Source organism: Mauremys mutica, unplaced genomic scaffold (genome assembly GCF_020497125.1).
Source record: "Mauremys mutica isolate MM-2020 ecotype Southern unplaced genomic scaffold, ASM2049712v1 000041F_np12_subseq_17779978:17974135_obj, whole genome shotgun sequence".
NCBI lineage: Eukaryota > Metazoa > Chordata > Testudines > Geoemydidae > Mauremys > Mauremys mutica.
Window position 1 is genome coordinate 1 of NW_025422816.1, and position 72,089 is coordinate 72,089.

Below are 72,089 nucleotides of genomic sequence, written 5' to 3' on the forward strand. Positions count from 1 at the left end.
TGGAGCAGGATGTATGTTTGCCCTAGACCCACAACATTCTCCAGTCAAGATAGCTTTGTACTTATTCATGGTGACTGTGCAGGGTTCAAAACCTGACTGGGTGAGGCTAAGGAGGGAGAAGGGGATTTTTCCTCTGCAACTGTAACAAACAATCTAGGCCATTTCTCAACTACCTTTAGATTGTAATGTCAAGTTAACTATATCACCTACTCTTCCCCAGGACCTATTGCCTCATGGCACACATGGGAGGTGGGGGTGGCAGAGGCAGAATTAAGGTTGCACAAACAAGCTCTAACATTTTTACTTTTACTTGTGTAATATCACTTGGAAGAAATAACTTAACACCAACAGACCCCAGTCAGGAGTGGGCAGGATCAAACCTCAGGAGCTTAGTCCATGAGCCTTTACTATAGAAGCTAAAAGCCACCAGACTGTTAGCTAAGGCTATAGAGCAGACTCATTAATCCCTAAATGCTCTCAATGCCACTAGATGGGACAGGCCACTGCATCCAGCTAGTGTGTGGGTTATAATGGTTCTTGCAAGCTTCATTTACAGCAGCTAGCACCTTCTAGTGGAATAGCTAGCTGAAGCCCATAGGCTCAGTAAACTTAATGACTATTGCTTCAACATCATCCAAGTATCTCCATAGGTTTTTTCTAATCCCAATCTGGAGAAGTGTCTGTAAAAACAGGTGGTGTCTGGTTTCTCTACCACTGCCACACTAAGCATTGCAGCCATTCTTCCCTTAGTCCTCAAATTATTTTCTACTTCATGGACTACTTGCTTTAGGTCACCTGTGATCTAGTTAATGCATTAAGTACACCTCTACCTTAATATAACATGACCCGATATAACATGGTAAAGCAGTGCTCTGCGGGATGGGGGTGGGGGGGGGGGAAATGAGGCTGCACACTCCAGTGGATCAAAGCAAGTTTGATATAACATGGTTTCACCTATGTGGTAAAACATTTTGGCTCCCAAGGACAGCGTTATAGCGGGGTAGAGGTGTAGTTTGAAAAATTTCAAGTTTAGTGGGCTACATTCTACTCAAATGCTTTATTGACATTTACCTAAAGGTTTATATTTTAGTGATCCAGGGCTTGTCTAAAAAGTACTTCTATGATCAATGAGCATTATGACAATCTAGCTTTGTGTCCAAGACATCCAGCACTATGCAACACTCTCCCATGCACACCCCACTGAGCCCAAAGCTCCTACAATTCCAGTGACAAAGATAGGTTTCTTCTTTCCCCTTTATGCTTAGTTATACATGGATCAGGTTTGCCATAGAGCCACTTCCACTGCTGAGCTAGCGTGTTGGGACCTCAAAGTGGGTCACAACCCCCTTTGAATGGGGTTGCCAGAGCTGGCTTAGATTTGCTGGGGCATAGAACTACCCCTGGCTGAAGCCAAAGCCTGAGGACTGAGGTTACAGGCCCCCTGCCTGGGGCTGAAGCCCTTGAGCTTCAGATTTGGGCCCCTGCCCAGAGCAGTGGGGCTTGGATAGGCTTAGGCTTTGGTTCCCTCCTCCTAGGGTTGTGAAGTAATTTGTTTTCAGAAGGGTATTGCGCTGCAATGAAGGTTGAGAACCACTCCACTAGCCTACTGGTGCACCATTTAGTAAAGTGAACTCTACACATTCAAATAGTTGTATTCAGAATTGTTTAATGTCTTAGATACAGTAGGCACAGGACAGTTATTATCCAGCTGGAACAATCAGACAACAGGCATACAACTATCTATAAAGAGTTACATAGTTAACACAGCATCCCTTAATACACTGACTTATTGTCCTAACCTACCTTGAACTCCTCCTCAAGTGACTAGATGGGAAGTGGAGTTTAATATACAAGTAAACAAGAGAGGAATGAAAGGTAACTTTTTTGGGTAGTCTTGCAAAAAGCAGTACCTCCAACCCTTTGATAAAAAGGTAACCCATCCAAATGTGTTAAATATTTGTTTAGCTTTTATATTCCTTCCTTCCTCCAACCCTTGTATATGGTGGTAAAAGAAGAGCAGACAGACAATAGCTGAGGGACACAATTGGCATAGAAGAACAAATCAGAGCAGAAGAGGCTCCAACTAATAGCCAGAGATGCCAAGGAAACACCAGCTTTAATAATCTTCTTTAAATGGATATTCTTTGTGATTGACAGCACTAAAAAAAAAAAAGTGGGTGTTACTGAGTATTCAAAGTAACTACACATGTCCTTCTCTCAGGAAGACAGGTGGGTATGATGGTGCATAGATAGATGTTCACTAAGCAGGTCCCTACTGTAGGCATTAAAAGCATTCTGAACCTCCCGGCCATTCCTTCCATAGCACTTCTACCTTAGTCAGAGGAACATTGCTTGCTGGAGCAGTCATTAAATGTAGGTATTTGGAACATATGGACAAAACAGAGGGGATAATACCTGCTAAAGAAATGACTATGTAGGGATTATCTTCCTCTTGCCATCAGTCATTCCAAGACCTGGTCTACATTACTGGGTTAGGTCAATGCAAGATGCCTTGTCTCAACCTAGCTGTGGAACTGCCTTCACTTATGTCAGTGGGCGCCAAATTTAAGCGCCTCTCTCTGACAATTTAACACCACCTCCCCAAGCAGTGTACTTGGACGATCAATGTCGTGTCAGTGTAGACACTGCACTGCCTTTGTTGCCTGTTACTGGCTTTCAAGAGCCATGTCCCACACTGACACAACAAGCGCTGCTAGGGAGGATGCACAGTGCTTCAAGTATGCACACACACAAGCAGTTTAATAGCCACTGCAGTGGCTGTATGCTGATGTAAGCTATATTGACATAATTTTGTATTGTAGACAGAGTCTAAGGTTTGTCTAATTACCCAAAGCCCATGATTTAAAATCTGGGGTCCTGCCTGCTTTCCCTTCCTCAAGGAGAGCGAGACCCTGCCTTGCTTTTAAAAGCAACAGTAAGCATTCTGTAAGAAAAGCAACTTACTTGACCATTTCAACGACCCTCCAATTCCTGTTAAAGCTGAGGATGGTTTCCATCTCCTCATTAGTCAATTCAAAGTCAAACACCTGAAAGCAAAGTGTTTTCAGTTAGGTCTGTAAGCCGCTGGAAATTAAGTGCACCTAAAGTGAAGATAAGGCAGCTATGACTTAGAGCTGGGGTGAATTGTACCATATTGGATGACCAAAAATCCCACTGAAGCATAATTACACCAGCTACCCTCACTTCAGGTAGAGTGGAATACTTAGCACTAGAACACGACACCCCCCGCCCCCCAATCCTTTCATCTGTAACTGCTCATATGACATCAGGCTTCCAGAAGTTCGACCCAGAACAACTAAAAGGAAGTCCCATGACTTCGGCAACATGCAATGGAAAGAGACACCTTAGATTCTAAGGCCAGAGTACCTCTTTACTCCCATGAGTATTTCCACTGAAGTCAGTGGGCTGCTGGGTGAGCAGGTCTCGCCCAAGGATGACGACTTGTGTGGCACCTACTCACGTACTGTCCCACTGACTTCAAGGGCAGTCCTCAGGCGAGTAACTTCTCTCCACTGTGAGGAAGAGGCTTATAGGCAGACTGTGGCCCCTTAGCAAAGTTATGCAGTTTTCCTCTCAGAGTTTACATGATCAGACCCATCGCCTGTTAAGATTTGCTGGGATTTCCCCTCCCTTTTAATAAATGTAAACATTGATATAGCCATACCTGTTTCAGGATAGCAGTCCCCCAACAGTGATCAGTGCTAGATGCTTCAGAAGAAGGTGCAAGGAAGCCAATGGTGGAAAATTAGGGAACAACCTTCCCCTAGAAGACTTCTTTTCAACTCCCATCAATTATTAGTAGCATTATACCCCGAAACATAAGTGATTATAGTGCTAATGCATTTTTAGTCTGTCCTGTACAACTGATGTTGTTTTAGGCAGCTAGAATGCTTGAGCCTACTAAGGTTTTGGTGTCAGGGATGTGTTGTGGCACTGCATTCCACTATTCATTTATGCATTGTATAAGTTATGCCTGGCACGTTCTTGTATTAGATGCTCACGCCAACTGATCTTTATTATATCAACCATTGTAGTGCCATAATAGCCCTTTTTAAGTCCTCTCCTCTCTAAACTAAATAGGCCTAATCTTTTCACACATTTGTCCATATGTTTTTAAGTCTACTCATATTAAATTACTTAAAGGTAATGCCTAGTGGGTAGAGCACAGATCTATTCCCAGCTCTGCCACTGGCCTGCTGGGTGATCTGGGCCAAGTCACTTCACCACCCTCAGTTTCCCCATCTATAAGCAGGTGGATAATGAGTCTGACCACTCTTGCAAAGCATTTTGAGATCTACTGCTGAAAAGCACAATATAAGCAGTAGGTATTAAGTTTAACTCTAGCTGCGTAGGAGTAGAATTAAAGCTTAAAATTAAGAGACTTGGAAATGTGGTATGACAAATAAGATTGAGAGTTTAATTCACTTCGCTCCTGGTTTTAAATTTAACAAAAATGCAAGTCCACTTTAATTTTCACACAAAGCATGAACACACAAAACTAAAAATGGAGTACTGAATGCTGAAATATTGAAGGGTCTTTCCACCTCTCTGCCCCTTCTCTTGCTCCCATCAAATGTAATTTGGGTTAATGAGAAAATATGAAGATGTAATGGATAGGTGTAGCAATAGTCTTATTTGAAACCTTACCTTAAAGTTCTCCTCAATACGGTGTGGTTTGTCAGACTTGGGAATGACTGCCACATTCCTCTGGATGTGAAACCGGATCAGAACCTGAGAGTAAAGAACAGGAATTCTGATGACACTGAAGCTACCAGTCACTAGTAGAGCTGGTCAAGGGCTTTTTGGAGGGTTTTTTTTGGGGGGGGGGGGGGGGGGGAGGTATTGTTCTAAATAAGTTTTCTAGAAAAGTAGCACTTTTTTTCCTGGGGTTACAAACCAATTCCAGTTTCTGCAAATGTATTCATTGTTCAGAAATATTCCTCAGGTGGTTTGTGCAAACAAATTGCATCCAGTAGTATGTTTGCAAGCTGCTCAAGTCAACTATGAATTGTTTGCAATGTCATTGTTTCTGCTCCCTGCTCGGGCAAGAAGTTTTTGGAAAAAAAGAGGACGCCTTCAGTGAACCCCTGTATAAGACAGGCCGGGGGGGTGGGGGGGGGGGGTCAGATGATCAGAGAGGCCCCTTCTGGTCTTCAGAACTGAACGAGGAACAGCTAAGGCTCCCAGCTTTGACGTCTTCAGCAGAAAAAAGGGATGAATTTTTCAGGAAGCATTTTTTGGGGAAAAAAATTCACCCTGTTTTTCAAGCTACTTTATGATTGGTGCCTGACAACTGCTGACTGCATGTGAGTGTGAGGATCTGTCTGAAGAGTCATTCTCTCAAACATTCTTATGAGCAGAGAAAAAAACAAAACACCAACAACACATTTGTAAGAGTGTTTGTTTTCCAGAATTCAATGTTTTTGTGAACAGTTGAGGAAAATTTCTCATGGCTGCTTAGTTTGACAATGTTTGTACTTCTTAGTATTTGCTGTGCACAAAAACACTGAATTCTGGAAAACAAACACCTGCTAGCTTTAGTCAACAGCGAAACACTGAGGCGTCCATGAAAAATAATTTAGTCAGATCAAAGATTCATAGGGTGATTTGGCTGAAGCACATTTGATTTTTCCACAGCCCCTTTCATCATTAAGTTCATATGATCAACATGGCACTTTCTGGAGAACATGCAAAGGCCCATCTCCAAGGCTGGTCAGCAATAATCTGTGCTAATGACAGGCACTCCCTGTTTCTTGCCAGGTCCTTCGTGTTCCCAGACTGAACGGTTTGTTCTGACAATCCCGCTCCTTCGAAACTGAGTTCCATTTAAACTAAGACATTCTAAAGAGAGTCACTGTGTAAAGACGGCAGAGTATCTGTGGAAGAGTGCAATGTTGGTGCAAGGCAATTTATTATAAAGGAGCAACATGCACTGTGCTGTGATTCCAATGTACCTGAGCAGAGGTTTTGTTGTGTTTAGCGGCAATCTCTTTAATCTTAGGGTCCTCTAGAAGAGTAGGGTCCTCTGGCTTGGCCCTATAAAATGAAAAAAAGGATGAGAACAGTCAGTAGGTTAATGGTAGACTACCATCCCTTGCAGGAAACAGGATATATTTCACAGGAGGATTTGCAATATAGCATCAGAAATACATAGCAATTGTAACGGCATTGGTCATTCAATTTTCTTCGATGATTTGAGAGAGACATACATACTCTAAAATACTTCTGAGAAGAGAGGCTGCCAAGCATTCTTACCATGGCCTATCAGGAGATCCCAGGGGACTGTATGCGGTCACAGAGATCCCTTTGGATTGGCAATACTTAATCAGCTTCTCCTGGGTAAGGTATGGGTGGCACTCAATCTGCAAGCACAAGGACACACAGGTTCACTCAGTGGCAGACTGCACTGCTAGCACTCCTGTGCTCCAGAGAATACAGACCCTAGGACTACCTTTGGAGCCACTCGTATGCCTACGGTATAAACAAGTCTTGCGGAACATATCTCACACACACACACTCTACGTGCCTTGCTGTTGATTATTATTTGCACTACAGTAGCATCTAGAGCAGAGGTTCTCAAACTGTGGGTCGGGACCCCAAAGTGTGTCGTAAACCCTTTTTAATGGAGTCGCCAGGGCTGGCATTAGACTTGCTGGGGCCTGATGCCAAAAGCCCAAGCCCCTCCACCTAGGGCTGAAGCCAAAGCCCGAGAGTGGCAGGTCTCAGGTTATAGGCCCCCAACTGGGGCTGAAGCCCTTGGACTTCGGCTTTGGCCCCCTGCCTGGGCAGCAGGGCTCAGACTTAGGCTGTGGCCCTCTCACCTGGGGCTTTGGTCTCCCCTTCCCGGGGTCGTTTAATAATTTTTGTTATCAGAAGGGGGTCGCAGTGCAATGAAGTTTGAGAACCCCTGACTAGAGGCGTGAACCTATATCAGAGCCACACAGTGCTAGGTTCTGTACAATATAGTGACAGGCTCTGCCCTGAAGCGCTTCCAGTCCAAATAGACAAGATATACAAAGTACTATTATCCCCATCTGTAAAATGGGGGAACAAGGGTAAGTGACTTGCCCAAGGTCATGAAGGAAGTCTGTAGCAGATCAGGGTCTACGAAGTCACCGTTCAGTGAATTAACCACAAAATTGTTCTTCTTTCTTTTATCATGATGATGATGATTATGGAAAACCTGATAATAGTCTACATTCCCATCACACAAAAGTTACTCTCCCATGGCGAGTAGAATTTTGCTAGGGCAGGTATACATGTAATGCTTTAACTATACTGTATATGGGCAACGTGGCAGTGTAATTGTCGTCGTAGAAACCAGAACTTGGGGATTTCCCAACTTGTTGTTTTAACGCCTTAAATTTACATTAATATAGTTTTGTATCTCCTTTCTGATTACACATTCAAATAATGCAGCCTGTAAAGCATGCATATACTTCTACAAGAGCAGTGCACCACTTTAAAGTACTTCTTAGATTGTAAATACTTCAGGGCAGAATCCGTGTCTTTTTAGGGTATATGTAATGCACCCACCATACTGGGAACCTAATCCTGATTGGGACGTTTGGGTACTCCAGCTACATAATATTAGACAACAATATTATTAAAAAACTGTTTTAAAGCAATTTGTTTTAAGTTAATGTTTAAAAAAAAGGTGTTAGGCAAAGTCAAACGGCTTATTATGGTCCATAAATAAAGAGCCAAATGGAGTAGTTATCAAATCCTTTATCCTGCCTTCTGAAGTCACAGGAAACTGGCTGAGCAAGACCCCACCACACGTTCAAAGGTAAAAAGGAAAAGCCTTTGGCCTGCTCATGCCAGGTCTTACCTCGTGCAGGTAGTCCCATTGATGTCAATGGCACTGTTCACATGAGTATGGATTCCCATGTTTATTCATGCTTATAGATTACGCTGCAGGTGCTGGTGTTAACTTGGCAGGTTCAACTGGCAATCTCAATGGTCATACAAACTTTACGGTTACAATGCTGTGTCTACAAATACAGCCCCTCCCCCCTACGCTTAGACCACGCTAAAGTTACACATTCAGCCAAAGGAGTCATTTAATGACGCCGTAAACGCTTGGGGGAAAAAAATTATATGGGAACCCTTCCCAATCATACTGCAGAACCATGACATGACACAAGGATAACAATAAAACTGGAGGTATAGCTTTAAGACTCTGAAACGCTCATGAATGCTATTGCCCAGCATACTGCATTAAGCAGAGGAACTTTCAGCCGCTATAGTTTAAAGCCAGAAATCTGTTTTTTGTTTGTTTTTTTTGGGGGGGGGGGGGGGGACCCTTGGAAAAAACTGCACAAGTCAGGGAAAAATTTAAATCAACTCTAGTGGGTTTAAATCTGTGGGTATATTTTGTAGGGTCAAATGTATCATAGTGTTCTCCAACTCCTTGATGTGTAAGACATCTGTCATGGACAGGCTGGACCTTTAAAGGGGATTTGGGTGGGTTCTTTCTTGTCTGTGAGGTAGCAGTTAACTAACTCCCTGATGATCTTGATCTGGTGACTTTATTACAACTATTGATCCCAGCTGTAAGTGAAAGGGTCTGAGAGAACTACACAGGACAGAGGAGAACTCAGTTAAGGGAGCTTCCTGTTGGTAGGAAGGGCTGGATGAAGGCAGATTGAAGTAGGAAGGTCCCTGGGAGAAGAGGCAGTGAGGAAACCTGCTGCAAAGAAGAGCCTTCAGGGGAAAAGTCCTGGGTGGCAATGCTTAGCTTACGAAACATAGAACGCCATGAAGTCTGAAAGTAGGGCAAAGGGAGAGAACTGCAGCATAGCCCAAAAGGGGCAGAACCACCATTTGTTTAGCTGTTTATCTGGATTTTCAGTTTGTCCTTTCATTACCTGGAAAGGGACAGAACTTAAGAGATAACTGGGCTGGGCCACAGAAGATGCAGACAGAAACAGATCAAGCCATTGCAGGGCCAAAGTGACCACCAGAGGGTGCTAGAGATGAAGACCCCTGCAATGTCAGGCTCGGATACCTTGGGGTGCTATGATGATGAGTGAAACCGCTTACAGCATTTCATGGTGTTGTGAAAAGTTCTATATTCTGCACATGCTGCTACAAGGTGTATCAGGTTAGTCTAGATACCACATGACTACTGGGATGCAAGTTTGGGTATTACTGTTGAATGACAATCCTCTCACTGAACTGTAATGTCAGACTTCCTGAGTTCTCAGTATTTTGCTGAATTCCAAATTCCTTAAGTTCAGTGCAAGCATATGTAGCCCAGCCTTTACACTATGTTCAGCAGAAGCCAGCAGGAATAAATACCTTACCTGGTTGTTGGCAGGCTTGAATTTTAAACCAGGTTTAGTTAAGAGTCTCTCAATCTGTTTGTGGTTAAAGTTGGAGATTCCAATGGCTTTCACCAGACCTGCATCCACCAGCTCTTCCATAGCCTAAGAGGACAAAGTAATCCAGTCATGTGCTGAAGCTAGTACTACTGCCAGCTTAGCCTTTTTCTTTACCACAGTAACTGATAAACCAATAGGGAGGTCAGACTAGAGCAGGGGTGGGCAAACTTTTTGGCCCGAGAGCCACATCTGGGTATGGAAATTGTATGGCAGGCCATGAATGCTCACAAAATTCGGGGTTGGGGTGCGGGAGGGGGTGAGGGCTCCGGCTGGGGCAAGAAATGAGGAGTTCAGGGTGCGAGAGGGTGCTCCGGGCTGGGATCAAGGGATAGAAGAGGGATTAGGGATGGGGTAAGGGGTTGGGGTGCAGGCTCTGGGTGGCGCTTATCTCAAGCAGCTCCCAGAAGCAGCAGCAGCATGTCTCCATTCCGGCTCCTACACGGAGGTGCAGACAGGCGGCTCTGCACGCTGCCCTGTCCGCAGATGCCACCCCTGCTGTGGGGGTAGCGCTTGGGCGGGGGCAGCGTGCAGAGCCCTCTGGCTGCCCCTACGCGTAGGAGCCAGAGAGGGGACATGCTGGCTGCTTCCAGGAGCTGTGCAGAGTGGGGCAAGTCCCTGACAACGCTCCCTGGCTGGCAGGGGAGGCTCTAGCAATTGCGCTGCCCCAAGCAGGGCGGCACGCCGTGGGGGCGCTCTGGCAGTCGCCAGTCCCGCGGCTCCGGTGGACCTCCTGCAGACGTGCCTGCGGAGGGTCTGCTGGTCCCGTGGCTCCGGTGGAGCATCCGCAGGCGTGCCTGTGGGAGGTCCATCGGAGCCGCTTGCCGCCCTCCTGGCGGCATGCTGCCCCAAGCACGCGCTTGGCATGCTGGGGTCTAGAGCCGGCCCTGCTGGCTGGAGTGCAGAAGCGGGGCAAGCCCCGGACCCCACTTCCCAGCGGGAGCTTGAGGCCAGATGCAGCCCCTAGGCTGTAGTTTGCCCACCCCTGGACTAGATGATCTTATGGTCATGTCTGGCCTTAAAAATCTTTGCATCTATGAATTGACTGTTCACGTTAAGCATGTCTTTTCCACAGAGTCCATCACATTCAGCCCAGCCCACCCTTTCCTCATGAGAGCCGAACCGCATCCTTTTAGGACACCTGTCTTTTTATGCCATCTTATAGGAGCAACGAGGTTAATAAATCACTCCGTTTTTCACCTGACAGGAAAGAGACATGAAGAGCACAGACCTGAGACTCAAGCTACACAGGCAGGCGATCACATTGTTCTTTTCCACAATACTCAGCCCACCATTATGGGGGAAATGGCATTCTCAGAGCCACTACATCTCCTAGGCTGTGGGTAACAGCAACAGACATAGAATCATGCCACTCAAATGGAATAAGGGGTAGATAGCTCTGAATAAAGAACATTTGGAAACCTTGAATTCCTAGTAATGCAAAGACCCTGTGAGCAGCCCAGAGTCGAATACATCTCTCCAAATCCTAATATGAACAACACTGCAGCCCCCACCATTCCTGGCATGCAGCCTTCTGCTCAGCCTCTGGTGCGTAAAGACAAAGGGGGAATTTTTACCTCCCATGTGTCCAGAATATCAGTGTTACTGGGGATAATCATACCGTTGTCATCTACAGGATGCGTCTCCTCACCAGCCTGCCATATCAAGACAGAAAGTTTAAAGAGATTTATTTTCAGAGCTGGAATACCCAAATTCTACCAGCAAGACAAAATGGATACATGGGCCCCAATTCAACAAGGAATTTAAGCACATGCAAAACTTTAAAACAATGCGCTTAGAATTATGCACATATTTAAGTACCTTGCTGAATCAGAGCCATACTACATATGGTGACTTGAATTGGGGCTAATAGAGGGGAAATAGTAACCTTTGTTCACGTAATTAGCTTAAGTCTAAAGAGAGGAGAGGGAAGTCCCTCATTCTTTATGTAACAAGTTTCATTCCAGCCCTGGTATTCATCCCAAAAACCTATAGTTAATTCTGTGATTTGCTTCATCTTCCACTGATAATCACTCTAAATAGACCAATAATTAAGAACATAAGAATGGCCATACTGGGTCAGACCAAAGGTCCATCTAGCCCAGTATCCTGTCTTCCAGCAGTGGCCAATACCAAATGCCCCAGAGGGAATGAACTGAACAGGTAATCACCAAGTGATCCATGCCCTGTCGCCCATTCCCAGCTTCTGGCAAACAGAGGCTAGGGACATCATCCCTGCCCATCCTGGCTAATAGCCATTGATGGACCTATTCTCCATGAACTTATCTTGTTCTTTCTCCCAAAATAGGAATCCACACAACACTGCCCCTGCAGCTGAAGAAGGCTGGATGTGAAATACCCTCCTCCAAACCCATGCATTCTATGTTGTAAAGTCACAGTTCTGCTATTCCTTAGAGAGAGAAAAGTATAGCATGCAGCCACCAGAACTCCTAAAGAGCTAATCGACAGCTAAATACCCATATGCACAGCAGTATAGCCTTGCTTTTTCCATGTAGGTGACCTGCACTGGAGCACTTGCTGGTTGCTACCAAAGTCTCTGGAGGCATGAAATGCTGTGGAAGAAATATCTATAGATGCCTCCTCCTCATCTTCACCCCTCTTCTACCAGAGAAGTGGCCTCACATTTCTCTATGTAGTGTAACATTTAGATAAATAAAGCATGGCAAAGCAGCATTCCAGAAGGAGGCTAGTCCTCCTTGGCTGACTAGATGGTGGCCATGGCCTAGCATCTGAGCACTCAAGGATTCTTTCAGGATGAGGAGGAGAAAAGAGGAGGCTTGCTACCTTGAATCCCATAGGAAAATGAATAAGGTAGAGGTCCAGGTAATCCAGTTTCAGTGCAGCAAGGCTTTTCTGGCATGCCCCCTTCACAAGGGATCGCTCATGAAACGTGCACCACAGCTGCAAGGAAAAAAAAACGTGCATGACAGTTACTCTGAAACCTTAGAGAATCCCCCAGACCGGAGAGAGGCTATGTTATATCTACTAGAAGTAGATCTGAGTGTATCACCCCTTCTGCTTACATGGCTTATGCCAAAGGCAGCTCGATGTGTCTTACTGCTAAAATTGTAAATCACAGATTAAAATAGAGCCCAAACTCAAAATACAGTATTAACACAAAGCAACTAGAATTTTTATTTCTAAAAAGGAATTGACAGAATAAAGTTTCCTGCCATGTGTCCCCCAGATGGGAAAAACTACATGTCTTTTGTCAAGTCCACATTTTCAAGGTGATTAAAGTTGTCAGTATGGCCTACTGACTTTTATAACCTAATTCCAAAGCTCAGATACAAGGAGAGAGTTGTCATACAGTATTTGGAAACTTCAATAAATCCCCAATTAGCCACACATCATTGTCCTGAACCCAAACTAGAGCTGGGTGTAACTTGTCTTTTATTTAAAATATTTTGATGGAAAAACTGGTTTTGACCAAAATTAAAAGTTGAAAAAAAAAATGTTATTTTGGTCAAAATTTCCATTTTCTTTTAATTGAAAAACTAGAAACAAAAAATTCTTAGTAACAATGTCCATCTTCTATTATGGTGTTTTTGGTTTTTTACCACCCTCTAACCTTCCCCACCACAAAAGACCCCAAAACAAAACAAAAATAACCAACATTCTATTTGTTTTGTTGACAAACTGAATTTTCTCCAGAAAATTAAAATACAAATACCCACAAATTTCCTTCTCTTCTAAAACTGGTTTTAGGAAGAGGAACTAATTCAGAGATGAGTGCAGAGGTGATCTAAGTTGGTTTAGCTCATATGTCAGTGGGCCAGAAGAAAAAAAGTAGAGCAATTAAGGCAATTAACTAGAAAAGTAAAAGTTATAATAGCCCCCCCCCCCCCCCCAACTTTAAATTACACCTTATTCCAGGTTTTCATTGCATTTCATTTCATTCGTTCCACCAATTTAGGCTTCCTTACGCATCAGTAAGTAGGTCTTAAAAAAAGTTAACTTAAGCATTGCCTCTGAATGAGACCTGGAGACTTTAATTTCTTGTTTTTCCTACCATGCTTCTTGGGGAAAAAGCCTTAAAATAGCAAAGACTCGAAATTTGCAGATCAGGAGAAATTAACATGATCATGGTGTATACGCTACCCTTCTCTAGGTTGTCAATATGCTCCCAAGAGGGTGGTTCTCCCATTGCAAATAATGGATGAACTTTATGGAAGATCCTGTTCCAGACAACAGAATTACAGGAATCCCATTTTCCTTGCTTTTACCCCTCTCCCTGACTCGCTGGAAAGACGGAAGCATAAAACTGATAGCAGGGGTGAAGAAGATTAGTCCCTCGGTCTTTTTACCCCTGGAGCATGGGCTGTCTGTTGAGCTCCATCTCTCTCCATGTAGCCAACTGATTTGTCCCAGGACCCCATGATACAATTCCTGTAGCCAGGGTTGTACCTTACTGACAACAAAAAGATCTTCCCGTTTCACAACCCCTTCCTTGATTTTCTGCTGGATCCCATCCCCTATTTCACTCTCATTCTTGTACAAATAGGCACAGTCGAAATGGCGGTATCCAACATCGATGGCAAACTTCACTGCTTCTTCCACCTTCCCTGGAGGAGCCTGAAAACAAAACGAACACCTGTAAAATGCCAACATTTCCAGATAGGAGAGTGGCTCAAACTGACCACAGAGGGAGTGTGCTAATCCAATGGCATGCAAACTAGATCAGACTAATCACCATTTTGTATGTGCTTCTGTACCAGGGAATTTAACCTGTGATCTGTATTTATACTGAGCATAAAACTACTCAGGGTTTTGTTGTATGGGACGGAATCCAGAGGAGAATGTGAAACACAAAGCAAGAGTGATTCAGGGAACCCCAGTTGGGTCAGTTTCTAGTTTGAAAACAGTGTTGGATTCCTGGCTCTGTAACTATATCCAGCATTATATGTAGGCTACACAACCACCACCATATCTATGTATGGGGGTAGCTCTTGCCTACCTGCCCCTCCCTCTACCTTCTCCGACCCCCCTTCCCCCATACACACACCAACCAGGATAGCTTTTTGGGGGACACCCCTTTGCTACTGCAAGCCTAGCCCAGATCAGCCACCTTCCCTATCAGTTAGGACAGCTTTTTGGGGGGAGGTTGCTCCTTTAAGTACCCCATCAACCCTCTCCCCACATGCACTACCAGGTAGCAGAAGCCTAAGATGGTACTGTGTCTAGCACGAGTCCTGCTTGCAAGATGGAATCTTGCAAAAATACTGTTCCCCATTCCCCACAGTCCACGCACATGTTCCTGGAGTCATGGGAGTGAAAGGTGGTTGGGGGAGGACTTGCCTAACAGTTCTCTCTTCTGGATGCACAACGTTGATATTTTGATTAGTTGCATTGGAGTTAATGGGCGCTGTGTGGCTGAATTCCCTAGATGGCTTTGAAACCCTCAAATCCAAATGCTGCTGGGCTTCTTTGGTTATTTGCTCCCCAACTGTGTAACTTCCTATAGTATATGCTCAGGGTCCAATAAATGATACATATAAGACAAGACTATTCAATGCTGTACTTTCTTCACTGCAAGTGCATAAAGACTGCCCTTGGACTGGATGAGAGGGTAGAAAGATTTTTTTTCCTGTCCTCTCTTCAAATTTTGTCTAGTCAAATTTGAGATCAGAAATGGCAGGTGCTCTACACGTTTCAGGATCAAACGCAGAAGAAACAGGTTCTCCTTTAGCTCAGTCAATAACTCTGCCTCTTTGACCTGCAGAGATTCATTCAGTTTCTTGTTGGAATGGATTCCTTACAAATAAAACACAGTTATCTGATAACCTATACCATCTGGTTATCTTTATCTATTCTGTATTCACAGAAAGAATGGCAGTTATTTGGTTATTGTTGCCTCAATATACCTATGCCATAGCTCTTTTTATAATCTCTAAGACATGTATTTTCAAACTTCTTCATAGTACAGACCACATTTTAATACAGAGATTCTCTTAGGGATTCTCCCCTCGCCTCACAAGCTTTGCAATCATATGGATCAATCTCCTTTCCCACTGTCTACTTCATAATCACCCTGTGGTAAAAACAGCACTTGCTTAAGTAGAAGGTGAACACTAGGAAAGTCTGTAATATTTTAAACTTCTTTTAGCATGATCCAGCAGGTGGAACAAGGGCCTGTGCGATCAGACAGTTATCCACAGCGCAGAGCTTGAGAACCTCTGCTCTACATGTTGATAAGTTATGCAGCTAAAAGTAACAGATACTGGGCAGAGATGATAGAATTCAAAAACTCTGGATGTTCCTACAGTAACGTTAACTTTGTCTCCGCATTAGTGTACATCTGAAGAGGGTCTTTCATCACATGAACACACAACACTGAGCAGTGCAGAATACTGGCCATCAATACAATATAAGTAGAAGAAACTGCAACTATTTTCCTACAGCTATGAGCACTTTTTTACTGTGTACAAAAGTGTTCTAAAAACAATGTACACACTGGGTAATCTTTGCTTGTTCTCTGTGTGGTTACATTGCCAGCTTTAACATTGTTTTAATAGATTTTTGTACATAAACACACTCCCAGGGTAAGAGTGGGACTGCAGTTACAAGAATCAATTTGTCACATCTAAGGCCAGAAAGGACCATTATAATCAACTTTGTATTTAAGTAAAATACACCCCGAAATTTGCTACCAGGGACCAAGGACCCTTTGGAAACCCTGAATTTTTAAAGAGTCTTTCATGAAGATGTGTTGTCTCACTGTTGGGCACATTTTAGTCAGCGTCAGTATCTCTTAAACCAACATTTTATGCTCACAAGTAGCTGCAGAATCCAAGCACCTAGAACAAAGCCCAATTCCTACAACTGCTGCTCATTAGCCTTTTACTGACACTGAAACGCTGCTAGGCTCCTATATCCATATAAGGGCCAGACACTGAGCGCGATAAAACCAAACGCCTACCAGGAAATTGGACTCCACGATGCCATCCAGAGCTTGCGAGCAACAGAAACAAAAATAGCTTGCAAAGGGGTAACTAAGCGGCCTGTGCCGCTGCCGCCTCTGGCATTGCAGGAAGCCCCGAGGAAAAGAAACTCCTGCCTCTTGCACAGCCGCAGCTGGAAACTTTGGCCGCATTTGTAAAGGGAGAAACAAACGCCAAGAGCCGAGCGCTTCCTGCGGCAGAGAGCAGCGGCAACGTACCCGGCGCGCCAGACCCTGGATCCCGTCCCCCCCATTTGCAATTACCTGCCAGGTGCCCAGCCCCAGGATGGGCATCTTGGCCTTAGTGCTCAGTTGCACGTAGGTCGCCATAATTCCCGCTCTCTGTGGACCACGCCCCCGGGCCCTGCGCCAGCCGAGCCTCTTTTATAGGCCTGGCCACGCCTCAGCCCCCGGGCGCGAGCGGCATTAGGGCTGTGAGCGGAGCGGGGCCCGGGGAGGTGCGCGGGCCAGAGGCCCTGGAAGCTACGCGCCTGGCGCTGGGGGCAGCTCTCTCCTTGCAGCGTGATCCGCTGGTGCTGCCCCGACCCCGCCTGCAGCCGCCCCGCAGCCCGCACGGCCCGGCGCTTGGCGGGAGTTCCCCACACAGAACAGGCTCCTCTCGCTGCCTGTCTCTTTCTCCAGGCGCTGGGCGGACCCGCCTGCTACCGGCGTGGCAGCGGGGAAGGGCCGAGGCAGCTGCTCCCCTCTCTCCGCGTGCTGGGTTTGGCTTTATTTCTGGAATAGGGGAACCAAGGTCTCTTTAAAAAATGGTCCCCGCCTAAATCCGTAGTTCGGCAGACGAACAAGGCGCCTAATTACTCGAAAGCTCTGAGCATGCCGCAGTTCCCAAGGGCGAGTTGCGGGCCCTGAACATCTCTGAAAATCAGGCCCCACGTGTCTCAAACTAGGCCCCCGAAGTACACAAGGTGCTAAGTCTAAAAATTTGCATCTTAATTGATCTCTGCCTCATTTCCCCATTTAAAATAGGGAAGAGCCTGACCTGCCTGAGTGGGCTATTGTGAGGCTCTGTTAATGTTTCTAAGGTGCTTTGAGATCCTACAATGGAAGCAGCAATAGAAATTGGCGTGGCTACTTCCACCCTTTCATGTTTTCTGTATGTATAAATATCTCCTGTCTGCGTGTTCCATTCTCTGCATCCGAAGAAGTGGGCTGTAGCCCACGAAAGCTTATGCTCAAATAAATTTGTTAGTTGCTAAGGTGCCACAAGTACTCCTGTTCTTTTAGCAATAGAAATGTTATTGAACTACACATTCAGATCACACTGCTAGGGTGACCAGATGCCTTGATTTTACAGGGACAGTCCTGATATTTGGGGCTTTGTATTATATAGGTGCTGATTACCCCCACTTCCATCCTGATTTTTCACCCTTGCTATCTGGTCACCCTACACTGTGCGTTCTAGGGCTTTGTGTTCCAGGACTCCAGCCCTGTTCATGACCTTTTGGGTAAAAGGTCATATCTAACACTGACTATTATGGGGGGGGGGCAAACTTACTGACCCTCTGAGCCACATATGACACTTCAGAAGTTCAAGAGCTGGGAGACACCTGCCAGGGCTTGGGGTAGGGTGACCAGACCGCAAGAGTGAAATATCAGGACACATTGGGCTAGCGCGGAGGGAGAGAGGACGACAACGACAGACACAGGTGCACATAGCCATGAGAGGGGGCCCTAGGAAGCTGTGAGAGGGGTTGTAGGGCCCCTGCTGCAGCCTGCACCACAAGCCATAGGGCAAGGACACCTATTGAATTCAATGAGAATTTTGAATGTGACTTGATGTACCTAGTTCTGAGATTATAAAGCCAGAAGGGATCCGGTGATCACCTGGTCTCACCGCCTAGCACAGACATAGAACTTTCCCAAAATAATTCCTAGAGGATAGCTTTTAGAAAAAGCTTTTAGAAAAACACCATGACCCTTAGTATATTTTTAATCGTTAATTACTCTCACCATTGAAAAGGTATGCCTTATATCCAGTCTGAATTTGTCTAGCTGCAACTTCCAACCGTTGGCTCATGCTCTACCTTTCTCTTCTAGACTGAAGTGCCCATGATTAACTATTTGTTCCCCATGTAGATACTTACAGTCTATAACCAAGTCACTTCTTAACCTTCTTTTTGTTAAGCTAAATAGATTGATGTCCTTGAGGTGATCACTATAAGGCATGTTTTATAATCCTTTAATCAGTCTTGTGACTCTTTTCTGAACACGCTCCAGTTTATCAATATCCTTCTTAAATTGTGCACACCAGAACTGGACACTATTCCAGCAGTGGTTGCACTAGTGCCAAATACAGAGATAAAATAACCTCTCTACTCCTGCTTGAGATTCCCCTATTTAGGCATCTGGTCACCCTATTTCTGTATGCATTTCCCCAGGTTTTTTTGTAAAAATCAAAACTGAACTGCCCCAGAAATTCTGTCAAGTGGAATCATCGTGAAACTCGCATGGCTCCAACCCTGCCGATGAACCTTTAGATCCACTGCACAGACTTCTGCCACTTGACCTAATGGAGTAAGTGATGGCAGAGGCAGTAGGTTGTCATCCTATAGGTGATAGATCAACTCTATAAGGGGATGAGACACTTTTTTTGCCACTGGGTTTCACAGATATCTGCTGATAGAAGAGGAACTGTGAAACTCAGGAATCCTGGGTCTATTCCAGGCTCCTGAATGGAGTGGTCTCTAGTAGTCAAAGACCCTTCTTCCCCATCCCCTCTAGTCTATGTCTATCCCAGGGGTAGGCAACCTATGGCATGTGTGCCGAAGGCGGCACGTGAGCTGATTTTCAGTGGCACTCACACTGCCTGGGTCCTGGTCACCGGTCTGGGGGACTCTGCATTTTAATTTAATTTTAAATGAAGCTTCTTAAACATTTTAAAAACCTTATTTACTTTACATACAACAATAATTTAGTTATATATTATAGACTTATAGAAAGAGACCTTCTAAAACATTAAAATGTATTACTGGAATGTGAAACCTTAAATCTGAGTGAATAAATGAAGACTCGGCACGCTACTTCTGAAAGGTTGCTTACCCCTGGTCTATCCTATTGCTGTCTAACCCACCCCAGCTCCTCATCTGATTTCAAGTGCCCCCCACTACCGCTCTGGATTCCTTGTCCCAGTTTCCTGGTCCTGTCTCACTCTCCTCTCTCCCCGCCCCCATCCCTCAGATGAGATGTTCGTTCCAGACTGGCAAAATTATAACGGTTCCCAACATTTCAGCACTTCCCATCCTAAATTTTTGATTGCTTAACTATAGGCTAGCTCTGTCTACAACCTCTGATTAAAGGGCTTATAAGTGTAGCAACCTCCATCATAGCTAGTCACCAAAGATTGAACCCGAGCCATCCAGACTTAAAAGCATGAGCTTCTACTACTTGAGTTCAAGATATAACTCCCTTAGCTGGTAGCGATACAGTTATCCTCTAAAAATCCACCAGAGGAGGGCACAAAACACATGTTGGACAGTGAATTACAAAAGTGCCAAATATTATTACTAGACCTGCAATACTTTTCACAATGAACATCAGCGGTGGATAAACTGGGAGTTTAAGAATATTTGGAAAACAATTTTAGAATAACATTCAGTGCTGTGGTTTAAAAGAAAAAAAACCCTGTTAAAACTCATAACTTAGCAGCATTCAGTGTTTGGAAAAAAAAAACTTCTAGGAGCTATGGGATACAAGTTAAGAATGTTGAAACAGGAAGATGTTATGCTTAGTTACCACTTGGGCAAGGCAGCGTTCTGTGTAATACTTGCAAGATTTCACTGTAATGTTTTACAATAAATAACAGCGCAATGCTGATTCCATTGATACTGTTGAGCAATTCATGCTGATTTTATTTCAGTCCGCATGTTAATAGTTTTGAATACTGTAGAACATAATTTTCAGCTCAGTTGGTCTGAACATGCAGAGCTTTAAAATTGCTATGCTCTAAACTGTATATTAACTACAGTTTTATAAACCTGCATGTCAGACAACTGTGTGCCACTACTACTAGACAATGGTGCAAGGCTATTCAGTGTGAATCACAGAAATGTAGGACTGGAAGGGACATCAACAGGTCATCTAGTCAAACCCTGCACTGAGGCAGGACTGAGTAATAACAACTAGACCAATCCTTGACAGGTGTTTTTCTAATCTCGTAAAAAACTCCAATGACTGCTATTCCATAACCTCTGTAGGTAATTTGTCCAGTGCTTAACTACCTTTACAGTTAGGAAGTTTTTCCTCATGTCTAACCTAAATCTCCCTTGCTACAATTTAAGCCCATTGCTTCTTTTTCCTGCATGTCCTGAGTGGGACGGGGGTGGGTCCAGGCAGTGGAATTGTGGGGAGGGAGGTCGAGGGAGTCGGTGGGTGTGTGGGGATGGACCAGGGGAAGCAGGGTGGAGGAACTGAGGGGGACAGTACTGGGATTGGGGGAGTCTGGGGGGGGCTAAGAGGGATGGGACAGGACTAGGATGGGGGGAGTAGGATAGGGGCTGAGGGGAGCATGAATGGGACAGGGTAGAGAGAGCTGTGTAGAGTGGGGCGGGGGAGACAATGGGGCTGGGCTGGGGAGGGTTGGAGAGAGGGACAGGGTCTGGAGGAGATGAGACAGGAGAGCAGGACTGGAATGGGAGAAAGTTGAGGGGGTGGGACAGCAGGGGGAGCGATGGGGGTGGGATGACGGGGGAGGCTGAAGAAGAGATTTGGGGTAGGACAAGGCTGAGGGCAGTGGGTTGTGGGGGAGCAGAGACACTGTGGGGGAGGCTGTTGGAACGGGGGCAGGGACTGAGGGCAGTGGGTTCGGGGTGGGAGGTACAGTGGGGACTGCGGGGGAGGCTGAGGGAACAGGGTCATGGTGCGGGCTGAGGGCAGTGGGTTGGGTCTACACTGGCACCTCTCAGCATTGCTGTGCCAGGCGGCAGACCTGCACCAGCGCTACCCTGGCGATGGAAGAGTCCTCAGTGGAAATGCAGGCTTCATGACACAGACCCTCCTTGTCACTTCAAACCTGGCGCTGCTCTGGTCAGTCGCTAGGCTCTTGTCACTTTCAAACCCATGCAGAGTATCTCGTCTTTTTCAATTCTCAGGTTAAGAAAAGCTTCTGCATTTTGTGAGGGCTTCAGCATTCACTTTCCTACTTGGCAAACTGTCTGCCTGAGACATTGCTCCAAAGGCATTCATCTTTATTCATTATTGGCAGGTCCATCAGATTAACGAGCAACACGGGGAAGCAACACAATGGTGTCATGGATTTTTAATTTTTCAAACCACTTTGGCTTCAACAAGGATAACAGCAAATCTGGACAGAGCAGATGGGTGTCAGGATGGGTTTGGGTATGTATTTATTTATTTATTAAGTGAAAATGTTTGGGTCTGAGCAAAGGCTGCAAACTTCCCTTTGGAAACCTCTGCTGATCTTTTGCCCCAGGGGCTAAGGACAACCTGGAATCCGGGACAGATTTCCACATTCATGCAGGGTGAGATGATTGTGGGGAGGGGAGGGACTGTGGGGGAGGCAGAGCGAACAAAGTCAGGGGGGCTGAGGGCAGTGGATTGAAGGTGGGGGGCACAGGGGGGGCTCCAGGGGAGGCTGAGGGAACAAGGTCAGGGTGGGGGCTGAGGGCAGTGGGTTTGAGGGGAGCCCCCCCAGAGGGACCTGCCAGGGGGCCAGGTGTGCCCAGCAGTGCTTACCTGGAGCGGCTCCCAGGAAGCATCCAGCAGGCAGGTCCCTCCCAGTCCCTCTGGCTCCTTCCTCGGGTCGGGTCGGGTCCTGCCAGCCGGGCGGTGGGCCCTGTGGGCTGGCGCCACCGCACCAGGAGCTCAGCTGTGCGCTGCCCCAGGGTCCAGGGAGGAAAGGTGAGTGGTGCCGGCTTGCCCCGGTCCCCCTCATATAGGGTGACCAGACGTCCTGACCAATGTAAGGTCGGGACGCAGGACAAGTCCCCTAAAATCGGGACTGTCTCGATAATATCGGGACGTATGGTCACCCTAGCTTGGGGCCTCAGCCCTCTGGGGAGGGCGTTTCAGGGTCTCAGCTCAATCCCAAGCCCCAGCAGGTGTACCCTGTGGGGCTGAAGCCCTGAGATCCCCTCCCCTCAGAGGTGACATGTGGGCAGGCATATGGGGTCACATCCCCCCAATTTTTGCTGTCCTTTCTTGGTCACATGGTGTAGCCGGGCCCGTCCCTGCAGGGCAGCAGCTGGAGCTGGCAAACTAGGAGCTGCAGGTATGGGGAGAGGTAGCGGCAAACAGCTGGGAGCTGCAGGGCGAGAGGCTCCTTTTGCTGGTCTCAGGTGAGTGCGCTCTCTCTCTCTCTCTCTATCAGAAGCTAAATCAGAGGCCCCTCCCTGGGTGCGCTGCTGCCTCTCCATGTGGAACTAACACCTTGGTGCTGCAGGGAGGGGTTGCTGAGGGTAAGGGGTATGCTGGGGGGGGGCATGACTCAAGCTGTTGGGGGAGGTGAACCTTTATATTGTGTGCCCCCCGCCCAACTTTCAGCAGGCACCAGTCTCTGGCAGAAGCCCCTAGCCCCACCACCGTGCTGCAGGGCAGAATCCCCAATCTCTCCCGCCCCCAGTCTAGTTCATGATAAAAGCGTGATAATTCTCAAAATATTTTTGTGGGCCAATGAAATTTCTTTCATACTGAGACAGAACTGTTATTTTGTACTGAACACACTTGAGGCAAACATACTCGAGTCACTGTATCAATCGACCTTTAGCACACACTCTAGATCTGAGGAGCCAGGCGCTCAAACAATATCAGCAAAAGAATTTTAGATACAGGTAAATGTGTGTGTGTTTCCAGGCCTTTGACTATATTTGCTCAGTTAGAATCAAACAGCTGATAAAAGGGCTGAAATATTTATCTTTTATCCTAGTAAATGTCAAGTCTGCCTGTTGCTTACAAAGGTATTCATTAAAAGGGTCTCATTTGTACATATTGATCATAAGGTCAGGCTTTTCTATAAAATCTACCATGTGTTCCTTGAATCCACAAGATTTTTGCCAAGCAACCTGAAGACACTGGTTTGGCACGTGGAACTAAAGTATCAGCCACTGTCCACAAGGTGTGCCAAAAGATCTAGAAGGGGTTTAAATCACACTTTGCCTACAGGTTTTTAAATCACGTTTTGTTTTTGCCAAAAGAAAGAGGCCTCGTTTGCATCTGGGGTCATATCATCTGTCCTTCAGAGCTTTGACACTTGGGGTATGTCTACACTGCAGCTAGGACGAGTCTCCCAGCGTGGGTAGACAGACTTTTGAGCAGGAGTGAAAGTAACTTAAATGACTTACCAATACTTAGGGTGGCCGGGGTCCTGGGCAAGGCTGGGGGGAGTCTCTGGGCCCCTGGAAGGGACTGGGCCTTGGACAGAAGAAGAGGGGCTGGGGCCAAAATCCCTCAAGCAGCCCTTTAAATCGCTGCCAGCGCACTGGGGTAGCAGCAGCGTCGGCCGGGAGCCCTGGGGCTCCAGCGGCGATTTAAAGGGCCCAGGGCTCTGGCTCTGGCTGCTGGTGCAGCAGCGGTGGCCGGGAGTCCTGGGCCCTTTAAATTGCCGCTGGAGCCCCAGGGTCCTTTTAAATCACCAGACCCTGGGGCAGCTGCCCCTTTTGCCCTCCTCCCTCCCTGCCCCCCTCATCCATCAGTGGCCCTGCTGGTATGGTAGGCACTTTCTTGCTAGTATGCCATACCGGAGTGACTTACTTTCACCTCTGCTTTTGAGCTAACATGGCTTGAGGTAGGATGCTAAAAATAGCAGAGGGGACATTGCAGCTCGGGCTGTCAAGCCCACCTGATCCTCTGGGTCTGAGCACAAGTGGCCAGCCTGAGTCTCTGCCAGAGCCACAACGTCCATACTCCTGGTTTTAGGAGCTCCCGCTAATGTGAGCTGTCTTCCTGGGCTGGCAAGCTCGCTTCTTGCTGTGTAACCATACCCTTAAGGGCAAGGAAAGCTGGATATATGTTGAATGCCCAAAAGACCAAGAGGCAGAGAGGTCTCTTATTGGCATTCAGATATATAAGTGAGTGTAAGCTTAAGCCAAACTTTTCAAACATGGGTATCTAAAGAAAGGTGCTTAAGGTGAAATCCTGTGCCATTGAAGTCAATGGGAGTCTTGCTATTAACTTCAGTGGGGCCAGGAATTCCCCCCAACCATCCTTAGGCATATAGCTATCTCTGTTTTTAATATCCTGCCCATCGCCATGGTTTTTGAGCACTTTACAAGGGTGGCTTTGAGTGCTCAGCTCCTCTGAAAATGAAATACTTGATTTGAGTACCTAAATATGAATCTAAAGGCTTAACTTTGGGCACTGAAGTTGGAGAAATGTGGCTCAAGTTATATATGTGAACACCTTTGAGAGGTGTCTCTGCGTCTTGCTCTTTCGGGGCTTTCAGCACATAACTTAGTTGTGACTTTCTCTCATTTTTCAATGCAGACTTTCAAGTCTTCTTTAAAATTGTAGGCATTTTTGCTGTGCCTTGTGTATACTAAACTGTCCTAGTCATAATCCTACATGACAGATTGAATTCCTCCAACTTTTCCATGTATTTGTATTCAGTATGGATTGGCACAGACTCATTTAAGTGATTTCAATTGTTTAATTCTCCCAGCTCAAGAGAGGGCAAGAGTGGATATGGACATAGATACCGAGGAAACTTTTATCTATGACAGGAACAACGTAACCTTAGGGGCCAATATGGCCAGAAAGACCACTCTAGAAAAATGGCCCCTTCTTAATCAACTGATCTATGCCAAAAACTAACTCTGTTACGCACAGGTGCAGGGAGGAGCATTAGACCTTTATATGCATGTATGGAGACCCCACACTGGGATGGTCAAGCTGATCTGAAAGGAGGTACGGATTAGCTTCACAATTGCTGTACAGGCAGGACACAAAGAGCTGCTGAAGAGGGCAGGGACCTCATGGAAATGAGCTCCCCATCCCTTTCCCATTCCTGTTCCCATCTGACCTGGGCAGAGACAGCTTTTCTTTAGGTTTGTACAGCTTTATCCATCTCCCTAGTTTAAAGGACTCGTGTTGCCACAAGTCTCTTTATAACATTGGTGTTATTGTTGTTTTTCCAGGGAGCACATAGATCCCCACTGAGTACACTGTAAATAGTAACATCAGATATCACTCTGACACCCCACCCCAGGCATTGCATGCTTCCCTAAGGCAAGAGCTCTTTGGCATCTGGCAGAATATGGATTCTCTCCTCTTTCAGCCTGCTCTTTTCCTTTCCCTTCCCTACTCCAAATCCCTGTTTGCTGTCTCTTGACCCCTAACTACTGGTCTGGAACATCAGCAACTTCTTGACAAACTTTTTTCTGCTTACTGTCCTTAGCTATGTTATGGGTCTGATTCTCCTCTCAGCTACACCAGATTTATATCACTACTAAAGCTTTAGTGGCATGACACCCAGTGCAATTCAGGTCTCAATTACACCCAGTGCAATTCATTCTCTGAGAAGAGAATCAGTCCCGTTCTAGCAGGATGGGTACCATTTGCCTGGCATAAGATAGAGCAACTGGGATTCATTGTAATAGGAGCACAGGTTATTCATTTTGGTTTGATTTATTGAAGTGATAGCATGGTCGTATTGGTTCAGCTGTATTTACAAAGTTGGACTCGGAGTAAGTCTTCAAATCCATGTTTTGGTTTCAACATGTACTTGAATAGATTCTCTTTCCTTCCATAGTCTGTAATATAACCACTGATTTCTAGACCCACTGTATAAATAGAGCTCTCCTGTCTTTCTTACACTCTGGATCCCAAAGCACTTTATAGAATGAAAGAAATATTAAATTAAAGTAAAACAAACAAAAAATAGCAGTGGTAGAAAGAAGCAAAGAGATGTTTATAAGGGAGACAAAACAAGTATTAAGCTGACATTTGAGAACTGAAGGTGGCAGGAACTGCAGGGGAGACCTTTTCATTAATGACCATAAGATTATGTAAAAAAAAGTCTGCCTAGCCTATAGATACTGACCAAACCCAGGAGGAGTCCCAGAAGAGGTGACAGGGGAAGGGAGGGCCGTGTAAATTCAAAACATCTTTTGATGTTCTTTTTAAAACCTCTGTAGCTCTCCAGTGCTGTTCAAGAGTAAAGTGCCTGTGGTTAAGACGTTCATTTGCTAAGCCTGTTTTTCTTTTTGTCTGCCCTATTGTTCCTGAAAGGGTTAATCAGGAAACGCAGAGGGGGAAGCTCAGAGATGGAATTCTGAGGAAACATCTAAACAACTGGGGGCTCGTGATGGCTGTGGCACTGGTCCCTGTGTCTCAGATGCACGGTCTGTGGGGTCCTGCTGCCCAAGAAGGGTGTCAGACACCTGAGAGGGTGGTTGAGAGACCTAGAGCTAGGAGCAGTGATCAGTCTGTACCCAGACCCAGAGGGCTTAGAAATACTAGGATCCAGTAGTTGGGTCCACTCCCAACAGACTGGTGTCTGCCCAGAGAGGGGGACTGTGCCAGTGTGATAGGGTGTGTACTCCTCACTGGCAGTGGAAAGGGTTTATTGGAGCCAGAGAGCAATTAGTGCATTTTGTTGTATTTGGAGGATGAGTGCCAGCTGAGAGGAGCTGGGTGACTAATAAAGGAAGGCTGGCAGGACAGTAGAAGAGAGGCAGGAACCAGGTTCTGGGATCCTCTTCTAAGATGGGTGCTGCGGGAAGGCTCCAGGAGAGATGATGGACATTACAGGAGTGGAGCAAGCTGCTGTAGTGAGCCCAGACAAAAGAGAGAGGCTCCAGGGAGCCAGTTCAGGGGTTTTGTTTCTGGAGGAAAGGGACATGGACACATGCAGCACTGGGGAAAGGCAGATAGGAACTGGGCCTCTAGGGAGGAAAGCCTGGGAGGTGCTGCTGGGTTCAAGAAGAGCTCTGTGGAGCCTAGGAAGGGGCTGAGGGAAAGGGCCTAGAGATGTGCTGAGGTGGTAGTAGTCAGCCAGAGGTCTGAGGAGTAGACCTTAGCTGCTAGCTGCAGGGTCCCTGGACAGGAACCCAAAGTAGGGGGCTGGGTTCCCCTACTGGCCACCAAGGAAGGTGGCATAAAAGACCCCTGATATAAGGGGCATAAGGACGACTGAGCCTGGAGTTGGACTGTAGTTCTGGTGCAATGTTGTTGTGCTATTGAGACCCTTATCCCAGCAGGGGTAGAACTGACCATGGCCTGACCAGAGGGCTGAGTCACGAGAAGGCGCGTACTTGGCACCTACCCTGCTTCTAAAAATTCCCCTAGGAAGGGGGCCTTCTAGGGCTTTCAGCCATGTGGTACTGAGTGGGACAGTGCCCAAGTACCTTAAAAATCTGGCCTAAGTGACTTGCCCAGGATCACAGGGAACCGGACCTGAGTTTCCTGAGTTTGTTGACTAGCTCCCTAATAACTGGACTATCCTTCCTCGGCCTTCTACTTTGCTGGCTGGTGTGAGGCAGAGCCAGAGCTCCTCTTTTTGTAAAGTTGGTGGCTCCCCTGAGCACCGAGGTGGCTATTCTGACTGACCCTTACGCAGGCTGTGAGGTGGGCTAGTCTTGTTACAGATAATACCTAAGGTTACCCTAATGAACAGAAATTATGGGGGAAGGGAAACATTTCTCTCTGTATTTTGTGCCTTTGATGGGACTTTGATTTTAAAATCCCGTCCCTTCTGTTGACCCAGGTGAAGACAATGGGAGTTTTCCCTCTGACTGTATTGGAAATAGGGGTAGTCTAATTATGAATGCTCTTAAAAATCTCATCCTGTGTGCAAAGCTAGCAATCACGATTGCCATTGTATAATAAAATAGACCCTCATCTTGCCATGAACTCTGCATTGACGTATCAGGAGCACTTCCACTGCAGTTCAGCTCACTGAAAGATCAGGACCCTAATTCCTCCTGTCTTGTGTGTCTTTCACACAGTAACAGGAGAGAGAAATACTTTTCTGGGCTAGATTGTGTTATCCTTACTCACCTTGGTGAGCACAGGCTAATTTCAGTGGGTCTGCGCATGGAAGTAAATACACACCAGTGTGAGCAGGGATTGCACAATCTAGCCTACACAAACAAGGATACTGTAGTGATCCACAAAAATATACAGAGGGACCCAAGGCAAGATGCAGTATCTGAAATTGAACATAGTTTTAAAATTGAGTTAAAATTAAAGCTGCCTGTGTCCTCTTTACTAGAACTAAGTTTTTATTAAGAAAAATTCAAGTATGCACATTTAAGTCTGTGGTGAGGCAGATGGCCTGGAGGTAGACTGGGAATAAAGATTCAGACTAGGGGAAGGACTCCAGAGAGGAAACCTTGATGGTCAGTGGCTCAAGTAGGAGCCGGGCCTCCAGCAAGAAAGTCCAGATGGTCGACACTCTGAGCGAGTGGGATGAAAGTGTAGCCCAGGAGGGACAGAAGATCTTGTTTTATGTTCTTTGGACTAAAGACTGCTACTTGACAGGGCCTCCCAAAGGGAGGGGCGGTAGGTCTGTTGCAGGACTACTATTTGGACTAAGGGCATATCTACACAAACACTTACTCTGCAGCAAGCTGGGCTGTAAGTCTTCATCACTCCAGCATGCCATGAGCGAACTGTCAGCCTTCACCCTGCTTTTGTACAGTAAAAAATCCCTAGTGGGTTTTGCTGTATTGCTGTTGATACGACACAATAGGGAACTTTTAGTGAACCTCAACATGGTCCACACAGTCAGGCAGCGTGTGGCATGCTGGAGCCCTGTAGTCGCTCAGCCCAGCTTGCCACACAGTACAATAACGCCTCACTTAATGTTGTAGTTATGTTCCTGAAGAAATGTGACTTTAAGTGAAATGATGTTATGCGAATCCAATTTCCTCATAAGAATTAATGTAAATGGGGGAGGAGGGGGAGGTTCCAGGGATTTTTTTTTCACCAGACAAAACATTTATATACACACAGAGGCACACAGTATAAGTTTTAAACAATTTAATACTGTACACAGCAATGATTGTGAAGCTTGGTTGAGGTGGTGAAGTCAGAGGGTGGGATATTTCCCAGGGAATGCCTTACTGCTACATGATGAACTAGAACAGCTCAAGGGTTAACACATTGTTGTTAATGTAGCTTCACACTCTACAAGGCAGCACAAATGATGGGAGGGGAGACAGCATGGCAGACAGAGACTCTCACCTGTGTGTGTGAGAGAGAGAGATGCACATTGCCCCTTTAAGTACACTGACACCACTCTAAGTACATTGCCTTTTGAAGTAGATCAGTAAGTTCAGACAGCCCCTGCTGCCAGCAAGCTCCCTCTGTCCTGAGCCCTGTCATGTCTCACCCCCCCCGCTCTATGGAGATGGGGTAAGTGGGGGGCAGGAGCAGGGAGGAGGGGGACACCCTGACATTAACCTCCCTCTGTGCTACTGACTGCCCCAATCTGGATGGCTGGAACCTGAGTAGGAATGTAATTCTGTCACACCCCAAAGGGGTGCCGCAGAGGAGCTAACACTGTGATGCTGTCATGTGGGAGACACAAATTGCATTCCTCATGTTGTGATACTGGAGTCAGTCCTGGGCTTGGAAAGCTGAGGAAACTGCATGGTTGGCTCCTCCATGGTGGGAAAGGAAACAGAAGTGGTTTCACCTGGTAAGCCATGTTGGTGAATAAAACGTGGCAAAAATACATAGGAAGGCTAGTACTTCTTGACATATCAAGATGGGGGTGGGTGGGAGGGAAGAGTCCCCCAGGACTTTCCCAGAGTGAAAGGTCACTTGGGAGGAGTAAAAACAGAGCTAGAGTCACAGTACCTTGAATTTCATAGGAAAGTGAATAGTGCAGAGATCCAATTTAATCCAGATTCAGCACAGCACAGCACTGGCATGCTCCCTTCACCAGAGATTTCTCTTAGAATTATGCAGCACAGTTACAAGAGTCAAAACAGCCAATGTAGTTACCCCAGAGGCTATAAACATTATAGAATAACTCCCCTGGTAGGAGGAGATGTATTTTGCTTACAAGAGGAGGGTCCGAGAGTAGTAGCCATTTACAGGGCTTTCTCTAGGAGTCGGGCAAATCAGACTTAGTACTAACGTTTAGTGGCAGCTCCCTGGACCAGAATTAGGTTATGCCAGGTTGGGATAGTTTAGCACAAATCTGAGATGCAGTTTAGGTGGAAAGCACCATGATACTAGAGTTATACAGGAAATCTACAGAATGGGGGCTCTACATGTGCCTGGAGGCTGAGAGATGGGGTGCAGTGGGGGGGGAGTGGGGGGAAATCCTGCCCGCATTTTGGTAACTAAGTTGTTGCAACATGAACAAATGAGTCATTATGGCAGCAATGAGTGGTGATTGATTTTTATAGCCTTATTTCAAGACCTTAGTGCCCTCTTGAAAGTCTTACAAATAAAAGAAAAGTCCAGTAGAATCCAGTTAACCTAGACCTTGGTAACCTGCACTGAAAACTGATTTTGGAGAGAGAGAGATTGATTCAGGGGGGTGATTAAAAGGCGTCTGTGTTGGTGAAAGGCATATCACTCTGGGAAGTAAGAGAGGAGTGCAAGAAAGAAAAAAGCAACTAACAGGAGACCATGTGAATATGTGTAAGTTATACTAGGTCAACCCTTACTTCAACTTGCATCTTCTTCTGGCTCCTCACGTGGTGTGTTACACCGTTGGTAAGTGACTGTATGTAGCTCTGAGGGAGTTTAATTTACACAGCTCTGAATTGGCCCGACACTTGTAATTTCTGTTTTTACTAACATTTTTTTGAAAAAATCCCACGTGAATTGCATCTGACGAAGTGGGTATTCACCCACAAAAGCTCATGCTCCAATACGTCTGTTAGTCTATAAGGTGCCACAGGATTCTTTGTTGCTTTTACAGATCCAGACTAACACGGCTACCCCTCTGACATGTGAATTGATGTCAGTGAGACTACTCCTATGCTTAAAGTTAGTATGTTCTTAAGTACTTTGCTGTTCTGGGCCTAAATGACTATCTGAGGTGCAAGGCAATGGAGACCTAGATTCTATAACCTTATTAATGTCTACTGTATAAATCCATGGTGAAGGTAAGAGAGGTTCTTCATGAAAATGGGAACCCAATCACATGAACTTCCCTTCTTTTGGTCAGATGAAATTAAATGGATAATATACTGCAGTGACCATTCCTATTAAAGAAGACACCTTAATCCAGTAGGTCTTTTCCATCACTATTTTTTATCATTAACTTTTTTTTCCATTTACTAAAATATAATATGATGTGCCAGAAGTATCTGGCCTAGCTCAGATGGGGTATGTTGTAATATATGGCCGATTTTTATCAAAACATCTGAATCTCACTTTCAGTATGAATGCACTGCTTTTTCTTTTGCTGATCTGGAGATTTTCTTCGATCCTTTACAATGTTCTTCTGCTGGAAACAAATATGCAGTCTATTATTATTATTATTATTATTTTTTAAAGATAACCTTCAAAGGCTATTACATTGATTGAGTATATCTCACAGCTCCTATGGCTCCAGGGCCATAGTACCTGAGAGTGCTTCATGAACAATTGATGAGATTCTTGCAGCCCATGGGGAAGGGAGGCTATGGTGGCTTTTAACCACTATTGCATCCTCCTCAGCCTGGACTCCTTTGAGAACTGAGGAGGGCCCTGATGTAATTTAGGGGCCATGCTATGGTCTCATGGAGAGGATATGAGTTGCAGTGCACACTAAAGTGTTGCACTGCAGCTGCTCTGTTTTAAGACTCCACTAGTGTGAACTATATGGTACCTAATTCGCATTCACATAGTCTTACTTGAAACAGGCCTATGCTAACAAAAACTAGATACCTTTTAGCTCTCCCTAGCAGGGTCTATCCATGGCAGTTATAGTGCCACACTTTAGTTTGCACTGCATTTCACATCTCCATAGCCCACACTATGCAGGGTCATGTGGATGAGCCCTTAGGCCAGGGGTGGACAACCTGTGGCTCTAGAGTCACATGCAGCTCTTCAGAAGTTAATATGTGTATCCTTGTATAGGCACCGGTTCCGGGCCTGGAGCTACAGGTGCCAACTTTCCAATGTGCCGGGGGGTGCTCACTGCTCAGCCCTTGGCTCTGCCCCCACTCCACCCCTACCCGTCCCCTCCCCTGAGCCTGCCGTGCCCTCGCTTCTCCCCCACCCGCCCACCTCCTGAACACCACAAAACAGCTGATCGAGAGGTGCGGGGATGAAGTGGGAGGCACTGATTGGTAGGGCTGCTGGTGGGCGGGAGGCGCTGGGAGCCGGGTGGGGGGGAGCAGATGGGGGGGTGCTGCTGACATATTCCTGTGGCTCTTTGACAATGTACATAGGTAAATTCTGGCTCCTTCTCAGGCTCAGGTTGGCCACCCCTGCTTTAGACAGCCCTGAGGCATGTTCAAATTTCCAACTGTCCTGCCCCTGCCACATTTATCCTGTCCCTAGCCCTACTCCTGGCATGCCCTGCATTTCTGGGTTTATGAGGCTGTCCTTGGAGGACAGTATTTAGTTGTCTTCCTCAGTTCTTGCACTGGAGGAATTCTCCCCCAGCTGGAATCAGGGATTTTACAGCCCCTTCGTCTCATGTAAAGTGGCAGGAGCAGGTCTGAGAACCTTGCTGAATGAGTTTACTATTAAGCAAAACCCCTGTGAAGTATGATCCATATTTTATAGTTGAGGAATTGAGGCACAGAGCAAAGTGACTCTTCCCAAGGTCACACAATAAGTCTGTATTAGAGCCAGGAACTCTCGTCTGAAGTTTCAGTCCAATACCTTATCCACAGGACCATCTTTCCTAGTAGCAATACATATATGCCATATAAATGCTTTTCTGAATTGGGCCTAAAGTCCTTCCCTTGCCAAGACAACTCTTAAGCAGGGGCAGCTTCAGGCACCAGCACACCAAGCGTGTGCCTGGGGCCGCAAGCCACGGGGGGGCGCTCTGCCGGTCGCCACGAGGGCAGGAGGCAGGTTGCCTTCGGCGGCATGCTTGCGGAGGGTCTGCTGGTCCCACAGCTTCGGCAGACCTCCCGCGGGCGTGCCACTGAATCCGCGGGACCGGGGACCTCCTGCAGGCAAGCCGCCGAAGGCAGCCTGCCTGCTGTGCTTGGGGTGGCAAAATACCTAGAGCCGCCCCAAGGAAGCTTTCCCAAATTGGGCCATAGGTGCAAGATCATATTGTTTGTGTGTGTGTCCCTGTCCCTAACTGGAGTGTACACACATGGCCTATACAATCTGGGGCAATGAAGCAAATACCCGTGCAAGGATCCTACATGTAGAAGGGCTGCTCAGTTAAATTAACAGTTGTGCATGGCCCATGGAATCAGTGCTGCTGGTACAATTTGTATAGTGGGGGTGCTGAGAGCCATTGAACCAAACTGGAAACCCTGTGTATAATGGAAACCACTTCAAGCTGGGGATGCAGCAGAACCCCTAGTTCCAGAACTTATGTGTGGAATTGAGAGGAAGCTAAATTTGTTTCACTCTTGATTTTTTTTCCCCTTATTTTTCTGAAGGGCTATTGTCGTAGCTGTACCTATAACAGATTGTGCCCTCCTCATTCTCTGTTTTATATGATTATTTTTCTCTCTTATGTGCTGATTTAGAAAAATACCTATTCATGTGCTTCAGCCCCATTGAAGTCAATGAGATTTAACTATGTGCTTATAGGCCTGAGTCAGCAAGGTACTTAAGTATGTGCCTAACTTGAGTAGCCAGGACCTTTCACATGATTAAAGTTAGGCATATGCCTAAGTACCTTGCTGGGGCCAGGTGCTTTTCTAAAAAGGGATGCTCCTATGCACATGTTTAGTGCTTTGCTGAATCAGGACCAAAGTCTTTTATTATTCTGACGCCATCTTCTTTGTTTTCTTGTCTCGTTCCCTGTTAGATCGTCCTGGTTTTTTTCCTTTTTTCTTTCTTAAGTGCTCTTTTGCTTGCTACTGACAATTTGAATGTTTGTGCCAGCTCCGGACTACAGCATTCACAGCACAAACAGAAGCAAGGTAAAGTTCCTCGTTGCCTGACTTTGACACTGCATTGTATTTTCTTCCGTTCTCAGCAGCACACAGAATAGTTGAGTAAAATCCTTAAGCTCTGACTCCATCAATTTGCAGAAGGCATCGAATGGCTGTAAGAGGATGATGTGGTACACAAAAGGGAGAGTCACTCCCACCACCAGCCTCTTCATCGTGTGAAAGGGTAATAGCTTGAGCCTGCGCCTTTGGTGGCAGAATCACATGGCACCTGCTGTTCCTCTGCTTTGGGAGGAGAGGATAGATTTTGTTTTAAAAAAACCCAAGCCCTCTTTTTACGTTGCAAGCCACATATAGCTCTCTGAGTACCCAAGGATTTAAGCATGCACTGAAGTCCCATTTAAGTCAATTAAGCATGTGCTTAAGTGCTTTGCTAAAGTGGGATGAACATAAGCACATGCACACAGCAAAGCATGTGCTTCAGTGTTTGGCTGAAACGGCATGAAAGATGAATGGTGTGAGGGGGTGGACACTCCCTTTGATGGAGCTGGGCCCAGCCAGCCCTCTTTGCTAATCAGCTGCGGCTGAGAAAGTGACAGGTGTTTCCACTAAAGAACTGCAGGAGGAAAGGTGGGGTCTGAAGGAAGGGAGAGTCTCCTGCAGTAGTAGTCTCCGGAGAAGGATGACCCTTGGTGGCTGGGTAGAAAGCCCCAGCTAGACATTGTGTTTTCCATTTGTGTGTTTATTGGTGGTTTGGACAATAAAAGGAGGCAAGGAATATAGACTGATTTGGGGGGGTGAGGGGGAATGATACTTGTACCACTATGACTACACAAGTGTGGCCTGAGGATCTTACAGTTTAATAAGGCAAGTGACATGTGAAAGGTGCGGGTGGGGGATGCAATACATTTTCCCCCATTTTTAAAAGCATATGTACACTTATTCTTTTAGGGCTAGTCTACACTTACGAGCCGGGTCGACGCGGTGAGTTCGACTTCTCGGAGTTCGAACTATTGCGTCTAATCTGGACGCGATAGTTCGAACTCCGGAAGCGCCGCGGTCGACTCCAGTACTCCACCACTGCAAAAGGCGGTGGCGGAGTCGACCTTGGAGCCGCGGACTTCAATTCCGCGGCGTCTGGACGGGTGAGTAGTTCGAACTAGGGTACTTCGAATTCAGCTACGCTATTCACGTAGCTGAATTTGCGTACCCTAGTTCGACCCCGCTTCTTAGTGTGGACCAGCCCTTAGATGGTTAATAAAGTGTCCACTCTTTCCATGTGCTGCTCAAACCAGCCATCATTAATTGGCTAATGTCTTATAGGCATTGTAGCAGAGGAGGATCTTTGGATGGGATGGATGGATCAGTTCAGAGAGGGCACTGGTACAGTGTAAAATCCTAATGGCTGGAATAATCAAAATCTGGACTGGATAAAACTCTAGAACATTACTTTGTAGGTAAGAACCCTGCCTTGGTGATGGGAATGATTTTATGTAGGATTATTCCCTACACTATCTTTTCTAATGATTTATCCAGTGCTGAAATGAGTCAAGCCATGGGGATTCCACCTCTTCCCTTGGGAGACTTTTCCCACAGTCTAGTAGATCTCACTGTTTCCTAATATTAGCATACGTTTCCCTTATTAGTCATAAAATTATCTAGCTTTTAAAGAATACAGCTACAGTGTTCACTCTGTTCTACCATATGTCCTGAGTCATGACCATTCATGGAGATTATTTCCAGGAAAAAAGGCACAGTAGTTTCTGTGATCTTGAGTCCTTTCTACTGATGTTTGTTTCTTTCATTACTGTGTAAAAACATATCTTTGTATTAAGCAAACTGGTGGAGCTTCATATAAGCTTGGCAGCCTGACAGCTATCAGAAGTGGAATTAATAACAATACATGAGAACATTAAAACAAAAACAGAGGTACGAAGGACTGCATAGAAAAGAAAGGCCTCTTTAATTTGCAATCCAATCCAAGCGTGCTGCCTCCAAGTGACTTAATTATGTTAACCACAAAGCTTTTCTTACAAGCAGTGATTTATAAAAGCTGTAAGATTTTTGGCAATTCAAGATGTGTTCCTGCATTGAATTTACTATAAAAAAAACAAAAAAACCCCTGGTTTGAAACTAGTTGTACTTCTGTAGAAGGATGAAAGGGGAATATAAAAATGCACTGCAAAGATGACTTTATGATCAAGTGTGACAGTGAAGAATTTCAGTTCATTAGAGACATCTGCTTTGTAAAAAGAGGGGGCGGGGGGGGGGGAGGAGGAAAACACCACCTCATCATCAAGGTGGTTTCAGTGACACTCCAGATATTACTAATGTAGAGATAGTATTTTCAGACATGTCTTGTCTTCTGCCTAGTTAAAATCTTCACACTATGGTCCATCTACTACCCCCAAGTCTGCACATGGAACTCCCACTGCTATTAAGGCCAGCTTCAAGCCCAGAATATTATATAGTTCTAAATGGTTTCAAAAATCCCATTGATTCCAGTGGCAGTGAGTTAGAACCCTTCTCACACAGTTTGATAGATTTATTATCTTTATAGGTTATAAAATAGCAGAGAAGGGCCCAAGCCAAAAAGTTCAGAACTGCCTTTGGACCCAAACTTTCTCAAAGTTCATGGAGAGGGTTGGATCTGGGGTTTAATTTGACAAATTATAAAGAGACAGATCATTTACAAGGCATAGACTGGATCCAAGTTCGCACTTTGATCACCTCTCAAGTCTGGGACTGTTTGCATTGGGGGGTTTCTCTGTAACCAGCTCCAGTCTCATCCTGCAGACTCTTGCATTTAAAGAAATAACCATGAAGAGGAGGCAGAAGAATGCCAAGAGAAAGCAGTAATTACCATCTGAGTACACTGCTTGCGTCAGCAAGTGATGTCTGTCTATAGAGAAATGGATTGCAGGCTATAAGGAATGGGTAGCTTAGGAAAAAGAAAGAACCTGGCACAATTTCTCTGTGGACAGAAGAGACTGGATAACATGCCATAACTACTGGCTAAGTCGAAAGGCCTAAATGGCCGACAGCATAACTTAAAAAGTGACAGTTCGATGAATGACAACCAGCAAAATGTTCTAATCCCTATCAATCAGGCTCAGACAGATAACTGTACAGCCAAGGCCTTTTGCTTAGCAACATCAATATTGCATCGTGTTAAGGAAGGGAAAGGTTGTCTTTCATATGCTCTAATTCTGGCTGGATTTCCATTGGCGGACAGTCCTTCATTAGTATCTTAACACTTGGAAGCAAACATTCTGCTCTTGTATCTCCCAAGTGATCATTACTTTCAGGCCAGCTGCTCTCTGTTGTAGCCCTTTTATATCTGTTGTATAGAAGATAGCTTTTTAATTTGAATGCTTATCAAAGGGGGCCTGTTGCAGTGTCTGATGTGTTCCATAGAGTTATTGGCACACACAATATTTACGCCATAGAGAGCAGAACACAGCAGTGATAAGGAACTACTTATTCATTTATTTCCAGGCTTTGAAGCACACACTAATTTCCTGAAAGTGCTATTAGTAAGCAGGCAGGCATGAGGTTTTTGTTCATCTTAGTCTGGAGGCTCGGGAACAAATGGGCATAGAAACGGAACCGTCTTCTCACTGACAGCCTGATTCAAAGCCCATTAGAAGTCAGTTGAAAGGCTCTTATTGACATCAGTGGGCTTTGTATCAGGTCCCAAGTCCCTGCAACGCAGGGCAGAGAGACACTGTTAGAGCGGTGATGAGCAGCCAAAACTTTAACATGGAGCTCCCTTAAAGCAATGTCTCCTTCAGTCAGCAGTACATTATTTATTATTTATTATTCCTGACCATTTATATTGCAGTGGCACCTAAAGGCCTTAATCACATTGATCCATTGTGTGAAGTGCTGAACAAACACATAATAAATGACAGTCCCTGCCCTTAAGTGCTTACAATGCATGTGATCTTCCCTGGGGACAATAGACTATGGTGTAGTGCAGAACACAGGAAAGTCATTACATGGATAAACCTCAGATGATTATCCTTATTAGTGAGAAATATATTCCAGAAGAAACTGGGTTGGTGATCTTGCAAGCAGTGGGGCTTCTTACTATCAGAAATTCTTTTTCTGATTGTAGTGGGTCCAATGAAATCCATATTCAACTATGAAGGGGTGTATAAACTCTTCACTGGACAGGAGGGGGGTCAAGGAACAACTATGGGCTAAGGGGGCTCTTCCCCTATCCCCTTGCTGAGCATGCTTGGGTTGGAGGCAGGGTTTAAAAGCCAGCCAGGCAGCTCAGTCTGGGGCTGGCAAGCCAGGGAGGAAAATGTGCCCTGGGAGCTACAGAGGAGGACAAGAGCTGAGCCCGCCTCAAGCTGGCAAGCAGGAGAGCTACAACACCCAGCAACTGGGATGGGGACTGGAAGCTCAGAAGGTGACATCCCCCAGAGACGGGCAGCAGCTGGATGGGGTATGGACAGAAGTAGGAAGAGACCCAGGGAAACTGACTGAGGGCTGACGCCATACAGAGATGGATGAGCAGCCGAACCAGTCTCACGGGGCCCTGGGTTGGAACCTGATGGAGTGGGAGGGCCTGGGTTCCCCTACCCCGCCTGAATGTTAGCCACCTAGACAGGACTGCCGATGCTTGAAGTGAGGCCACGAGACAGGAGACCCCTATACCACCACCCTGATCACACCAACCATTATCCATGCAATTGCAAATTACTGTGATTCCCATAATTAATTAATCCCAAGATGCATTTATAATGGATGTGTGTCATCAAATGAGTGTGTATCTGTTTATATCAGCACACTGCAGCAGGGAACCAGCTGTGTAAGAAGGATTTCTTATACAGAAACTGCTTTTGGACAGTGACCACAGTGAGTGAAATGCCCAAGATCTCTAGAAGGTGTATAACTTTGCTGTATAATTGTTATTATCAGTATTTTCCCTTCCCCACACTCTCCTATAGATATGTGAATATGCACATTTACTAATGACTGAAAGTCATAGCTTTCTGATAGTGCTTAGTGACCTATCTAAAGTGACTTGAAGGTCTTAGTCCAGCCCACCACGACATAGGTGTTCACATCCCAAAAGATACCATCACAAATTGAAAACTAGTTGCTTCTTTCTGCAGAGAGGATTGGAATTGACTAGACCGGAGGACTGAACTACTGTTTCACCTCTAGAGGCAGTATCACAAGAATAGTTGTGCAGCTCAATGCTAGGACATTTTAAAGAAGGGAACGATGTTGGTTTCCGGGCGTATCATACTGCTTCTGGAGACTTTTTTATTTTTTTAAAAAAACAAAAAAACCCTCACAGTTTCTCTTTAGGTCTGTCTCACCCACAACAAGCCAGTGAATTTTAATAACCGTGGTAAGGCACACAAATCTTCACCAAATAAAAAAGGACTTAAGTGGAGTTTTTCATCAGATCTACAATAATATTTTTCAAACACTTTTTGTTTTTGTGTAACTTCAGAATTCCAGATGTTCACTGAAATACTTAGTAAACAACATATGTGCGGGTATTTGAAGTTGACACACAACAGCTCCCAAACACCTGTGTAGTATTTATCATAAGTCTTATCTGTAGTTGAGTTACAGTTCTCTTAAGGCCTGATCCAAGGCTCATTGAATTCAATGGAAAGATTCCCACTGACTTCAGTGGGCTTTGCATCAGGCTCATAACACTAACATACTGGTAGAATGTAGAGAAAAAAAGATACACATCTTACGGCTTAAAGCAGACCAGTATTGTTCTGATTAAATCTCTAAATATTATTTGTCCAGCTGCACTAAGTTTAACATTCTGTAATACTGCAAAAGTGTGGAGCTGCCGAGTTCCATGTACTGCAGCTCATAATATGGCATTGCTCCTGGGTGTGACTGAGCTTTTTCTAGCTGGGCTCTCTATAGAAAAACTGTGGGTTCAGTTCCACCTCCTTTACATCTCCAGTTTTTGATACCACTTCTCTCCTTCTTCACCCAAATACTTGAGAAATGATTGCATGCTCCCATTTAGTGTATCTAGTTGACATGTTAGTTCTCTTTCCCCAATGGAACACGGGGGCCAAAGGGAGGAGGTATCTGGAGGAGGAATTAGTCCCTTTCCCCTGACCCATGTCCTAAGAGGATAGGGTTCTAGAAGGGGATGTGACCTCTATCTCCAGTCAAATGTTGGGAAAGTGCAAAAATTTGGGCTACTGGGGAGCTGGAAACATCCAAATAACCATTAAAGAATGGATTCCAAAGCCTGAATCAAGCAAACTTCCTAGAAGGTGATGATTCTAAAAGGACTGTAATAATTGTATTTTATAGTTTCCTTTTTTTTCTGTCCACCTCCCTTTGTTCTCTATACGTAATTTATTTACAGTACTTTGAATTCTAATCAGGCACCTTCCTCATGCTTTTAGCACTTCTAAAGGTTTAAAATATAGGAAAATAAAATTGACATCCTAATACAATATAATGAATCTTGAAGCATCTTTTTTTCACTCTTCAAATGTCAGTTTCTCCCTAAAACTAATTTTCTATCATTTTTCACCTTTTTAAAATATGCTACTTTTTTCCCCTCTAACACACTTTATCGTCAGAACTTTTTTTTCTTTCTAGTGCAGTTGATCTTCCTGTACTTGGACTCAATCCTGCAAAGTGCTGTGGGTTGAGATCCTGCATACCGTGTTGGCAGATGGTTAGCCTTAACCATGGGTCATACCATTGAAATCAATGTGTTTTGGGAATAGTTTCTACAACCAATTCCAAAAAAACTTACATTTCTTGATCTGCTGGCTACTGTGTTTCATCTAAAGCCACAGTTTATGACAGGAATTTAGAAATTAGACTCCTTTTCCTGAGAGTGTTGGGAAATGTGACAAATAATATTATGGAACTATTCTGTACAGTGAAACTAGAATTAAAGTGAATTTGGCAATTTGTGAGGGCCAGACTGGAAGACTCACAGGGGACTGGTATAGATCATAGGGCTCTTCACCTCAGAGTCAAGTTGTTCAAAGTCCAGTACAAAGAAGAAGTAATCCCAAATTATTACCAAGGTGATCTGAATTAGTGAGGCTCAGTCCAGTTCCTGCTGACCATGACACAAAAACACTATCATAGTCTGGTAGACTCAAAGATGACAAGGACTGAATGAGGATAGATACAGGTCTTGTCTACATGGTGAGTTAGTATATGGCAAGCCAGGCTATTTGCAAGATATGCTAAACCATGCTCTGGGACCTTTACTGTAGCAGTCTTCCCATTGCAAGTTAGTTCCTAGCAAGCTGGTTGGGCTGTAGATTCATACTCTGGCTCACTGTGCACCAACTCACTGCGTAGACATGCCCTCCCTCCCTCACCTTTAGGCCTTATCTTCACTAGGAGTAAAGGCATGTACTTAACTTTTGTTAACTGACAGGATAACTAAGAGGTAAAATCCTAGTGGAGGCAAGGCAGTTGGTAGATTTAATATGCATTAGCTGGTTGAGGTAAACCCATGGTGTTCTCATAGTCTTTAATTAGGACTGCTAAGTGATGTGAAAACTACAAACAGCCTTTTCTTCATTAGGATATTACCTTGTGTTTCTTAAGTTAAGAACACATTTTTTTCTCCTAGTGAAGAGACACCCTTATTAGAGGTGGTACTCTCAAATTGGGCACATTTGTAGGTTAATAATTGTATTGTACTGACATCATTTCCATCAGAACACCCTACTAATATCGAAGGGGAGTTCTGCTTAAACATCAGTGGGATAATCTGGACCTTCCTGTGAGGGAAGCTTACCTATACCTTACCTTGGCCAATACCTATGCTGCACCTATTCTGTGAAGAGCAGAGAATTTCAACCTGCAGGGCTGTTTGTCATTCTCTTAAGACATGTCAGACCTTCTCTTCATTTTCATGTATTTATTTTCTAAAGGAGAGGAGCTCCTTCTCTCTTGTCACTTTAGGAATCCCAGAAGAAAAGGTTTCATATGAGACATGACAGTACAAAAGGCAAATTTGCACCCACCCACATGCCAGAAAATCATAATGCTATTACAGATGGATAAATTTAGACTTGTTTTCAGTTTCTAAGAAGTCTTTAGCTTTATGTAATAGTCTAAATTGGAACTAAAGTTACAACAGGTAAAAGGAAAGACATGCTTTATAGAAGATAACTTGAAAAGCAGCCAACGTTAGTTTTTTTCCTCACTTTTTCTTAATTTAGTTTGATAATGTTTGAATGATGCCTCCATTCTCCCTTATGAGATGGGTTCCTTGGCCAAAGTATATCTCCCATGATGCACCACAGTCTTCCTTCTGACTGGGCCACAGATGTGCATCATGAGAGTCCGATGATTGTGGCATATCATGGGAAATATACTCTGGCCAGAGACCCTGGCCCATATGGTACGTTGGCTGTCTCATGCCCTCGTTCTACAACTCCTGTGAGGCACTGCGGCAGCTCAGGCAGACACAAATTAGTGTCGAACTGCCCTGAAACAAAACATTTAAACATTCATGAATTGAAACTTTTTTCAGAAATTTTCCTTCCATAACAAATGTTGAGGTGTTGCCTTTTCACTCTGATTCAAGATGAAAACAAATAAAGAAAGATTGGGATTCCCCGTGGGATGGAAATTCTGATTTTTCGCATAGCTCTATTCACTGTTTTTCCTACAGCCTCAAATATCATGTAACTTTTTGTACAATGTTTTGCCATTCTTTTCTACTCATTATCCCAATGGGCCAGCATATTTGTATTGACAGATTTGTATATGATGTTTTTCCTCTCTCTAATGCATTTCAATAATGGTGTCAGAAACTTTGGACTACCACACAGCACATTTTAACAGGATTTTTTCCTCTTTAGAGACAGATACACCTCTGCATAGTGATTTATTATTATAGAATCTTGCATGTTGTTTCTCAGAGAAATACACTTTTGGGGGTTGAGTCTCCTCTCACTCAAACTGATGTAACTCTGTTTGCTTCAATGGAGTTACTCTTGGTTTATATTAGAGTCAGTAAGAGGAGGATTAGGCTAGTAGAATTGATTTATCAGTGTGTTAAGATGATTGCTTGTTTGCCTAAGTCTCATATGTCTATCTATCCTTAAATTATCTACATAAATTATTATTTTCTCCAATTGCTGGATGTAGTTTTGTTAAAACTTTGTTAAATTGTCTCTCTTATTTCACACAATGTGCAGGATTTATTACTTGTTTGCAAATCAGCAGCATACAAAATGTATTTCTAGGTTGACAAGTACAAGGAAATGGAAAGATGAGCTTTTGCATAAACTGACATTAAAAAGTATGAGGGTTTCCAAGTACCTTATTGTACAAAATAGGAACAGTGTATTTATAGTAATAGTAATCAGCACAACTTATAGTGCATTAATTATGGAAATGGAGTCCATATTTAATGTATTTGTAAATCTCTAAATATGTCAGCGTAATACTTTTCAGTATTACTCTGTATGATGGGGTGCATTTGTCCCACACTGGACAAGGAGGGGTGGACCCTGTACTCTGGGCAGAGGAAGCCAAGCCCCTTCACCTTTGCAGGGCATGCTCCAACTGGAGTGCCAGTGTAAAAGGGAGTAATCCAGCTCAGTCTTGGCAAACTGCCGAGGAGAGAGGACACATTGCAGGCTCCCACCTGGGAGCTGCCGAAGCTCCAGACTGCGGAGACCAAGCTCACCAAGACCCAGGTGGACACTAAGCTATCTGCGGACAGAACCATTGGAAGCTCCACAGGCTGGAGACAAAGGAGACTTGTGGACAATGCCACTGCAAGAAAGGGTAGGAAGTAGCCCAGGGGGACTAGCCATTAATTCGGTTGTAGGACCAGGAACTAAGACAGCGTGTTTTGGTTTGATCACCGCTGACCCAGTGGTGAGTACACTCACCTCTGACAGGGCCCTGGGCTGGGGCCCAGTGGAGTAGGGAGAACCCGGGTCTCCCTACCCCAGCCACCTCCCCCCACCCCAGGTTTTGGCCTGTTCCCCAGAGGCCACTAGGACATGCAACCTGTGCAGAAGGGCAGCCGTATTGACTCTGGCCACTAGGCCCTGTAGCCCTGAGGCAAAGGGCGGTCAGGTAGACTCAGCTGTGGGGATATAACACCCCTTCCCTTGCTATGAAGAGGGGACAGGGTGCACTTGCTCCGCAACACTGCTACTGTAACTCACCTCTAGTACTATGGATTTTCCATTTAAGTGATTTTCATAGACTGATTAGTTGCCATACATAGATTGCTACACAGTAGCACAAAAAACTACCTGCTGGGAATGAATTTGGCCTTGGATTTCGAGGCACTCTGAAATCTCCACACTTTCTGATGGTGTCATCTTGTCTAAACAAACAATGGAAGGGGGTACCTGTTTTCCTCTGCATGATGGAACCCCGTCTTGATTAGCCTAGGTCCACTTTGGCCTTTGCCCTGGCACATAGCATAACTTTGCAACATTTGATCTGACAGCCTGCAGTAATTATCAGCTTTACAGTGACACCTTTAATGCTGCATAGGCCTCCCTTAAAAATAGAAGCATGTTTGTGCAATTCTTCCATAAGAGCTGTTGTAACTTTTGCCATCATGTGATTTTTCTTGTCCATACTACTGGCTCTTTCTAAGCCACATCCAGGCTTTGTTGAGCTGGGTAATCTCTCTTAATCTCTGACAGTAGAAATCAAGTCCATAGTCCCCATCATGGTCACAGATTCCCTGCAAAGGTCAGCAGTACAAGTCTAATAGGTTGCAGGAGAAGATGACTAATGGTTTGAGTTGAAGCCCCCTAAAGTCAATGGGAGTCTTTCTTGGGCCCCAAGTTTGCTAATGACACTAGCACTCAAGTTGCAACCACTTCTGTTCATACCCAAAATCCATGCAAAGGCCATGGAATGGTGAGGTCAGCTCCAGATGATTCTTATTGTTTTTCCTAATTTTATTGCTAGAAATGTAAGTCTGCCCTTTTGCCATGCTTGGTTAGCTGCATTATAGTCGTATCAGTTTTTCCTGCAGCTTCTTTCTTCTGCCTGACATCTTTCATTGCAGCATGCTCTGTGGTCTATGCTCTGAGGCAATGCAGAATTGCCTGGTGCCCGTGCCTGGTATCACTTCCCAGAAGGCTGTGGGAATTGTATGCTCTATGGAAATCACTGCAAGAGAATTCTACCAAGCCCGATGATACCAAGTATGATGCTAACTTGTTAGCTGTATGATTCAGTGTTTCTCTCTCATTGTCTGCTTTGCGTGTCTACAATATTTACGCTATCGAGATTGACGAAACTAAAAATAATGAAATCCAGCTGTAACAGCTTCTATCCTATTTTACAGCGTTGATGAACTAGCCTCACAGCTGTGTGTAACTCTGTGCCACTTCTTTCTTAGTCCTTATGTGCCCCAGGCCCTCCAGGCTGAGGAGGATTCTTCCCCAGAGTTGCCAGCACCAGCTACAGGTGAGGGCCTTTCAGACAGAAGGATCTGCCTGGGGCCCTGCAGCTAATAGACTATCTACTGTGATAGACCCAGGCCAGTTGGGTACAGCAGAATAGCAGAAGGCAGATATACTGGCCACTGAATTAACAGTTTTCTGTTCCCTGACTGACCAGAGCAGGGGCTGCTCCAGGCTAATGAGAACACCTGACTCTAATTAACCTGTAACGAGTCAGGTGAGGCCATTCAGTTAATGTGACCACCTGACTCTAATTAAGGCCCTGCTGATACTATAAAAAGGGCTCACTCCAGTCAGGCAGGGGAGCCAGGGAGCTAGGGAAGAGGAAGTGTGGCTGAAGGGCTGGTTACTGAAGACACCCTCAAACCATCGTTAAAGGAGCCCTAAGGTAAGGGTGAAGAAGGGAGAAGCAGGAGAGCTGTGGGGAAGTGGCCCAGGGAAATGTAGCAACTCTGGCAGTGAAAGGTTGGCTGCCAACAACTGCTACCATTAGGGTCCCTGGGCTGGAACCCGGAGTAGAGGGCGGGCCCGGGTTCCCCCCAACCCACCACTACAGGAACAGCTCCAGGAAGGGGAAGTCAGGTCCCTGTCAGGACAGGAGGCTGAACAGAGACTGTGGGAGTTCTCTCACCAACCTCCTTGCAGCCTATGATGAAAAGGACTCAGTAGACTGTAACCCTGGCCCTAGAGAGAGAAGGGCTACGTGGAGGGTCACAGTGAGCCACTGAGGCTACCATAAACCGCCTAGAAGCGCAGGACCCACGGGAGCAAGGTCAGAGCTCTGCCACACCACCCACAGAGAAAAGTAATCATACCAGCCAAGAGGAGCTTCCTCCAAAGAGAGGCCACTCTTTTGTTTAAAGCTGGACAGTGCTAGTTTTATGGAGCATTTTCCCTGTCCAGTAGGGACCTAGCACCAGATGTGGCTTTGTCTGGTGAAAATGAGAGGAGAGCGGAGGACACTGTGGATGCAGGAGGATGCCGGTGGGAGTGAGGGCAGCACCTGCGTACAGAGTGACACAAGCTGGAGCGGGCTCATGACGGTGGGCATAGCCTGTATTCTGGGGATACTCCAGTGGCCACTTTATTTCACAGCCTCCTGAGCTAATCTGTCTCTTACTTCTGAGACTTGGACTCTGATTTTGTTTTCTCCTTCAGTTGCTGTATTGCCATTAGTTCTTTGTCCTCTTCCTGGCCCTGCTCCTGTTACTGCAGTTCTTCAGGAACCTCTCTCTACCCACCCATTTATGCTTCCCCCCCCCCACTCTCCTTATCTGTCCACCTGAACCCTCCTCAACTTCCTTCTTCTGTAATCCACTGAACTCTCTCTTACTTCCAGAATTCCGCCTCTCCCCAACTTCAACCTCCAGTGCCATCCCCCAAACCCCACCCCCTTAGAAATTAAACATATGGTTAAAAAAAAGGCCATAGCACTAATGAGATGAGTACTTGCCCACTGATCACTCTGAGCCAGTCTGCCACCTTTATTCCTAGTGAGTAGCACCCTACTCCATGAGCTGTCCTATTGATTTAGCTTTCTCACAGGACAAGCACTGCTTAAAGCGAGTAAGGGGACTCAGAACTGGGTCTTGTTTTATGTTGTATCCCCTTAGCCTGTTTTGTAGCCTCGTTGATTATAAGCTCTCTGGGGCAGAGGCTGAGTGTTTGCTATATGTTTGCCTACTATGATGGGTACTAACATAAAACCGGTAGTTAGTAGGTAGGCTAGGCTGAAGCCCTGTCCCTGAAGGAGGAGGGAATGTTTGCACCAGGAGAGTCAAGCCAAGTGGAGACTTGCTCCTATCCCGAGTTCCTCTTCCCTGGAACAATTCCTTCCCCATCCCAGGTCCTGGTCCCTCCACCCCAGTGCTACAAAGTGACTTGAAATTAGTGCAATATAGCTGATCGTTTTCTAAGACTGCACTGCTGATCTGGGTCTCTAGTGGGCAGCATTTTCCTTTCATTGGACTTCTGTTGCTGCTAAGCTCCTAATTGTCTGAACAGATGCGTCATATACAGCCCCCAGCTGATGTGAGTCACCAGAGCTGGAAGTGATTTCGAATCTATCAGGTAATTTTTAAAAAAAAAATTGTAACACATTTTAAAATTGGGCTGCTTGAAAAATGTATTTGTAGAATGATACACACTTGAATAAAATCCTACATTTCAAGAGCACGTACGACCGTCTGCTGTGCAGCAGACTGGATTTTAAAACATCAACATGCCAGAAGAGATACTATTTTTCTCTTCACATTTATCTTGGTACAAGAGGAAAAACTAGAGCTGCTCTAAGTCTTTAGTTATGTAATTTCTGATTTGTCGCACACAGTTTCCAAAATAGCTGCACATTTTCAAGGCAGTGTCCTGAATTATTGTGCCTGGGGTCCCAGAGAGCCACACTGAGGTTACTCAGTTACGGCAAACTGCAAAGAATGGGGCAGACAATCCTCAAAACTGGTGGCTATTCCAATACTTAGATTTACCAAGCCAGCACAAATCAGCTTCTGCAGTACCTTACTGGTTACCCAGAAGCCCAAACATACTTTCCTTCTAGAAACCTAGCTTTGCACTTCCACCCAGACACCCAAGTCAAATATGATGGGGATTACTGAAAATCTTATTTATCATACAAGAAAGTTCTACCAATCCCAAAGGATAGGGCACATTACCTCCCAAGTTAATGAATATTTCAGATCTTACCCAAATACACGCGTACAGCCAATTCTTATTAACTAAACAAAAATTTATTTAAAAACAGAGAGTGTATTGGTTAAAAGATCATTATACCTACAGACGTGAGTGCAGTTCTGAGATCAGATTCATAATAGAGATGGTGAGCTTTGTAGTTGCAAAGAATTCATCCAGAATTAGTCCATAGATTATAGTCCAATGTTCATAATCAGGGTTATCCAGATGGGAGTGGAGATTTCAGTCTTACGATTCAAGCTTCCCCTGCATAAAGCATCAAGCAGATCTGAGATGAAAGGATCAGGTCCCAAGAGTCTTTACAGTAACTCCTCACTTAACGTCCTCTTGGTTTACGTTGTTTCATTATTAGGTCACTTACCTAATAGAGAACATACTCTTTTAAAGTCCTGCAATGTTCCCTTATAACGTTGTTTGGTTCCCCCCCTGCTCTGCCCGCCCAGTGCTCCTGCTGGGGACTGGGTCGGGGCACGGGGGCTGTCCCGCTCCACCTGCCAGGCATTCCAGCCAGGCAGCGGGGTGAGGGCATGGGACCTTGCCCCATTCCACCCATCCTGTGTTCCTGCCAGGGAGTGGGGTCAGGGTGGGGGCTTGCCCAGTGGGGGCTTGCCCAGTCCCTGGCAGGAATGCTGGGCGGGTGGAATGGGGAAAGCCCCCCCACCGCGACCCCATTCCCTGGCAGGAGCCCCAGGTGGGCGGAACAGGGCAAGCCCCTACACCCCGACTGGAATGCCCGGTGAGCGGAGCAGGGCAAGCCCCTGTGCCCCGATCCCGCTATGCCCCACCTCAGCCAAGCTTCACAATCATCACTGGTAAGTACAGTATTAAATTGTTTTTTCAGTTATTTAAAACTTGTACTGTATATGTATATAATGTCTTTTGTCTGGAAAAAAATTCCATGGAACCTAACCCCACCCTAGTTACATTAATTCTTTATGGGGAAATTGGATTTGCTTAGCATCGTTTCACTTAAAGTTCCATTTTTAATAACATAACTAGGAGTTATGTGAGGAGTTACTATATACAGTTTTCTAGCAGCCTCTTGACATGCAGTCCTGGGTGAACAATAGGCTTTGAAGTAACCTTCTATTTCCTAAACATCACCAGTCAGTTCACCACAAACTTTAAAAGAGACATATAGACAATGACATTATTTCACCCAAGAAATGTTAATATTTCTTTTTGATCTCTGAATCAATAGCTATAGTAATAGACAGGAACTGTCTGTTTACACGGCTAACATCTAACAAGATATAAACACATACAATTAGTATCACCTCTAATTTTCCAAAATACTGGTTTGCATTTCAAAGTTCTAACCAATCTAACATGGAATGGCCCTAATTACCATTTACATACTTTTCTAACATGTCTCTAAAAGTCAAACCTGGGTCGATTAGCCTGAGAGCGGCTTGACCTTTTCTGACCATGTGTCACAATTATTGCAAAGATGTGGTCCTCCAAAATTCCCTCTAGCCCCCCAGCAGTGTGTGTAATTAATCTGGCCCTGCTAGGTGCTGAGCACTCACAGCTCTGATTGACTTTAGTTGGTAAATAAACAATGCTTACAACAGAAGCTAGGAAGAGCCCAAACTAAAACCTCAGATCCAAATAGCTCAGAATATTGGCGTATTTGAAATCCACCTCCAGATTTGGCAGTTTATGCCCATTCCTGATTGGAAGATGATAACACATAGCTCTCATATAGTGTTCTACAAAGGAGGTCAGTATCATTATCACTATTTTAAGCATGAGGAAACTGAGGCACAGGGAGGTAAAGTGACTTGCCTAAGGTCAACCAGCAGGCTAGTGGCAGAGCTGGGCCTACAGTCCAGATCTCCTGAGTACTCTATCCTCCGCACCACATTAATCCACAAATAGGGTCCCCCTAAATCTAAGAGGTGCTCAGCACCTGTAATTTCCATGGAAGTCTGCAGTATATAACTGAAATCCATGGGAGTTTTGGTTATGCAAAAGATGCAGGATCAGACCCTTTGCAGGGACCCTGTTACAGAGTGCTGGGAACCTGATGGGGCCTAATCAGTGGATTAGAATGGGCTGGGGGAGGACTAACAAGCAAATTGGCCTATTAACATAGGAGGCATAAGAAGGTACAGGAAAGAAGTGTGGGGGTAGAGAGGCAGGCTAGGAGAGCCAGAATGATCTCCAGATAGAGAGCTCTTTTCTCCCCACTCCTCAGAGAACTGAGGAGAAACTAGAACTGTAAATAACATGGTGTGTGGATCAGCAAGATAGTGAGAAGAGCAAATGTAAACAAACTGCACTGCAGTGTTTAATGACTGAAGGTCTCAATCTGTGTAGACAGAGCAGAAGACAGGAGCGGAATGCCACTTTGTCACAGGCACCTTAATGGGAGCTTTAAATGGCTGCAATGGTCAGCTAACCTCCCTGTTCCTAGCAAAGTTAATGCTGCTCTTCCTCCTTCTAATATAGGTCAGTTTAATTACTCACAGTATATTGAGTAAGGGTCTTTCAGATTAGGCCTTTGAAAGTCATGGTTCTATCTGGTCTGCATGGGCATAAATGGACCTGGATCCGACTCCCATTGTAGTCAATATCAAAGTGATCATTCACTTAATGAAAACAGAATCAGATCCTCAAAATCCCTGGCAATTATCCATAACAGGGATGAGCTGGTGACAGCCAAAAAAATTTCCCTCTTCCTCCTTGCTGCTATGTGTGCCAGTTGATTGCTTACCTGCCACTTCAGCGGTGGCTTCATTTTAATGGTATGCAGTTGGTAAAGTACTTTGGAATCTTGTGCTGTGGAAGGCAACATATGAAAGCAAGATATTGCCATCATAACCTCAGGCTGTGAAGCCCTGAAAGTAAGATTTACCCAGGTTTGCCTTGGAGTAACCAACTGGCATTTCTCATCACACTTGCTCCACCAAAACCAAGCCAAGTGCATCAATTAAATGGCAGCTGAGCTCTTCTGAAAACCTGGCCCCAAGTGTGGGTGTGGACAGAGTCCTTCTGAAACTTCTGGACTTAATGTTTCACCTTTTAACTTTTCTGTATGTAGTTTTCTCTGCTATACTTAAAATAGATACGTTTTGTTTGATTTAATCAATGTAGAATCAAGACGTTTCATTGGAGGAAATACTGTCTGTTAGTCTGAAGAGGGCATCCTTGTCTTCCATTTCAAAGAACATAATAGAAAAAAATGTATTTCCGTGTTAAACAAAGCAGGGACTTTAGGTTGGAGAGGGGCAGACCCACAAAAACAGGGTTCCAGATGTTTGGTTTGGTTAGTATAATTCCTCACTTTGCCATAATACTAGGAGGGAAGGTTTAGTGGCAGTATATTTAAGGTGTCTGTCTCTTTTAGAAACTGACTTCTCTGTGGCTTTTCCATGGGCCTCTCTCTTGCTCTGCAATTTTGCAAGCAGTGCCTTCTGGCAGTCATGACCTAGGCAGGGAGTCTTCTCCTCCTCCGCCTCCTCTGTGTTATATCTGAATAAACATATACCTGGTTTTACCTAAATCAGGATCTGTGGCATGTCCGTTTCCTGGATGAGCCTACACAGAACAGTCTAGGAACACCAAAAAACTCAGACCCAAAGGCAAAAACAGCTTAACTGCTGACAGATAGGGGAGTGGAGGAATCCAAAGTAAATATTTGCTAGTGCCCCAGAATACTTTTGCTTATCTATCAGGTAGAAAGGAGCTATGTATTTGGACATAACAGCATATATAGTGTACATGGTGTATGAAGGAGGTTCTTTTTTCCTTTTGAGAATGAAGGTTGTATCCTATCCCCCACTCTACCTGTGACTCCTACATGAAGGCCTTGTTAATGAAACTTAAATTTGCTGGCAGATGCCCTAGTGTCGTAGAGACATAAACAGTGTTTTGAACACCCTGTTGTCCAGACCCAGCTTAGTCCTGTTGACATTTGCCATTAAACCATTTTCAGTATGGTTCAGCGTCACAAGTTGTCAACTCTGATTGTCAATAACAGGTAAATTTCTTGTGCGGACCCAGCCCAAGAGAACAAGAGAGAACAGTACAGCAGTAAAAGCATCTATCTGGAGATTCTAAGAAAAGAATATGATACAGCAGGTTCCCCCCTGTCCTAAATTTTATTCCTGCAGCCTTCTGTCAGTTGCTTTTCTTTTTAGACAATCCCATCTCATCCTTTTAAATTAAGCCTCTATATGTCACTTATGCCCATATTTACATCACTTCTGAATTTGGTCCTAAATCTTAATTCATCCCTCTCCTGATAGTGGTCTCCATCTGATTGTCACCGGTGCAGTAGCTGATTTAGTCAGTAACAGATTGCATCCCACTGCATCTTGACTAAAATAGAAAAATACTTCTCAAATCATATGCAATTAAGTCTGAAGCACTGAACTCCACAAACTTGGAACCACCTACAGGTTCTATTACAAATATTCAAGGTGGGGAAAGCTACTTCAGAGGTTGGGGGGAGGGGTAAGGAGAAGGGTTAGAAGCAGATGCCATAGTTTAAAATGGAGAGAGAATGTTTTACTATATTCTTTTCTGTTCTTGGAATGTTACATTACAACAATCTGCCACCACAGTAGTAACAGAGCGTTTGCAATGCTAATAGGCACGATATTTCCTTAGTATGTTATAAATCAAGTCTGTCTCGGCACATCATTGTGTGATGACACTACAAATTAGATATTTAAAATATAGAATCATCTGGTGTTCTACTCAGAGCGCTTTGAGCAGATAGGCATAGGAGTGAGAGTCAGGAGACCAGGATCTATTTCCAGCTTTGCCACTTGCTTGTTGTGTGCCCCTGGGCAAGTCACATAGGCTGGGATTTTAAAAAAACACATTTGTGTTCGGATGGGTAAGATCAATAAAAAACAAATGTTCAAGTGAGTGAAATCCTGGCTCCACTGAAATTGAGTATTTTTGCTGTTTGCTCCAATGGGGACAGGATTTCACCCCATGCCTTTTTCTTACTTCACTTGTTTCAGTAAGGCACTAAAAGCGGTAGGTAATTCATGACAACAGCTGTAAAAGAAACCTATTTTGTCTGTCTCTGAGGATATATAAAATTTCCATTGTAAAACGACAGCCATTTTTCTGATACCCTCCCTAGCCTCTGAGCCTGGTTCTATTCTGTAATAGGATTCAGGGGAAGTTGTGACTGTTCTGTATGGTCTGTATTGGGATGTCATAGTGGATCAGGAGCCAGCTAGTGCTAAGACTAGGGGAAGGACTTTAGAAAGGGAAATTTTAGATTGGAATCTAAATTGCTGACTGCCTCAAATAGTAAGGACATAGACTCATAGACTTTAACATCAGAAGGAACCATTATGATCATCTAGTCTGACCTTCTGCACAACGCAGGCCACAGAATCTCACCCACTCACTCCTGTAAAAAACCCCTAACCTATGTCTGAGTTATTGAACTCCTCAAATTGTGGTTTGAAGACCTCAAGCTGCAGAGAATCCTCCAGCAAGTGACCCGTGCCCCATGCTGCAGAGGAAGGTGAAAAACCTCCAGGGCCTCTGCCAGACTGCCCTGGAGGAAAATTCCTTCCTGACCCCAAATATGGCGATCAGTTAAACCCTGAGCATGTGGGCAAGACTCACCAGCCAGCACCCAGGAAAGAATTCTCCGTAGTAACTCAGATCCCAACCCATCTAACATCCCATCACAGACCACTGGGCATACTTACCTGCTGATAATCAAAGATCAATTGCCAAAATAATTGCCAAAATTAGGCTATCCCATCACACCATCCCCTCAATAAACTTATCAAGCTTAGTCTTAAAGCCAGATATGTCTTTTGCCCCCACTACTCCCCTTGGAAGGCTGTTCCAGAATTTCACTCCTCTAATGGTTAGAAACCTTCGTCTAATTTCGAGTCTAAACTTCCTAGTGTACAGTTTATATCCATTTGTTCTTGTGTCCACATTGCTACTAAGCTTAAATAATTCCTCTCCCTCCCTGATATTTATCCCTTTGAAATATTTATAGAGAGCAATCATATCTCCCCTCAGTCTTCTTTTGGTTAGGCTAAACAAGCCAAGCTCATTGAGTCTCCTTTCATAAGATAGGTTTTCCATTCTTCGGATCATCCTAGTAGCCCTTCTCTGTACCTGTTCCAGTTTGAATTCATCCTTCTTAAACATGGGAGACCAGAACTGCACACAGTATTCCAGATGAGGTTTCACCAGTGCCTTGCATAACGGTACTAACACCTCCTTATCTTTGCTGGAAATACCCCGTGAGGGATGCTGTGTGGAAAATCCTACAATGCATTCTCTTAAACAACATTTGCTGATCAACTTTCAGGTAATGATTAGTGAACAGCAAAAGGTTCAGAGCTCAGGCTGAGTTTAGATAAGTACACAGAAATGTGGGTACTTCTCTGCATGACCATCTCGGAGCTGTTTTTTTTTTAAAGGCGGGGAGGGGGGATTGGAAATCTCATGAAAACTTCCTTTCTTGAACAAGTATTATGAGATTTCTGCTTCCATTAAGGAAGCACATAGTCAGTACTAAATGTGCTGGGTTTTCATTAATTTGTTTAAAAATATGTATATGAACCTCAAAAGAGACTGGAATTCAGTTCATGTTTGGGGTTGAAATTTGAGTGAAAGGCACTTGTTCGTTTGGGCCTGAACTTGCAAACCCTTATTTAGTTGTTGGGTTTAGTATGCAAGTGTCTGGGTTGCACTGGTGGCCTGTAATATACAGGACACCAGACACGGTGATTTGGGTGATCCCTTCTGGTTGTCCCCTTGATGTCAAAGGTGAGTAAAGGTTTGAGGGATCAGGCCTGTTATCTGAACTGGCTCATTCAGCCCTAGAAAAAAAACTAAACTGAAGATGAACCAAAGGTGCATGCTCTTTAGTGTTTGGTGTGTTTGGTGTAATTGCTGAATTGGAGCTGTATCAGCATAAAGGTAAATAACCCAGTATGAACTGCATATAGGAAAATTGATATTGGTGGTGTAAGTACTAGCCAGCGGATGACTGTGGAAATTGTAGCTTTTTTCCATTCTGAATTCCATTACCTTTAACGACAGCTGATGTAAGTAGACTAAGGGTATGTCTACACAGCAACTAGACACCCGCAGCTAGCTCATGCCAGCCAACTTGGGCTCATGGGGCTTGGGCTGCGGGGCTGTTTCACTGTGTGTAGACTTATGGGCTTGGGTGGAGCCTGGGCTCTGGGACCCTGCAAGGTGGGAGGGTCCCAGAGCTTGGGGTCCAGCCTGAGTCTGGAAGTCTACACAGCAACGAAAGAACCACACTGCCTGAGCCCTGCGATCCCGAATTGGTTGGCGCGCGCCAGCCGTGGGTGTCTAGTTGCTGTGTAGACATACACCAAATGGCTCAGATGAATGTTCTGAGATGGAGAGCTTTTCACCACTACAATAGCTCATTGATTCAAATGCATTTGCAGATGAGTAGTGAACAAAAGCCATTACTATCTGAAGTCACTCTGGCCTATGTGAAGTAAGTTAGTAGTCTCTTAGTCAAGTTCCTGCTGGTCAAGTTTCCAGATTACAAAACCATTGGCACTACGCTAACAGAAATTCCAATAAGACTCCATTAGAACCTTTCAGCTTGCTTGAGTAGCCTCAAGAAAAAATAGCCCAACAGAGCTATTGCTCGGTCCCTTACTGGAAACAGTAGGACCCAGATGAAAAATTTTCCCCCAGAGTAATTACCATCTTAATTGGCAAAAGGTATTTTGCCCTGGAATGTAACAAAGAAAACAACATTCCTGTAAACAGTGGGCAAGGAGAGGCAAAATATTACACATCTGAGCCAGATTTTTCACCTGCTGTGAATCATTTGCAGCAGGCTGGGGATCTGGCCCAAACATCTCTTGCTAACTTACATAAGGTATCATTACAGGTAATGATTACTGAAGAATCAAAGCTTCCAGATATCCTTGGGAAGTACCAGGGGAACTGGTGGATTACAGATATCCTGCTGCCTCTTAGCAACACAGAACACTATAGAACTGACACTTGTTTAAAAAAAAACCCAAAGCTCTAATGGATCTTATTAGGTGTATGCTTCCTCATGTTTTCATTGAGGTACAGAAAGAACAGAGAGCATTCAGTTCCTCACACTTTGAAAATTTATGTATTAGGATTGGATTTAGAACAAATATTGATTGAGCTGACACAACAACAGGCAAGAGAGTCAGATTTTATATATATATATATATATATATATATATATATATAGTTTAAATTCTTACTGGATTTTTAAAGAATATAAACACAAAAACGAATGGAACAAGAGAAAGTTTCAAGTGCAAGACTGAGATTCTAGAAGGTTGCATGATCTAAAAGAGAAGTCTCTGGACTGAAATTCAAGAGATCTAGGGTGAGACCCTTAGCTCCATTCCTGCAGCTTTATTCCAGTTAGAGGGCTAATGCAGTGCAAAGGGGCCTCAAAAGCCCTATATCACTGTATCCTACCAGGAAAAGATTATTCTGGTTCAGGGAAAAATTATCCTGGTGGATGACCGCCATAAGGCCTCCCTCTGAGGAGTCCCTCACAAGTCCTGCTGTGGAGAGCAGTTCAAGGTGGGGTTAAGGGTGGGAGGGGCACTTTGGGGTGGAGCCCAAATATGTGTTGTTGCTGAGTTTACAGGAAATGCTGAGGCCCATGGTATCCATAGGAGAGCCCTGAGTGACACCCCTCCTCCACCCCGCGCCAGGGATGTGTAAGTTAGGCCTGGGGCCTGCAGACCACAAAGTAGCCTAGGTTTGGGTGGGCACAATGGTGGTTTAACCCCCCTCCCCAGCCATCTTCCCCTGGACTGAGAGTTCTGTGCTGCGCAATATCTCACCCTTGATTCTATTCCTGGTTCCAACACTGACCTGCTGTGTGACCTTGGGCGAGTCACTTCACCCATCATGCCTCTGTTCCACTTCCATCCCTTCTCTATCTAGTAGAGCTGGTCAAGAAATTTCAGATAAAAATAGCCTGTTTGCAAAAGTGAAAATCTTTTTTCAAAGTTTCCTGTTTCTTCTCCCTCCCCTTCTCTCTCCCCTGAAAACAAAATAGTTTTCAGGTTTCACCTCTTCTGATTCATCCCCTGTTTTTTAGTGGCAAAAAATTAAAGCAAAAAAAAGAGAGGACAAAAAAGGAAAGAAATGGAAGGGGAGGAGGAGAAATGCCTGAATATTTCAAATTAACAAAAACATTAAAAAAAATCCTTTTCCAGATCTGTGGAATGAAAGTTACTTCAACATTTCTGAATTTTTTGGTGAAAATCTGTAAAGCTCTGTTGCTTTGTCTGTTTAGACTGAAAGCTCTACAGAGCAAGGACTATCCTGTGTTTGTCCAGTGCCTAGCACTATGCAGCCCTGATCTGTGTGGGGGCCTCTAGATGTTAAGTTGATGGTAATATAAATACATACCCTCTTTATCAACTGTCATTATAATAAGTGTGTTCGATAGCCTCTGTATAAAACATATACATGTATGCACATTATGGGCTGCATTATAACCCACTAACACTGTTGTAAATCTGGAGTAACTCTACTGAAGACAATGGAGTTCACCTTTAAGGAAACGATTGCCACTGTCACCAGTCTTGTCCATTTCTGTCAGGTGCTGAGTGCCTCATCCAAGATGCAGAGTGCCATCAGCTTCCAAGTTCAATGCAGCACTTTGCATACGGTCCTTAGTGTTTTGCACAGTCAAACCATATAGTGCAAGTTTTGAGTGTTTGACTAACCTCTGCCCAGTGACAGGAGGAATAGAGAAGGTTTCTTGAATGCTATTCCTGCAAACCTGAAAAAGAGCTAGTCACTAATGTGCATTTCCATACCTGTGCATGTAGTAGTAGTCATGCTTATAAGTGTGTGAGAATTAATGTTGGCATGGGACTTGATAATTTTAAAGTTATGACTTTAAATTTATTGAACAGATTTTCTTAAAGTGCTCTGACATCTAGCTCTGCAAAAAAATCTTGAATAAAATTGCTTCTTTAGTCTTGGGGTCTGAGCCCTTAAAGTGCAATACAATTTCAGAAAGTGTGTGTTTACCTAGCTGTTCACTTATATAGAATTATAATTTTAGACAGCATACTCCATATATAATTTTCAAATGAACTAACCTTTTCTGAGCAGGTGCTTCTTTAAACTACGCATGAGGTATCGTCCAAACTGAACTCCTGTTTAGGGTTTAACTTTGTTGCTAACTAAATAGCACCCCCAGTCCAAGCTTTTCTCCTGGCTGTTTTCAGAGTTGTCTTTGCAGGTCACCTTTCTGTCCCTGCCTCTGTTTCCCCCTTGCCTACAGCGACACTCTAGTCCCTCCTGATATCCTGGGTTGGAGCTGATAGGACTCATCTGCTAGAATGATTCGGTAGAAATAGCTGCATCTTTATGTAATGTTCTATCCCCTGACATTGGGACGACAGCAGATGTGTCCCGCTTTCCTGTGTAGAGTCCTAGTAACTCCTACCATTGTACACATTGGTAAATCAAAACAGGTTTTTTGGTACTAGTCCTCACTTAGGAATATTTGTATGTCAAATTTCAAACTTCAGCCATTTTGGTCATAAAGTGCCGTTATAATTTTTTTAATATAAAAAGAAACAAAAATAAAAAGCATATTTTATAGACCATAAGGAAAGTTAAAATGGCTGATGGGATTTTACTCAAGTATACGGTAAAGTATAGGAACGAAGCAGTATGTCTTCAAAAAGTTTGGGAGCCCTCTAGTGGCTTCTGTAGAAGCAGCAAAGAATCCTGTGGCACCTTATAGACGAACAGACGTTTTGCAGCATGAGCTTTCGTGGGTGAATACCCACTTCTTCGGATGCAAGAAGTGGGTATTCTTGCATCCGAAGAAGTGGGTATTCACCCACGAAAGCTCATGCTGCAAAACGTCTGTTCGTCTATAAGGTGCCACAGGATTCTTTGCTGCTTCTACAGAACCAGACTAACACGGCTACCCCTCTGATACTTGACACTAGTGGCTTCTGTTTCAGAAGCCACCCAAACTTTGCCAGAGCAGCAGTGTATATATGTACCTTCCATGTTCATAGATTCTAGGACTGGAAGGGACCTTGAGAGGTCATTGAGTCCAGTCCCCTGCCCTCATGGCAGGACCAAATACTGTCTAGACCAGGGGTCCCCAACCTTTTTAGGTCCAGGGACCGGTTTCGTTTGCCGGACCCTCCGCAGGCGTGCCTGCGGGAGGTCCAGCTGAGCTGCGGGACGAGCGCTCCCTCCGCAGTCGTGCCTGCGGGAGGTCCGCTGCTCCCGGGGCTCAGCTGGAGCTTCCGGGAGCAGCGGACCTCCCGCAGGCACGACTGCGGAGGGAGCGCTCGTCCCGCGGCTCAGCTGGACCTCCCGCAGGCATGCCTGCGGAAGCTCCACTGGGTCGGTTCGCGGCCCGGTTTCTAAGAGGCCGCGGACCGGTACCGGGCCGCGGACCGGGGGTTAGGGACCCCTGGTCTAGACCATCCCTGATAGACATTTATCTAACCTACTCTTAAATATCTCCAGAGATGGAGATTCCACAACCTCCTTAGGCAATTTATTCCAGTGTTTAACCACCCTGACAGTTAGGAACTTTTTCCTAATGTCCAACCTAAACCTCCCTTGCTGCAGTATAAGCCCATTGCTTCTTGTTCTATCCTTAGAGGCTAAGATGTGTAACGAGTTAATAAACACTATTATTTGAACCCAGCTGAGCCTGTGTTGTTCATTCATATCACACTTGTTCAACACATGTGGGTGAAGAATTTCAGTCCATGCACCTACAATGCTTAAGAAATGGGATCCCAGTCTCAGGCCTCTAGATGCTACCATAATACAAATAATTGATAACACTAACAATAAAAAGTGAACATTTCAGAAGTAATGAGCAAGTCAATGGAAATAGTCTGGCAATCATTAACACCACTTACACTGACAGATGCATACTATAACTTACGCTTTCCAGGTTTTGTTCATGTGTTCAACAGTTTGCACTGCCTACTGAGTGTACGCATACTTTTCCCCACCCTCCCACATTGAAACTGCAGGGGAAATTTCATCAGGGAGAATATCCAAGTTGGAATTTGGTTAGAACAGCATGACAAACCTCTCTCTACTGTTGCAAAAAGTACATGATATTTAAATATCAAAAGGGATCAGGTGTTTTATTCTGAGTCTCATGCATAAATTGAAACATGAAGAAATGTGAAAAGTGTTTGAGGGCTCATCAAAACATTCCTTTTATTGGACCTTCAAGAGTTATACACGGCAATGAAGTTATTTGGGAACTCAATTGAATACCTGTTTGACTATCGGCATAGGATAACTCCTCTTCTTTATGATGTGAGACAAGACCTTTTTCTCTTAGATGTTTGCTGTTGTATATTCTGTACATACCAAAAGCTAGATAGAGTAGTTCCATGCAAAAGGATGATAAAGGCACTACTACAGGATGTCAAGTATTCCTTTCACTAAATTCGAGTCAATATTTTTTCAAGTATCAGAAGGGTAGCCGTGTTAGTCTGTATCCACAATAAACAATGAGGAGTCCGGTGGCACCTTAAAGTCTAACAGATATATTTGGGCATAAACTTTTGTGGGCCATGCAGCTGAAGAAGTGGTTTTTTACCCAGGAAAGCTTATGCCCAAATAAATCTGTTAGTTTTTAAGGTGCCACTGGACTCCTCGTTGTTAATATTTGTTCAGAATTCTTATGCACTAGCATGGTGCTATTGCAGTTTGATCCTCAAATCTCTAGGGGGATGTTTACATTTCTTTCCCTTCCTCATTCCCTTTCTCTCCCCTCACACCTTTAAAAACCTCAGTCCCTTTTAAAATTTAAATACATTTCTGTTCACACTAGATTTTGTCCTTCTGAATACACAATTAAAATATAACTCTTCTGCTTTAAACTATGTCAGTATCACTTAACCACACAAGACAAGTTGAAGGTTAAGTTTAAATATTTTCATTCCTCTACGCTTGATGGAAATGATGAAATAATTGGATAGATACAAAAGTATTTCCATCACCCATGTTAAAATGTCAGCTTGATTTTTTTTAACATAAGGTTTATATGGCTAGTCAGATTTCATCTAGACCATAAAGTCTCTTTCTAAGGAATTATCATTTGGATAGATTTTTGAACCTCAAGATTCTGGCTGTGAATAGACAATAGCAATTCAGGTCTGGTGCTCAGAGATATGACTGCTGCTGCCACCCCTTCATTCTATTGGATCTTCAGATTTAAAATCCTATCTGTATTAACAGTTTCCTTTGTACCATAGCACAGTGAAGTATACACGTTGATTCCTTCCAAAGAAATCACATTCCCCATCAGTTATTTTAGTTAAAGCTCTATGAAATCTATTGCCTTTTAAAGGCAAAAAGTCATCGAGTGCTAGATGGGTTGGCGTCAACCCACTTTACCTTTTGAAAGCTAAAATACACAGCACTCAATTTTAAGCAGCCCTTTTAGATGCGGAGGGAAAAGGAGGCTTAAAGAACGTATTCTAGTCTCCCTGTGGATAGGAAATTCAGTTGGGAAAATTACACACAGGGGTTCCAACCAAAATTAGTTGTGATCCTCCGTTGACCCAAAGACTGGACCCAGCATTTGCACCAGCTTCAGGATGAATGTATTGTCATTGAAAGGTTCCCAACCACTTAGGACAGTGTTGATTCTGTTATTGATGAAGATCACTATTGTTTTCCTTTGAGACGGCAGGATGCCAGCTTTCTTCTACAAGTTATAGTTTCATACCTCTCTCAAGAAACCATCCCCGATTAAACAAACTTACCAGAATTACCATCTGTTTTAATTTAACATTATATTGCGGTGGCACCTAGAGGCTGACCAGGTTGAGGCCCTGTTGTGCTAGGCACTGTACAAACATTCACAACATTGTACAACACTAGGCACTGTACAAAGAAAAGTTCTTACAATCAATGATCTAGCCCCCATGGGGGGAAGTGGGTAAAAATTGAAGATGTGGTATTGGAGCAACTACAGTTCATCTCCATTCCATAGATTTCCTTGCTTCCTATCAAACTGTTTTCAGTTTAGACCTGGGATCAAGTTCACTGCTGGTGTAATTGAGCATAGCTCTATTGCAGACAATGGTCTTGTGTCTGTTTAGGCTAATGCTGAATTTTGCCCTTGCTGTATAATTTACAATGTAAAAGAAACCTGCAAAAAGGAAAGGATTGCACCCACACACCCCAAGCATGGAAGCCAGTCAGAACGTGTAATATTGTCTTCCTGTAATATCTGTTCATGACAAATTTTCAATAAAATTCATACAGAAGAGAAAATAGATTATGTTGGATACCACAGTACATAGATATGACTCATTTGTGCTCATAGTACAAGCAGCCAAAGATAAGGGTAATGTTCAACTTTTTGTCTGAACTGTAGGCTTGTACGGAATTCAGCACAGTGAAACCCCAATTGTGGTTGTAGCCTCTGGGCACTGAGGAAATAACCACAACTCTTACTATTCTTCACTATTCAGATTGAAGCTTATGTTGGTGACTTTGGAGTAGATAGCAAAACCTTCCTTACTCCCGGATAGAATTACACACAAACTCAACAGAAAAAAATGTTTTTCAGTTTTCTGGCAGATTTAATCATTTGCTTGACCCAAAATAAACATCATGGCCCACAATGACATATAGAAGGGAAGAAAAGTGAGATATGCATCACAAAAGTGATAAAGAAGAACAATTAATGAAAAAGGAATTTAATTTCTGAAATACTTTGAGTTAAATAGACTAGAACAAGACATTCCTACCTTTGTATTTGCAAGTATACATACCCATACATACATCAAGAATATATACATACCCATACATATATCAAGAATATAGACACTTGTTCTGAGGACCACAGGGAGGTGAGAGAGAGACCAATTACAAGTCTCCAGGCGCAGATAAAAGGGATAAAAATAAGCGTGTTATCATGATAGGGTTCTATAATACACCAGCAAATGAAGAAGAGGAAGTGGATGAGGCATTTCTGGAACAAATAAAAGAACTATCTAAACCATAAGACTAGGTAATAATGGGTAGTAACTACTCAGACATCTATTGGAAAAATAATAAGGCAAAACAAAAAATGCCCAATAAATTCTTGGAATGTGCTGGGAGCAACTTTTTGTTTCAGAAAGTGGAGGAAGTAACCAGGAGGACAGCCATTTTGCACTTGGTTCTGACCCACAGGGAGAAATTGGTAGTGAATATGAAGGTGAAAGAAAATTTGGATGGAAATGGTCATGAAATGACAGATGACATGATTCTGAGGAAAGGAAGGACTAAGGGCAGCAAAGGACAATGGACTTCAGAAACGCAGACTTCAATAAACTTGGAGAACTAGTAGGTGAGGTACCATGGGAACAAAATCTAAGGGAAAAAGGAGTTGAGAAGAGCTGGCAGTTTCTTAAGGAGACAATATTGAAGGCACAACAGCAAACTCTCCCAATGCAAAGGGAAGATAGGCCAATATGGTTCCACCAGGAGCTCTTTAATTACATTAAAATCAAAAGGGAATTCAAGTGAAAACATGGATGAATTGCTAAGGAGGAGTGCAAAAGAATAGCATCAGCATGTAGGGACAAAATCAGAAAAGCTAAGGCACAAAATGAGTTACATCTATCCAGGGACATAAAATGTAGTAAGAAGAAGTACTTTAAATACATCAGGAGCAAGAGAAAGATGAAGGAAAAAGTAGGCCCTCTACTTAGCACTACCTGCCGATCTATCAATCTATCGGGGATCAATTTATCAATTTATCGCATCTAGTGTAGACACAATAAAATCGATCCCTGATTGCTCTGCCGTCGACTCCAGAACTCTATCGCGGCGAGAGGCGGAAGCGGAGTCGATGGGGGAGTGGCAGCGGTCAACTCACTGCCATCCTCATGGCCAGGTAAATCAATGTAAGGTACGCCGACTTCAGCTAAGGTACGCCCCCCACCCCCAGTGTAGACCTAGCCCAAGAAGGCTGAGGTGTTTAAAGCCTATTTTGCTTCAGCCTTCACTAAAAAGATTAGTGGGTTTAAGATACTCGACACACTGTTAACAACAAGGGGAAAGGTATGCAAGCCAAAATGGGGAAAGAACGGGTTAAAAATATTTAACTTGCAAGATGTATTAAGTCAACAGAGCTGGATGAAATTAATCCTAGGGTACTTAAGAAACTAGCGGAAGCAATCTCGGAATCATTAGCAATTATCTTTGAGAACGCCTGGTGGATGGGTGAGGTCCCAGAGGACTGGAGAAGGGAAAACAGAGGACTATCTTTAAAAAGGGGAACAAAGCAGACCTGGGAAATTATAGACCTGACAGCCTAATTTTGATACCTGGAAAGACACTGGAACAAATTATTAAACAATCAGTTTGTAAGCATCTAGAGGATAGTAGGATTATAAGGAATGGCCAGCATGGATTTGCCAGGAACAAATGTTAAGCCAACCTACTTTCTTTCTTTGACAGGGTTACTGGCCTGGTGGATAGAGGGGAAGCAGACATGATATATCATGAATTTAGCAAGGCTTTTGACCTAGTTCCATATAACATTCTCCTAAGCAAACTAGTGAAGTATGGTCTAAATGAAATTACTGTAAGATGGGTCGAACTCAAAGAGTATTTACAAATAATTTGCTGTCAGACTGGAAGTGCATATCAAGTGGAGTCCTGCAGAGGTCTGTCCTGGGGCTGGTACTATTCAATATTTTCATTAATGACTTGGATGTTGGAGTGGGGAGTATGTTTATGAAATACGAAGATGACACAAAGCTAGAAGGGGTTACTAGCACTTTGGAGGACAGGTTTAGAATTCAAACTTACCTTGAAAAATTGGAGAATTGGTCTGAAATCCTCACGCTGAAATTCAATAAAGATAAGTGCAAAGTACTTCACTTAGGAAGCAAAAATCAAATGCACAGCTACAAACTGGGGAATAACAGGGTAGGTGGTAGTAATGTTGAAAAGCATCTGGGGGTTATAGCAGATCATAAACTGAATGAGAGTCATCAATGTGATGCAGTTGCAAAAAATACTAATATCATTCTGGGGTGTGTGAACAGTAGTGTTGTATGTAAGATATAGAAGGTAATTCTCCTGCTCTACTTGGCACTGGTGAGGCCTCAATTGGAGTACAGTGTCCAGTTCTGGGTACCATGCTTCAGGAAAGATGTGGACAAATTGGAAAAAGTTAAAAGAAGAGCAACAAAAATGATATAAGAATTAGAAAACCTGACCTATGAGGAAAGGTTAGAAAACCTGGACATGTTTAGTCTTGAGAAAAGAAGTTAGGGGAACCTTAAGGGTTATCATAAAGAAAATGGTGATCAATTGTTCTCCGTGTCCACTGAAGGTAGGGCAAGAAAAATTGGGCTTAATCTGCCACAAGAGAGATTTAGGTTAGCTATTAGGAAAAACTTTCTAACTATAAAGGTTAGACATTTTTCACAGCCCTGAGCGATGTAGCTAGGTCAACCCAAGTTTTAGCTGAAGACCAGGTTCTAGGCAGGAAGACCTGCTTATTGTTTTACAGAGCTTGAAAGCACTGCTCTGGTAATTCAATCGTATTACACTATCATTGTGTCACTAGCACTGTTGCACTGCAGCTAAGGATCTGTTTGCACTTCATTAGGAAAGCCCATTTTCAGATATTTTACAACTGTTCGGGGCTGAAACTGGTCATTGTGTCCTTTATGAATCACAACATCTGGAGTCTTTGAGAGATGCTTAAAAACAAGATAATGACTATTTGTCATGACTATTAATCACAAAAGAGCAACACAATAATGAAAAATGGATTAAAGACTTAACCAGCATCTTTCACAATGTGCTGAGGAGCCCATGAAGTTCTTCCTCCGTCTATTAGAGTTATTCTTATTTTTCTTCCCCTTATGTCAGTTATATGAAATCTCTGCCAGCTGGCTCTTTCCCAGCTATGCTGTATGGGAATTCAAAGTCCCTCCCCTATCCCGCAGCATACATACAATTCCTTATTCATGGGCCATCAGTTAGATTAGTTTGTCTTCCAGCTATAGTCATGAGCGAGGAACCAATAGGGAAATTTTCTGTGCACATAATTATCACTAGAGGCCATCACAAGCCTCACTAAATAGCGAGGCAGGGATATGTGTAGTAATGCAATATATGAATTAACAAAGAGAAACCAGACGTAAGAGTGCAATCTGTGTCTGACACGAGCATACCGTTGATGCCTGTTGTAACGAAAGAAAATTTTCTTGAGTCTACATCAAATTCATGTCTCCAATAGCCTTTTAACTTTTTAAAAAAAATAAATATGCACTGGTATTTTAAAAAGTCTATTAAAATATTAAATCAAATATAATACATGGATGAGGATTAAGAAGTGGCATGAAATGTCCCTGCTTTTGGCTATTTAGGTTAGCGTAATAATATTGTATGAAAGCATTTTACATTTAATTACAAAATTGTGTTTATTGGCAAAGTTTGGACTCAGAATCACATCGGCACTTTCCCTAAATGGTACAGCAGAGGATGGAAAGTGGGGGAAATGTTCTGGTTCACATCCATCTGTAATAATCACACATTGAAGAAAATGATGTATGGGTTACAGTGAAGTTGGTGTTGGTGAAAGGTGCCAGACTGATAGGCTAGAGACTGAACTCCATGTATATCCTTAGCCATGAGTAGCAGAAGGGAATACTTCCCCCACACCACAATGTCTCAAACTTATATGGAGCTAGGATTTTTGAGAGACATTCATTATTCTAGGGTCACAGCACTCCCTGTGAGGGGATTATGCATTATACCTATTTTCTAGGGGGTGAAACTGAGGAACTGAAAGGTTGTGACTTGGCCAACCTATAAGTGTTATAATGTTTGCCCAATGTTCATACTCTGAATGTACACAGAATAAACTGGCTCTGCACCATAGCTACTTCATAATGTTCTTCATCCCCTACATACTGATGTCAGATGTATCCTAATAAATGAGGCTAGACAACATTGTCTTAAAATGGTAGTTCTTTAATACAGATAGAGCCCTTACACTGCAGTGCTGGTCTCTCCTAGTGTTGGCTTCTGGCAACACCCCTAAAAATACTTCTGCTTTCACTTTCACATTCTCCCTGAGTCTCCCCGAAACCACAACCACCCACAACCCAGTTAGTTCAGGAGCAGAAACAATTATTACAGTATCATCACTATTATTTGCTACCCCTCCTGAACACAAGAGTTAGGCTCAGCCAATATCAGGAGCGTGAAGAAACACTGTGTGAACTTGAACGGTAGTATGTGAAGAAACTGCACGCACCCCATCTCATGTAATGTGCCCAAGTGCACCACAGGCAGTTGCATTGAAATTTCTACTGATAATCCAGATATTGGAAAATCTGAGCATCTTCCACTGATGTGAAAAAATTCACAGAGAACATTATACGTCACAGCAGAACTGCAAGCCGGACGAGGGGAAATGGAGGGGTTTTAACCTCTGTGACACATTATTTCACCGAGCTAACTTTTGCTGTAAGAAGCAAATCAGCAAAACCAACCAAGCCACCACTTTTCAGTCGCTTTCTGGTGGGTCTGGGCCAGATTTGCTTTCCCAAGCTTGTGCTGCTATGCTGATTTCCCCAATGGCACTCTACAATACATTCTGGGGCACAATATCCACTGGAGTTCCTGAATGAAGCCACATATGAGAAGAGGACACAAAGTCAGGTTCACATTAGGGACCAGAAATTTGCTGGGTGGCCCACAGTTCTTTCATCAAAAGTAGGGTGACCAGCCATGTGTGAGATTAAAAATACACACCACAGCAGCATATTCTAGCATGTATAATTTTTCAGCTCCAGTGCAGGTTATTTTAGTATTTACTGGAACACAGATCAGTGGGGTAACATTTTAAGTCTACTAATAACTAGAGATGGGCCTGAATCAGCACTCCTGACACATCCACATTTTTTTTTCTGCAGTTGAGGTAGCTATCTAGCTATCTAGACAGGTGCCCGTCTATCTCCCTTTCTTAGGTTTTTATATTGTGTCTATCGTCATTTTGGTTTCTGAGTGCTGATACTATCTCTAATACCATTTATATGTGCATAGGTTAAGAAAAGGAAAAGGAAAATCAAATCTCATGCTTCAGACTTAAGCAGATCATCTCAGAAGTGTGGAAGAATTGGCCACCATCTTCCCAGACACAGCAACGCATAATTGGTTAGGTACATTATAAATAAATTTTATTTTCCTCTGAAGCATCAGCTAGTGGCACCTGGTAAAGGTAGGCTGCTGGACTTGAGCTAATCTAGTATGGTAAATCCTACATTACTCGGAAATATTATGGGTTGAATAAAACCAACCAGTTTCCTGTGTGTTTCTGCTGCTTTATTCCTTTGATTTGTTCTTTGTTTTCTTAGTGTTTGCAGGGTACATAGCCAATCCTTATTGCCAAAACAAGGCTATATTTGCTTTGTGTCAAATAAAAGCAGCTAGAATGCTTCTAAAGATATATATAGACTCATAGACTCATAGACTTTAAGGTCAGAAGGGACCATTATGATCTTCTAGTCTGATCTGCACAACGCAGGCTACAGAATCTCATCCACCCACTCCTGTAACAAACCCCTGACCTATGTCTGAGCTATTGAAGTCCTCAACTTGTGGTTTAAAGACTTCAAGGTGCATAGAATCCTCTAGCAAGTGACCTGTGCCCTATGCTGCAGAGGAAGGTGAAAACCCCCCAGGGTCTCTGCCAATCTGCCCTGGAGGTAAATTCCTTCCCAACCCCAAATATGGCGATCAGCTAAACCCTGAGCATATATATATATATATTTAAAGATTTAGTTTTCTAAATACATCTATTGGAAGTGGACTAATCTAAGTGTCTTTTATCAATGAGGTATGCTGTACAATTAACTCCAGCTTTGCTTTACGCTCATCCTTTGTTCAAAAATAAAACCAATGTTGACACCTGCTATAGCACACGATCCACTGCATTTCATTCATAAACCACATTAATCATATAAGCTAACTGAGCTCTCAGGGAGTCTCAGAATTATTAGAAGTCCCAAAGAGCTGACAGGAAACACTTTCTCTCATTATTTCTCCCTCCTCCACATGGTGTCTCCTTTTCAACAAGTAACTATCTGTTGCAATTAGATATTAAGTTGCTTTATTTGCTGTGCAACCACAAAAATGGGGAAGAGATGTTTTGTAACATTTGGAAACTTGCCTAAGGGCCAGATTTTTAAAGGTATTTAGGACTCTAACTCCCCTTGGGAGTCAATGGGACTCAGGCTCCTAACCAAGTCACTTTTGAAAAATGGGACCTAGGCTCCTAAGTCACTTAAGGCCAGATTTTTAAAGGTATTAAGGTGCCTAACTCCCATGATTACCTTTAAAAATTTAGCCCTAAATGACATAGGAGCCTAAGTCCCATTTTCAGAAGTGACTTGGGCACTTGGGAGCCTTAGTCACATTGACTTCCAGTTTGGTTTAGGCTCTTAAGTGCCTAGATCAATTTGAAAATGGGACTTTGAAAATTTTACCTGTTATCTGCAAATATAAACATTTCTGACAGGAATTTCACTGGAGCATGTTAAAATAGTCTAGACCCTCCCCATATCAGAGACACAGGGCCCCCAGAATATGACACTGTCAGACCGTGACTAATAAAATAAATAGAACGTGGCATGCTTACTATAGGTGTCCAGTAAGCAAGCAAATCACTTGACACAGAGAGAAGAGAATGTCTTTGGGAAGGTCGGGATGCATGCTCAGAGGCAGGATCCCAAGCTGGGAAGTTTTCTGTTTGTTTATATTATCTTATTTTGCTTTCTTGTTGCAAACATTATCCCTGCAGAAAGGATCTTACTGACTGCAACTGTATTTTTTGGTGAGTCATTGCAACAGATTGCAGAGTCCATGTTACACAGGACGAACTTGCCAATCAAAGAGTCAAGGATATGTCTGATTCATGTCACAAAACAGTGCCCCCAGACTGATTGCTAAATGTACTTATATAATACTTAATATATATATATTGAAAGTAAACTGAGTTATTTAATTAGTTATTACTATAACCATGGCAAAATACCCACAGAATCAAAAGAGAATGTATGATGAACTCTTTTAGCACACCCCCAGAAGTTCTCTGCTCTATCAGACCACCTTGCAGATCAAACACCAACGGCTCATTATCAGACACCGCTAAACTTAAGGATTTTCTTCAGGGAGTAGGTTGGTAGATAGTAAGAACTGCTGGTAGTTGGTAGAACTAAGAACAGGCAAACATGAATACTTTGGTTTATTGCTAGATTATTTATTTTTTTACTGGCTGCAAGCTGCTGCATTCCCAGGCCATTAATCTATGTTCAAGAGTTAGAAATTAACACAATAATTTACTTACTAATTGGAGACAGCCTGTCTCTATATAGACAAACATTTGCTTTAGCTGGTGAGTCTCATTAAAAGTAGATCATGCACACCCACTAGTATTATAGCTCTTAAAGACTGTGTCTGGTTCGATGTAAACTTCTCTTGAACTCAGTTAGTGGAATGGACATTTAGAGACATTTCAAAGAGCACAGCTATAAAAAAATTTGTTTTCAGTTCATAAGAACACTTGAACAGAAGAACATGAAGCACAGTATCACAGAATCATAGGACTGGGAGGGACCTCAAGAGGTCATCTAGTCTAGTCCCTTGCACTCATGGCAGGACTAAGTATTATCTAGACCATTCCTGACAGGTGTTTGTCTAACCTCTTAAAAATCCCCAATGATGTAGATTCTACAACCTCCCTAGGCAATTTATTCCAGTGCTTAACCACCCTGATGGGAAGATTTTCCTAATATCCAACCTAAACCTCCCTTTCTGCAGTTTAAGCCCATTGCTTCTTGTCCTGTCCTTAGAAGTTAAGAAGAACAATTTTACTCCCTCCTCCTTGTAACAACCTTTTATATACAGTACTTAAAAACTGTTATCATGTCCCCTCTAAGTCGTCTCTTCTCCAGATTAAACACATCCATTTTTTTTCAATCTTCCCTCATAGGCCATGTTTTCTAGACCAGTGGTTCTCAAAGCCAGTCTGCCGCTCGTTCAGGGGAAGCCTCTGGCGGGCCAGGCTGGTTTGTTTACCTGCCGTGTCCACAGGTCCAGCCAATCGTGGCTCCCACTGGCCACGGTTCGCCACTCCAGGCCAATGGGTGCTGCGGAAAATGGTGTGGGCCGAGGGATGTGCTAGCCGCCCTTCCCGCAGCCCCCATTGGCCTGGAGCTCTTCTCTGGACTTTCTCCAATTTGTCCACATCTTTCCTGAAATGTGGCATCCAGAATGGGACACAATACTCCAGTTGAGGCCGAATCAGTGTGGAGTAAAGTGGAAGAATTACTTCTTGTGTCTTGCTTACAACACTCCTGCTAATACATCCCAGAATGATGTTTGCTTTTTTTGCAACACTGTTGACTCATATTTAGCTTGTGGTCCACTATGACCCGCAGATCCCTTTCTGCAATGTTCCTTCCTAGGCAGTCATTTCCCATTTTGTGTGTGTGCAACTGATTTTTCCTTCCTAAGTGTAGTACTTTGCATTTGTCCTTATTGAATTTCATCCTATTTACTTCAGACCATTTCTCCAGTTTGTCCAGATCAT

General features: G+C 44.1%; 1 protein-coding gene across 3 annotated transcripts; it reads right to left on the minus strand.

Annotated features, from left to right (window-relative positions):
- Positions 1-1,652: 1,652 nt before the first annotated feature.
- On the minus strand, positions 1,653-28,379 carry LOC123356916 (aldo-keto reductase family 1 member B1-like). 3 transcript variants are annotated; one of them, XM_045000185.1, is made up of 10 exons: positions 28,336-28,379; positions 13,833-14,000; positions 12,210-12,326; positions 10,982-11,059; positions 9,330-9,452; positions 6,277-6,383; positions 5,976-6,057; positions 4,669-4,752; positions 2,965-3,047; positions 1,653-2,159 (listed from the first exon to the last, which is right to left on the minus strand). In XM_045000185.1, exons 3-10 carry the CDS (start codon positions 12,219-12,221, stop codon positions 2,117-2,119), a joined length of 612 nt encoding a protein of 203 aa, XP_044856120.1. In that variant the 5' UTR covers positions 12,222-12,326; positions 13,833-14,000; positions 28,336-28,379; the 3' UTR covers positions 1,653-2,116. The 3 variants fall into 3 exon arrangements, with proteins under 3 accessions (XP_044856120.1, XP_044856119.1, XP_044856118.1); XM_045000184.1 differs by lacking the exon at positions 28,336-28,379 and adding an exon at positions 16,630-16,985; XM_045000183.1 differs by lacking the exon at positions 28,336-28,379 and adding an exon at positions 16,345-16,533.
- Positions 28,380-72,089: the final 43,710 nt, after the last annotated feature.

Bases quoted from the DNA above. Each gene is read 5' to 3' on its own strand.
- LOC123356916 (XM_045000183.1), bottom strand. From the start codon at position 16,518: ATGCGGCCAAAGTTTCCAGCTGCGGCTGTGCAAGAGGCAGGAGTTTCT. The intron at 6,058-6,276 runs GTAAGAATGCTT...TTCATTTTATAG, and splicing joins GGATCTCCTGATAGGCCATG to GGCCAAGCCAGAGGACCCTA. The intron at 3,048-4,668 runs GTAAGGTTTCAA...CTTTGCTTTCAG, and splicing joins GTATTGAGGAGAACTTTAAG to GTGTTTGACTTTGAATTGAC.